The 72,089-nt window shown below is 40.7% G+C and overlaps 1 protein-coding gene across 9 annotated transcripts; it reads right to left on the bottom strand.

Annotated features, from left to right (window-relative positions):
• Nucleotides 1–29,945: 29,945 nt before the first annotated feature.
• On the bottom strand, nucleotides 29,946–58,428 carry pax2a (paired box 2a). Of its 9 annotated transcripts, none has more exons than XM_048270339.1 (11): nucleotides 57,320–58,428; nucleotides 55,640–55,817; nucleotides 54,767–54,964; nucleotides 51,790–51,875; nucleotides 51,429–51,548; nucleotides 50,550–50,591; nucleotides 44,764–44,939; nucleotides 42,690–42,810; nucleotides 34,274–34,375; nucleotides 32,334–32,420; nucleotides 29,946–30,685 (listed from the first exon to the last, which is right to left on the bottom strand). In XM_048270339.1, the coding sequence occupies exons 1-11, from the start codon at nucleotides 57,360–57,362 to the stop codon at nucleotides 30,609–30,611; spliced, it is 1,230 nt and encodes a 409-aa protein (XP_048126296.1). In that variant the 5' UTR covers nucleotides 57,363–58,428; the 3' UTR covers nucleotides 29,946–30,608. The 9 variants fall into 9 exon arrangements, with proteins under 9 accessions (XP_048126296.1, XP_048126293.1, XP_048126298.1 ...); XM_048270336.1 differs by having other exon boundaries at nucleotides 29,946–30,666; XM_048270341.1 differs by having other exon boundaries at nucleotides 55,640–55,805.
• Nucleotides 58,429–72,089: the final 13,661 nt, after the last annotated feature.

The raw sequence follows: 72,089 nt of genomic DNA, 5'->3' as shown, positions 1-72,089 counted from the left end.
GGAGGTGGAGAGAGGAGGTGGAGAGAGGAGGAGGAAGGCTTGATGCTGCACCATCCGCTTCGGGTTCTGCACACACAGTACACAATGCAGCTGGCTAACGGCACCACACCGCTATGTTTCTTTAGCGCACAACATACACACACACACACACACACACACACACACACACACACACACACACACACACACACACACATACACACACATACACACACACACACACACCACCCGCTCTGCTTCCTGTCCGTTTCAACTGAAACAGAGCGTCACTTCGCTCGTGATGGCGAAACCCTCTTCTGTGTCTGTCCCTGAGAGTAGATCAAAATCTCCTCCACGGAGGCGCTAGCATGAAACTGACAGCTGTTATTGTGCTCCAGCGTGCGGCACCATCTGCTGCACATGCCAGACAACAAAAAGGGTTAATATTCTATGATGCTTTCTACTGCCACTGGCTTTGCATACTGTCAAAATGTTGCACTCGGATGCCAGAGGCTCTGCACATTCATTAGAAAACACACCTCCTTTACCCCAGTGATATATACTCCAGCATGTAGTTCACTCTAAAGGTCAAAAGCAAGTAAAGTGTCAGAACCAACTCAAAATTCCCATTTTTACTTAAATTCTCATTACTGATTGATGTCATTAATGCATATGCAGGAGTACACTTTTTTAGTATTTATTTCTTCCACCTTATTTCTCTGTGTTTCTCTCTCTCTCTCTCTCTCTCTCTCTCTCTCTCTCTCTCTCTCTCAATCCCTCTCTGTGTTTGTGGGTGTGTGTGTGTGGGTGTGTGTGTATGTTTGTGTGTCTCAAAACTCAAAATATGCAGTATTCTGCTGTCATCACTCATTGACCACAGATGTAAGTATCTAAACAATGGGACATGCGTGGTATACTGATAGCCCCTGGAGAGGACAGACCTTGTTGAAATTAATAGGCTTCCCGCAGCTAAATAAGCAATGGTAAAACAATACTAAATGTACTGGAATTAAATGACAGACAGGGCCGGAGCATTAGAACAGCAGGTAGTTATTGTGTGCAGTGCAGCAGTGGGGCATACCGCAGACCTAGTGTGATCACATCAAAAACATTACGTTGTTTTGGATTTCAAATCATGTGTATTTGCGATATGTGATTATGCAGAAAATGAATGCTCTCACTCACATTAATTAGTTAAGCTTGGTTTTGTTTTTCAGATTATTGAAATTTTATGTCATTACAAAGTTTGATGCAGGGTGTAAAAGATGAGCTTTTTGATTAAAGGAAAGCATAAATGCCAGTGTTTGCCATACTAAACAATGCTATTGCTTTTGAAGTGCACACAGGAGTCAGGAAGTGCACCGCTTTATCATCAGAGAGGATCACATATGGTCACTCATTTGCGCAAAGGGTTCATGGTGACAAAAAACTAACAAATATGGTCATAAATGTGTTGTTTTTCTGGAAGACAGGCTTGTTTTAACGCTCTGCTCATTTGAAATTCTATGGAAGGAGTCACAAAATGGTGGTGCACACAAAGGCAGCGGTGGGGGGTAAATTAGTGCTCAGAGATGAATTATCATATAATTAAAAATTCCAGACTGTGCCAAAAACAAAACACACAATATGTGCCACTTCTTAACCTCTATTTTTAGGTTTTGCCTTCATCTCTGAATATTCCAGTCTACTTTTCTGAACACAAGCATTGTTTAATTTCATATTTATTTGCAAATTGAAGATTCAAAGTAATAAGCATGAACTGTGTTGGGTAAATGTGGTGTTAAACACAAGATTTACAGCATCATTGGGGGTTTCTGTGGAATATCTCTGTCTTTGTTGAGAATCGTCAAATAGCAGAAAGGTCATGTTTCAATGGTGTTTGCTGCTTTGCCTTTAAATGGGCATTATGTGTGTAATTTGTTGTTTGGGGTGTGAAATCTGGACAATGTTCTTCGCTTCCAGTGTGTGTGTGTGTGTGTGTGTGTGTGTGTGTGTGTGTGTGTGTGTGTGTGTGTGTGTGTGTGTGTGTGTGTGTGTGTGTGTGTGTGTGCATGACTGGAAGGTTTGCACACTGTAGTGAGGCAGAGATCAGCAGGACTCTGTCCACATGCTGAGATGAGGCTGCCGAGTCAATAATCTATTACCACACATTGGCCTCTGCAGAGTGACAAATGTCCATCACAGAAATAGGCCTGCAAAAGGTCAGCACTGGTCTGGTGACCTCAGCCCCGGCGACAAATACTGGACTGGTTTTACACTCACAGCCTCCATCTCCAGGGGCAGTGTTCCCAGGCTGAGGACGTTTTTGTTGTTGTTATCAAAGAAAAGAGTGGGCTTCTCCATTTCACTGTGATTCAGAATTTCATGCCTTTCTTTGAAAAGTTGCAAAGCTTTGATGAAGCTGCTTAACAAGAAACACATTACTGATCTCACACCTGGTGAATATTGGTCATCCCACACTGTTGTTTTGTCATCATCCACTCAGTAGGCTTGCTGAAAAGCCCTGTGATATGTTTGGACTGTCCTTTTTATTGTCCTTTTTACTTCATAGTGGTGAGGAATCAGATTGATGTCTGCAGGACATGTGTGAAGGTCCTTGAGACAAGCGGAATGGCGACGACAGAAAGGCATCGACAACATGTCCTTAGGGCCTCCATGACAAGAAGATCACCTCGTAAGTCTCTAATCCTTACCAATAGCAATCAATGTATGCCACTAATTCAAATTCACACGCACTCAGGCATTGGCCATATTCCCCTTCCCTCTCTGTCACTGCTTCCCTACAGCACACACTGCCTGGTGCTCACCGTCGCATCCCTCAGCAGCGGCTCAGTATGCACCGGTCAGCTGATCACAGCTACTTTATTGCTCACTCAACACATCACATGCCCTCGGAACTTGCAAACAGTGCAATGCATGCAGTTGAGTTGACACGGCAACATATGTTTTCTCGTGTCATCAGCCAGTTTAAGTTAAATGTTATTAGGACATACATTAAATTAAATTTAGTTTGAAGTTGGGAATATGGAAAGGTAAGGTAATAGTAATGGTAAAGTTAGTTTACTTTTCTACAACTAATATTTCATTCTTTAGTATCACTGCAATTCAATGTGTAATTGGCCAGTAGCTTGGATACAGCTTGGTGCATTAATTAATGCAATTTTGCCAGATTTAACTACCCTGCTTATAGAAGATATGTGCTAAGATGGATTGGTAATTAAAGTATTAAATGAGTCAGGAGCAATTTGAAACTTTGTTTGAGTCAGTTTGAATTCTGCCAGAGCAGCTGAATTTGTAATTTGTTGGACTGGAGTGGAATCTGGCTCAATTCAAAGACTTTGTAAATGAAACAGCGGTGAATAGTAATAAACCTCGTCTCTTGCCTCCACTGTAGATGTTTCCCTGACACAGAAAAATGTCAGATCCTGAAGCAAGGGGCACCAGGCCAGGCTGATAATCAGGATTAATATGATGCTGATGTTTGTTTTCTCCCCAGTAAAGCACCTCGTGTCTGGAGCCAGGCTTTGATGTGTCTGCGCGCTCGCCATATTGGCAGCATGGCTTCATGTAATAATGATAAGAACGGACGTGGGGCATTTAAGTAGCAAATCAATAGCAAATTAAATTTTTTCGGCTACGGAGCTCACTCTCAGAGTCATGTGTAATTATCCCTGACAGTCTCTTGGAGGCAGAATTAGATTGCAGGCTCTTGTCACGTTATCCTTTTTTTTTAAAGTCCACTTCTAGGGCTTGTCAATGCTTTATGGTGCATTGAAATGCCCAACAACAAACACAATGCCTGGCCAGAACAAACACTGCTGTTCATCATGGTCTCAACACCTCTGCTGACAGATTCCTCTCACTCTGTGTCCAAACAAGCTGAAATAACCAATGGAAACAAACCTTTCTGCCTTATTCATAAAGCCTATCAAAGTGTGTGGCTTTCTTTCCTGTGTGACCAGCTTCTAAGATGTTTATGGTTATGGTTATTGGTGTTAGCAGACATTTTTGTCCAAAGTGATTTACAATGAAATCAATAAATATCACATTAAGATTAAAATGATCAGTTTAAAGTGAAGTAATATAGCCTAAATAATACTAAAAGATGCCAATATTAGTAACAGACTAAATAACATTATTTAACAGAACAATCACAATAACCACAAAAAATATACAAACCACTACACAAAAATATTGAACCACAATTATTTAGTTAGATACTAAGTAAACGTATGAGTCTTAGTCTCTTTTTGAAGATCCCAAAACTATCGCTAAAACAAAGAGCAGTAGGTAAATCATTCCATCAATGATGGATCACAGAAGAAAAGAGTCTTGACTGTGACCTCTTAGTGTTTATGGAAGGCCATACCAACCATATCTCACAATCATATGACTGTAACAGTTTTATTAGTGGGCTAGACTTAAATAATTGGGTAGTATTACACACAGTAATGTATACCAAGGATAGGACTGTTTACTGCCCTAATGATATTCATTTGAGGAAATATAATAGATTACATCATAACTAGGTTAATCACACAACACATGGTTGTAGCCTGGTGGTATGGGAGAAAATGGGCTAGTACCTGATTTAGATGATGTCCCACAGGCACTCATATATAATGAATTGTGTGACAACAATGTCCTCCAAAACTCTATTGCTTCTCAGTGCAGTTCATTTTTCATCCCTCCCTCAATATGAGTAATCAGAGGCCTGTTTAATCTGACTGTCCAATTATATAAACTAGCTCTGTCCCTGCTGACATACTGAAACATTAATATAGTTGCAAGTGAACCAGAGAGACCAAGAGTGGAAGAGAGAAATATCTGTAGTGTTGAAGAATAATGACAACACATTTGTTCCTGGCTTATCAAACACTTAGCTACCTCAGTCTTGTCATAATGCAAATCCTCAGGAGAGCTTATTTGCCAAGTGGAATTTCTTCTCACCAGCATCTCCCTAGCTCAACAGTCAGGATGTTCCACAAGCATGCTAAAATCAAGTGAATCCAGTCCTCTATAGACTGGTACAGCGCATGTGCTGTGAGGAGCCATAGGGGAACATCTTGTCAGCTTCCTACCTCTCCTGCCTGCTCTAGTGTCTGTGTGTTGATCAAAAGGAAATTAACTGCACCTGAAAGACAGGGGAAAGACCCCCAGTGGGCCTGGAATCTGCACACAAACTGGCTTTTAATAGACTTACACCTCATTTGGCCTCTAAAGCTCCATTGAAGGGTCCCAGAGGAGGGCTGGAGGCAGGGTCTCTGAAGAGGCCGAGACTCAGGCGCACCACACAACAGGCTCCATGAAAAGGGGAGGTCTGATTAGACCAGGCCTCACAGCCAGAAGCGGCTGTGGGGGGACAATGCAACGTTTTCCCTTTAAAACAGCGGGGCAGAGTGTCTGACCTCTGTCACTGGCAATATGTGTCACCACGAGGACGACACTCACAAACAATAAAGAGAGGGACAGAGAGACGCAGACACAGAAAGAGGGAGAGGGAGAGAGAGCGCAATAGAAAGAAAAAGCTTGTGAGCAAAAAGCTGGTTATAGACTGCCTCCCGCTCCTGACCGATCCGAGATTATCCCCTGTCTCTGTCCATACTTGGTATTGAAGTTATATGCACCACTCAGTACCTTGTGTTTTATCCATCTGTGTCTCATGCTCTTGGGAAGCAGCAACTGCTGAATCTGTGTGTAAATCCCAGTTCAAGGCAGACAGAACATGCTTACTAGTCCCAGCTGTCAAGAGGCAAGAGGAAAGCTCCTGTAAGTAAGGTTTTGCAAATGGCTTTTTTGCGCCGTTTAAAAAAAGAGTGTGTGCTTAGAATACAGCGCTCCATTTGTATCAGAATGGAGTGGGATCTGACATATACAGCCTATGAGTGGGACGGCTCCTATGGCTCCTACTGATCTCATACAGTGAGGCTCTGATGTGGCCATAGGATATTCTTCTCTCTAAAAGGCTACATATGTGGCCATAGGATATTCTTCTCTCTAAAAGGCTACATATGTGGCCATAGGATATTCTTCTCTCTAAAAGGCTACATATGTGCATAAGTAAATGGGATAAATGAATTGACCAATAACAAAACCAGATTTTTCATAGCAACCTTAGTGGATAAGACTGTCTGAATAAAGGCACCTAACTCAAACAGTTAACATCTGCATATTATTGTCAACATAGTATGACAATAATGGAGATGGATGCACAGTGGAATGATTGACAGTGGATTGCAAGAAGTCATGGAATGTTTTTTAAAAAAGTGCGACATTATTGAATTGTTAATGAAAGTGTCATAGTTATGCACAATTGTAGGATAATGCACAGTGCAATAAATATGATGTGTAATGTAAAGTAATAATGATTTACAGTTTGTTACACTTTCAAGTCATTTCACTTCAATGGTAATATGATATGTCACCGGCTATTGTAAGGTTGAATGAAGTGGCCATTAGGACCAAATGCTATCATTTGAAATGGAATGTTCCTCAGCTGTGTTCAGCATGCTTGTATTAATATGGAGATGACCTTCTCACAAGGGTCTGTGTTTCTCAGGTCCCAAATTGTGATGAATACCAATTGCAATTTATCATGTGCTGCAAAATACTTATGCATCATAGTGTCATATTCAAATTGCTGCCCATAACCTTGGTACCCCTAAAAAGTCATAAGTTATGAATTTCAGTTGGTGGCATTGTTTACGCTGCATTAATCATGCAAACATGCATTTCGAAAACAAATGGGTTGTGTGTTTTGCTGGGAACAACAAAAAAATGCTGTCAGGCATTCACATCGACCACTCTCCTGTAAGAAATAACAAAACTGTTATTTTGAAGACCAAGCCGCTTTCTTTGACAAATTGATTCAAAGTTTTGTTATTCTAAAGTGTGTGGATTAGATGTACAGTATGCTTAGTTCAGAACTGTGGTGCAATAGACATATCCCCACCTCGTATCCACATACAGTACTGTTCAAAGTACAGTATATCTCATAGGCATTGTTGCATTGAGCTCTTTGCTCTTTTTCATTTTATTAAGCCTAGCTGTCATTATGCATGCTGCCAATTATGAGTTGGCGTGACCTCAGTTACCCATCTGGAATGCAGGTCAGGAACTGAATATAAAGAAACACAAAGTCTTTTGGCAGTGACTTTAGTAGGTGTTACCAGATTCTTGTCATTGCCATTCCCTGGCATGAGTAGACATGGTGGCCTAACACACCATATTATGTAAGCACAACAATATATTTTTAACCTACATTCACTGACATGATTTCTAGTGATGTTTAACATTATAGATAAGGAAGTTAATACACACTTAGAGCCCTTTGCTCATTTATTCATCTGGACGATTCCGAGGCATCCTTTGTCTACACTGGGGCCCACTGTCTCCATATTAAGTGAGATTCTGTAGAGGTTTGAAGAGCATCTTGACTCCTCCTAAGTTGCTGTGTGGCTGAGGTTAAGTGGCCTCTGTGCTCATGGCACCCATCTCCACTCCGCTGTGACAGCTGGGGACTAGGCCGTTGCTATGGTTATCTCTCCCTCTGCTGCAGAGGTGCCCCAGACTGCTCATTTGAGACAGGCGAGGTACATCCAGACATGAAACAGCCATCTGTAAGGCCCTGCTTGCTCTTGCTCTTCTGCCATTGGTGAAATCTGTCTGGAGTAGTGCTTGCTTTGTTTTCATGCAGTTGCAACTTTTAATTGCTCGCAAATTAAACCAGTGGTGTAAAAAGGGAAAGTCATTTTTGGAACACCAAAAGTAAATTCCAGTCACATGAGATAACTTCAGCCTAGTTTGTATTCCTCTCTTCTGCAGAGGACGCTAATTCAGATGGAAGGTTTCCAATAGATAGAGTTAGGTCATTGATCAGGAAAATTATTTCAAATATTCTCTGGCAACAGCACAACCTATGCTGCTGGTCTGTCAAAGAGCATAAATACACTGAACCAATCACTGGTTATGGGTTTTATATTACAGAATAAAGTGACTGAACAATGATAAGTATGATTATGTAATTTGTTAATCAAGTCTATGACTGTTTTATTTTTTATTATCTAGTTGTGTGTACTGAAATGATTGCTATACATTGTGTTTGCCATGAAAAAACAAATTAATATATTAATATAAAGTATATATTCTAACAAATGTCTACTACTGTTTTCTGTTGAAAATAGAATATTTGAAGGTCAGTGAGATAGTGTAAAGATGACATGGGTGAGACATTAATTTTACAAAGAATGACTGATCAAAAAGTCCACTGTGAATGCAGTAGTGCTTATATGCATTTTGAATTGTAGAGTTGGGCACACAAAGATGGAAACATATAGAACAGTAAACAAACAAGCAATCCAACATTTGAAAACAGGGAGCAGATGAATATGGGGTGCTGCATGGGTCATATATAGTGAAAGCTTACACATGCACTTGAAAAGCTCACATTTGCATCTATAACATGCATACACATACCACTTTACATTGAACATACTCTATTTTGACCTCACATACACATGAAAAATATTCCAGATCCTGTCCGCACCGTTACTAGTGATGACGTTATAACGTCATCACTAAAAAATACTTTAATGTGGAGCCAGAGTGTTTTCTCTCTTACAGCAATCAAATTTAACCTGCAACATAATTTGCATAGCCCATCCACATTTACCTACATTGTAATGGAACCAACAGTCCTGTCCTGCCATGATATTGTCACAAAAATGGATTCCCCTGACCACTCATTGCATGCCAAAGACAAAATAGGGCAATAATGAAATATATAGTCTACTATATATGTCAACTTTTGTTGGTTAACTTGATCAATTGGTAATTTGATTGATTGATCAATTGATAGATTGGTTGACCACCTGACTGATTGATTGTTTGATAGTTCAAATTTGCAAAAATGCTGTAAATGTATGTTTTATTCCCAACATTTCTGAGGTTGGGAATAAACTTGTGATATACTTGAAAAATATGGTTGCAGAAAACAATTGCTGTGGGGTGTGGTGCAATTTTGGTCATATTCTACATAATAGAACATTTTATTTCCATATCACATGCTCAATGATGTGTAAGAAGTGTAGGTATGTTAAGTTTTACACATGTTTAATGTAATGCTAATGTATTTAGCGTAATGTTAGTTCTTGTAATTTAGCCTTAGCTGTTATGAACCAGAAGAAAACAATTAGTAAAGTAATTAAATAAGTAAGTGTTTATTTATGTAACACATTTTTTAAGTGCACAGTACAACACAGCATACTTTATGCATAGAAAAACAAATAGCGGGAAGAGGTCACAACAAGCAACCAAGTCCAACATTTTCCAAAAAAGTGCATCACTTAACTGGATTACAAATATCAAGAAGTGTGTGATTACGTTTTTCAGAAAGAAAAAAGTTGCAACTTAGATAATTTGACCCCTATTTTCAGCTTTTACTATGCAACAATTTTTATTTTTATCAGGCATACTTCATTTGAGCTAACTATATTTGTCACTCTCACCAACCATCCAGGAAATAGGAACACACCGCAACAATGAAATAAAACAGCACATTGCTGGCTATATCACCTAAAGCATCTTTGAGTGTCTTGAAAAGTGTTAATTAAGTGTTAAATTAAATGTATTATTATTATTATCATTATTATTATTGCTATACACACCAATTAGCGTGTAGGTTCTGCATCATCTATGCAAGGATTCACAATGTTCAAAATCTAGGTAAAGTATTGGAGAGAGAAAATCTGGCATGGCATGGTAAGGAGTCTTAGGGTAAGGATTTATCTCTACCTTTTTCACATACTGTATGGACCTGTGGGCCTTGTTGAAATGCATCTGCCATATAGGCCTGGATGATGTTATTTCTTTCAGTGCATGAGAAATATCCCTTTCAAGCTAACAGTCAATGGCCCTAAAAAAACACTGACCAGCCGATAGTAGCGCTAACATGGTAGACTTGCCGTTTCTGAGTAGAATCTGTTTTCAATGTTTTAAAAATGCTATTATACAATGGTGTTTGAATTCTGTGATGTAGATTCTACATTGATTTCACGAGTTTACATTGTAATATCCATCCATTATTAAAATCAGTATAAGAAAGATATCAATTGCAATTTATTTGACAGCCAGAACAAACAAACCTAGAATCAAACCTAAAACTACAAATAACTTCAAATACAGTTTAGCTTATTCAGCAACATTGTCCTGTTAATCTTAAACCCCGTCTCTATCTGGCTCTGTCTGTTGTAATCATCATGATATATAATCATCATCTGGATGTGTACAGGGAGCCTTTAACTCAGTAGAGAAAGCCTGTCAGCGAGCTGAACCACTTTTTCTAAGGAAAGTGGGGTCTTGCCCCTTTCATCTGGCACCTGTTTGTCAACAGAACTGCAGCAAGTTAGGCCATGGAGCATCTGGAAGTCCCCACAGTGTTAACCTCCCTTTACCATCTCCTCTGTCATCTCCTATGGTTGCCTGCATGAAGGGTAAAGTGAGTGGATGTGGGGATGGGGCGAAGAGAGGCATGCGGTGCGGGCCCCACTGGAGCTGTGGACCAGCAGGCTCACATTAGAGGACATTTGTTCCACAATATTGACGCCTCCTGCTTTCCCCAGGCTTGGGCCCGGCACAGAAGGCAGAGGCAGATATTTGGGAGGCGGCCAAGGCTTTTCTGTAGCCACCTCGCAAGTTCTGCAGGTGCTGCGCGGGGCTCCCCACTGCTCCCTCGCAGGGCCCCGGAGCCCTGGCTGCCTGACGGAACAAATGCTGGAGCCAGGAAATAAACTTATCTCATTCAGATGACAACACATACCCTCGGGTTATGATGTTGCACCAGTTTTGCAAAACAAGCAGGGTCAGTAGCTCATCCTCATCTCACACGAGGGAGGGGAGATGGGAAGGGAGGGAGGGAGGCAGTGCCCACACAAAGGGCTGCTCATGTTCACGCACACTCACACTGATGGATTACACAGAATTACAAGATCATGATATTGTTACACATATTTTCTTAACTTTACTGCTTAACTCATTGAAATAGCTGATTCAGATGTGTATGTTTGAAACAGTGCTAAAGTGAACATTTCAAAAAACAAAACTATCATTCTGTCTTGGAGATTTAAAGCTTTTCTTGCACCCCTCAGAAGCACAGGGGAATTATACAGGGACTAGACTGAGTGAGTGTGTCAATCTCAGTGGAATGGTGGTCCCCTCCTTCTCACTGGTATATAACTGAGTCCCCTGTCGAGCCTCTAGCACACCATGATGTAAAATGCCACCCAACATGATTGATCACTGCAGTACAGATTACTCCCAATTCCAACCCCTCCTAAACAAAAGTGGAGCGCTGTGTTGGACCACAATGATTTGCAATGATTTGGGGATGACGATTTTGATGATGGATGAAGCTCGGGTAAAGGGTGGTCACACGGTCATGGGGTGAAAAGAAGTCTAGCCTACGCAGGATATTGACTCTGTTGACAGCAGGGTGTAATTGCCCGCAGATTCAAGTCTTTATCATAATTAAGTGAAGACACTTAACCCTAGGCTGAAAATGGCCTTTCACTGCTGTCCATTGGGAGACACGGAGACACTCTCCACTGGGAAAGGATGGCAGAGCATTGTTGAATGATATGTTAATAGTACTGACCTCTTGTTTGGCCAAGCTGCTGCCACATGCAAAGGAGAAGACCCTGCAGATCTGCTCCAGAGGAATAGTTCATCTGGTCAAATTAGGGGGAAATGTTCAAGTGAATTCAGTAAGTATATTATTCTTAAATGTCATTTTGTTCTATACACTGGTACCATGTGAGGAAGTTATACCATGTAGCACTGCTAGAGTACATGCATGTAACCCCATGTGTGTCTGTGTGTGTTCATAAATCAGCATCAATTTATTTTTGGGGGGAAGAATAATAACAAAGACACTCCCAGAAAAGCTGAAACCCACCCAGTCCAAGTGTAGTGTGCTGGTGTGTTTAATGCATGCCATGCCTAAGTTGGACCTTGGATTTGGAAGGGTCGTCTCTGGCACACATGAGTGCATGCATCACAGAGCAGCAGTGCTCAGCCAACTCCACCAAAAAGCCTGTCCCCCGGTATGGGGAATTACACGACCTCTCTCAGCTCACCGTAACCCTCTCATTATGCACACACCACTGAACTCGGATCAGATTCTCCCCTGCAGTGGGGGAAAAATGGAAATGGCGGGGTTAGTGCCATGCATGCGAACAATGCTTTGCTGTTTTAAAAAATGGCCCTATGGAAAACTTGAGGGCCCAGTGCTGCTTAGGAGAAATCCCATTTGTGTGTGAAATTTGGAGAATTGTGCGGGGAGCGACCATTGTCTGTTTGCATCAGGATGTGCTGGAGGTGACTGAGCTCATCTCTGATTTATAAGTACGGACAAATCCCATCCCCAGGGTTAGCCAGATTATTTTTTCTACTTTAATCCTTGCTGCAGTAAGTGAATGGGAACATGTAACGACGCGGGTCATTTCTATACATTCGCCATAGTTATCAGATATGCTGTATTGACACTAACACTAATATGATGTACAGTGAATGATGACAGCAGGCATACGATATGTCACATCCTACAGTCAGTGCATGTGAGAGGAGCTTGTGAGTGGCCAGTGCGGAGACCTCCTCCTCTTGACTCCATATCTGACCTCTCCCTGGTCTTTCCCCCGATTCATTTTCAAATTAACCTCCTAATAGACCTCATCTGTCCACAGAGAGCCTATTAACTAAAGATCTGTTTTCATCTGCTGGACAAGCAGGCAGAGGGGAGACTGCTGCCACAGAAGACCTGTACATCCAGCAAATGAACAGCACCGGGAAACAAAAATCGAATGCTGGAAAAAAAATTGCTAACAAAAGGATTTCATTATATATAGTTAATTATCTCCTGGACCCAGTGTGCCCCTTCCCTGGCTAAAGAATTAGAGGGCCCTAATTGCTTTATCACCCTGCCCTGTGATTTTCAGCAATCAAGCTGATTCTGTTTAATTTACCTGCCAGGAGTTGAGGGGGAACGTGATGCTCTCTACCTGCCCCCAAGCACAGGTGCAGAAGTGGCAGAATGAAATGATTCTAAAACGGGCAAATTTAGTCACAAATTAATGAAAATCAGCAACAGTGGCTGACTATGGCCCTGGGGCACACGAGGGAAGAGAGGATACTGGAGAGTTAAGGGAGGCCTGTTTCAATAGAGGCTGGAGAACAGTACAGAAAGACAGAGGAGGCATCCCTCAGGACAGAATGTGAGCAGGGGATTTGGATACTACTACAGATAACAGAGTGATTAAAGTCTGACATGTCTGCTATATTCAAGGATGTCAGCAGAAATGATTCAAAGGCATGTATTAATTAGAGGCATGCTACTTAATTAGGCTAAAAGGATTAACATGCCTTGTCTATGAATATGTTTTACAAAGAAGAGCAGAGAACATAGTTCTGTGATATCTTCCATCTTCTTAGGGAATACACTGAACTATTACTAGAAATATCACACACTTCATACCCTGCATTTATCAAATACAGACGGACAAAGCTCCTATAGACTAGAGAACGTCTATAATGCATGCAACTCAGGTATACACTGTTATGTAGTGTAGATGGATATTATGAAGATATTTTCATACAGCACATTATAATTTGTATATTTTCTGAATTGTATACTATGTTGATACCTTTTAAATCAATCTATATTTCTAATAGAAGGTAATTAGTCAATGTAATGTAAATACTGCAATATTACCGATATAATGTTAAATCCAGTATCTACAAAAGCATTACACAAACATAAAGGTTATGCAGTATTCATAAAATTTCATATTCAGTTCATTATATCAACTTGTGTCAGATGTTATGTTGTATTATGAATACACTATAAACATTTATAAATGTGTTTATAATACTTTTTGGATACTGAGTTTAGGCAAGGGATTAAAGGAGCTATGTGTGGAATTCAAGTTGTCTAGAGTTGTCTTGAATCTTGAGTTTCACTTTGCCCACGATGGCACTCTTCCATTCATTTGCATGTATTTAACACAGCACATGTCAATATACACTATGGTATTACAAGAGGTGGTCTGAAGCATAGACAAGGCTAGCTGGTTAGCATGCTAATTTTAGTGGCTATCTGCGTGACTGAGCAGTGAACTAACTCTCTATGACATTACATCAAAACAATTTCTTCACATTCTGTGGATATGTTTTGGTCATTTTTAAATGTTTTAAACAAAAACAATGTGAGCACAACTATATATTGTATCTACCTTTATGCACATTTCTTATGTTGCCGTGTGCAAGTCTCACTTGCAATCCCATTGTAATGTATTGTGAACTAACTCATGATTTACTATGATAAGCGTGACCTTTATTTTTTGGTACATTTATATACCAGTATGATTTGTCTGTAGTCGTCCTATCTTAACTTTGTATCTGTGAAGGACAGCCACTGAGTGCTGTTGTGCTGGCCCTCTGCTCTCTCAATCATCCCTGAAGGTTAATGAGGTGAGATTTAAATTCAAATGCCCTGACAGTACATTTTCTGATGCTGTGGCTGCCAGGTTCTGCTTGGCTGTTTGGATCAAAGACTGGTTATCTCTTATATTGAGCTGTTCTAACCTCTGTCCAATTTGATTAAACAGAGAAATGCTCTGAATTTCCGAGTTAATCAGGACCAGCTTTCAGGGTCAGTTAGCATTTCAGACACTTTTAACAAGCAAATATTCACAGGTAAAAAAAAAAAAAAGAAGGAAAGAAAAGAGAATGAGGTGTTTCGCAGTTATCACAAATGTTGCTTTGAAGAAAAAAAAAATGGTGACAAGAAGAACATAACCATTTAGACTATAGGCCATATGAAGAAGTGTATTGTGTTGTATTATTTTCAATCACAGTGGCAAGCCATAATTTAAGCAAGACTTTCACTCAGACATTTTGGGATGATTCATCTATTTCATTACTAAACTTAACACTTTGGTTGTGTAATTTCCATAATGGAATGCAGGGGCATTATGGGAAGACTTTGCCGTTTGACTCCACTCTACAGCTGTGTTTATGATTTCTTTGTGCACCTGCAGGGTTATCCAAACCATTTTGTTCAGGGATTATCCTCGAAGGTTTCAGAGTGACAAGGAACAGAGATGAAGGGTAATATAAAAGAGAACACATGTTCATGATTTCTGGTCCTTAGCCAAGCACTTGCTTCCAAAGTCAGAATTCTCCAGGACAGATCAATTTTTAGATATTATTCTGACATACTGTGCTGAAAATCATTTCCCTTAGCACACAGTTTGATGCTGAGTGTAGTCCGCCTGCAATTGTCTCAATATAGCTTCTTGGCACAGTTTGCCAGTTCTTGATTAAAATGTTGACTTTTTACTTGGAATTAACCTGATTAATGTAATTGAATGCTAAAGCCCATAGCTCAGCACAGCTCATGATCAGACGAGATGGATTAGGAAAGAAGGCTTTCAAATTGAATGCAGTTTTCCCTCCTCGGCCTGTTAATTGTACCGTTTACCACAACCTGAGTCAGTGGCCACAGCTATTTAGTCTCTCTAATGATGATGCACAGTCCACTTCGGCTGGAGATAATTAAAAAAACGCTCACCTTTGGCGTCTGCTTTTACTTCTGCTGGCCTGACAGCTGAGCTCACACTAAATATTGAGCTGTCCTCTCAGCTGCATTGTCTTGACTGCCAGCATCGAGCTCTTCAGAGAGTCTCCCGTGCTTTCTCCTCACAGGAAACTTTTATTGGATTCGGCTCTTTACTTGTGACTGACAGGAGCCTCGTAGCTTTTGTTTCCTTGATTGTGTTGTAGATCCTTACCCAAGTGAGGTCATTCTTCATATTTTCTCAAAATGTATACTGTTCATGTTCACACATTTGTTCACACATGTTCACACATTTGGCCTTTTATTCTCTATTGCTTAGGAAGCAAAATATATCTATGTTTCCATGTAATCCAAGTGGATTGTCTAAAGATGTATAGTACAGTCTCACCCACTGACTACTCTAATAGAAATGGTTCTGTTAAAGTATTGGTGGCTAAGAGTTAAAGGTTTTGCCTTTCAAATACTCATGGATAACATGGATTAATTAGACAAAAATTAGATCAGAAACTAACTCCATTTAGATAATGGCATGGATAACAAGAAGTAGTCCTCTCTGTCATGGCCCTGAAAATATGTATAATTACTGGGGTCCATCACTGGGACATAGGCTGTATCTATTTTTATGAGCAATCTGTGTCCATAGAATGTGGTCCCATAGTGTTTTAGTGCTGCGCTGAGATCATTCTGACACTGTTTTCCTATTCCACACACGGCCACAGTCCAAGCAACATCAGGCCTCATTATTTTCATCACATGCCACATTTGTAACCTGTTAGTGGGTAAATTGTGATGAAAAGGCTGAAGCACCCGCTTTGATCCTCAGCGTCCTAGGCAGGATGCTCTGCCTCCCTGATGGAGACAGGCGAGGGTTAATTGGATGACTTTCTACAGCAGTACTCTTTTCTCAGCCCATACCATGAATACAGTAACATGTATTGCAACTGGGGGGTGGGGGGACAGCAGTTCACAGACCTGCTTTGTGGCTGAATGAGAAATGTGAAATGTTTATTTGGAGAACGTGGTCAGTGTTTAACCTCATCTGTAATAAACAGATAGCATCAGCAGCTCAATGAATTCATTTAATTTCTCTCAGAGGCAATTTGTTGACCCATTTCTTATATAGTAAGTCCTCCCACAGCACATATCTATGTTTTAAGAGAATGAAATAGTGAATCATGACCATGGCCATCATAGTTATTGGCCATAGTTAGTCATGGATCCAAATAATGGCATTTCCCACCAACATACAAAATAGAGCCATGCAGGAGACTAACTGAGCTGTAAAAACTCTTATACTGTATGACTGTGGTGTGCCATCAAGGACAAGAAAGCAAATTAACACCTGCTTCAATATCCAGCACGCAGGCTATGTCGTTTTGTGGTTTAGGATGGAACCACAGATAAAATGCTTTCAGAAGAAGACATTGGCAACTATACTACAAAATACATCAGTTAGCATGCTAAAATACCTTTATCAGTTTCATCTCTGCTTTGGCTGTTTTTTGCAAGGTGTTTCCTCAAGTTTTAGACCAGACCCAAAGGTAGTCAGCGTTTTTTTTTTGTTTGTTTATGTTTGCAATGCCGGGTCAGTCAAAAAAGTGCCTCGGAACACACCAAAGCAACACTGATGCTGAGCGTACGTTCTGCGCTTGCGCAAGACGTAATACATTTCCATAAAAGCAGGTGGCGTTAAAAGATTCAGAGCAGGTAATATTGTCTAGTTAGTTCCAAGACTAATCTAAGAATCTAAGGCAAGACTAATGTAAGGATTCGCCAATGGAACAAAATGGCACTAGTTTCGGACTTCTCTGATTAAGCAATAAGAAAATATAAACATATATATATTGTGTACTATTTTATTGTCATTGCTTGTGTGTGATGCCAATGAAACCCTCTTTCAGACACGGAATAAATAATGTATTTTTGCCCGTTAACCGAGCTAGCTAGCTAGCTAGCTAATGTTAGCACAGTAAACAAAAAGTGAATGGGAACTGCTAGTAATGTTGGCTAGCTAGGTAGCAACTAAGGACTTTGGTTAAACTTGTATGTAGTTGCAAACTAACCTATTAAGTGAAACAGTGCATGAGGTTACATATAATCATTGATTCATGACACCGGTGTCAGTTTCAGTGCATTCTAGGAATTGTAGTCAATTACAGAGTCATGATGACATCCAATGGACAATAACTACAATAACTAGACAATATTACCTGTTTCACTTAATGTGTTTTTACTCTGGCTGAAGAAGGTCATCTGACCGAAAGCTTGCACATAGAGTAAAAAAACTTGTTTGCAACGACTTGAGTGTTCGGATTTTTCTTTACTTTTTATTGAGTTACTTGTTAATCCAGCACCTCAACAGATGAGCGGTGATTTTTTTGACCTTGTTGCAAACTAACCTGAAATAACACACGGTCAGCAACTGTGTGGTAGTCTACTAGTTCTAGCAAAAATATGTTAGGATAGTTTATAACAATGGGTTCATATCATACATCGGTGAATGTAGGGCTAATGGTCCGAGAATGTTTAGTCAAGGGCTAGCACTCCACCAATCGGGCTCGTTTCTAGAAAGTGTTGTTTGCTAACTTGCGTCGCAACATTGGTAGTTCGCTTCGTCGTTCTTGGATTTGGTGTTTCTAGAATAGGAAGTTTGAACTGTCAAGCGCAAACAAGGACGCAAAGTTTGGTCGTTTGAACTACTGCCCCTGGGCAGTCGCACTTGTTTCGTTCCTTGGTAGTTCCAGTTGGTGTCATGACGCCTAACCAAAAATCAGAACTGCATAACCTAAAATTGCGAAGTGGATGTTTATCTTGTGACTCAATGATTGATCTATCCTGGAGCTTTATTTTGATTAAGAGACTGACTCCCCTACTTGGCTCATTCTTTTACTCTTTTTTTTATAAGCTAGTATTATAATCTTCACAGACTCTTAAAATCAGCACAGTGAAAAATGGTGTAGTGGCTAAAGCAGGTGACTTGTTATCCCAGCGTTGTAGGTTTGATTTTCTTATGATGTGATATTGTCCTCTTACTTCTCACTACCTGCAGGTGAACTAGCGTGACACGTAGATTCAATTGTTTTTGACTGATGTCTTGTAGGCCTACCTATTGGTCTCTCGATGTAGAGTAACTATATACATAAATATGTATGGTCAAAACCTATTGTTGTGTCTCGTAGGCCTACTCTTACTCAGAGGCGAAAAGAAGAGATAGGATGCGAACTCCGGCCAAGCGCGCAGTGCACCGACGCGCTGCCGTTAAGCCACGAGAGAATTGATAAAAATTGTGATACTCAGAAATTCGTCCAGGCTATTTTTTCCACATAGATATTTAACACAAATAATGACTCATATTGGTCGGCTTAAGGTAGCGAATTGCGACACAGGTACGATGCTTTCTGGAAACAGGTGTAACAATGTTGTTGTTTGGTCGCAAGTTGCGTTGTACCATGGTGGTTGAGCAACGTCGTTGCTAACTTTTCTAGAAACTACCCCCTGATTGGTCATTGAGGCCGACGGCCACTGGGTGATTCGACATATGAAATCGGGCAAATTGAACGACAGCACAGGACACACCGAACCGACTCGAGTCACCGACCTCGAGTCACTCAAGTCACCGATGTCCGATGGCCGATAATAGGCCTAACTGCTTCCGGAACAGCCGTATCCCCACTCAGAGACGTTCTTCCAACATTCAATTATTGCGTGATATAGGTCTATCGGGTTGGTGTGTCCGAGCCTTAAGGGTTCTATCCTACACCCGGTGGAAAGCATGACGCAAGGCTTATTCTTATCTTACACTCAATAAGGGGATGAATTTTTCGTCATGCAATCCACTTTTATTTAACCTTGCGTCCAGGGGTGTGGCACATAAGGTGTGGTCTGGCACATGATCTAAAAATCGCTATCTACACCCTCTAAGAATCATTACGCAGGGTTCCCACGGGTCATGGAATTCCTGGAATATCATAGAATTTTGGAAAGTCTATTCCAGACATGGAAAGTCAGGAAATTTTATCATTTTGGGGGCAAAGTCATGGAATATCAGGGAATTTTGTTGTAGCAGTTTAAAATGTACTTGTCAAAATACATAAATACAAATACATTTCCACGCAGAACTGGTAATTTGCTTTACTGCTTCCTTGAGTATCCCAACTTTGTTTTTATTCAATGCCCATTTATTCATCTCTCAGTCTAAAGAGTAAAATATTCTTGAACGCTATAAATTAGTAAATAGTATAGATGACCGCCGCGCAGCTGTCATATAGGTTTAGTCAGATTTTTTTTTTTTTTTCAACCCCACATGGATAGCATGGAACCATCGTTTTTTGTTTTTATCTGTAGCCCCCCCACTGGACTGGACCCCCCGAAAGGAGGGTAGGGCAGACACAGTTTTCTGTGAATATCTCGAGAACCGTAGGGTTTAGGAGGACCACCTTTTTTTGTATGTTGATCTCAAGGGGCCATGTCAACCCATTCCATAACCACTCATTTCATGTATAGCGCCACCTAGTTAAACACAAAAAAGTAAAAATGAGGTGTTGTAATCGCAGGTATCTGTGACCTAACAAAGTCAAAACTGCACGAAATTGGAAGTGTAGGATCATAATGACACCCTCTGAATGCACGCCAAGTTTCGTGGAATTCCGTTCATGGGGGGCCACACAATAAATTAATTTATGTTACTATACACCAACTGGCCTGTAGGTGGCTGGAGACAGTTTTCTGTGAATATCTTGAGAACCGTAGGGCCTAGGAGGACCACCTTTTTTTTGTATGTTGGTCTTAAGGGGCCATGTCAACCCATCCCATTACCACTTTTTTCATGTATAGCGCCACCTAGTTAAAAATAAAAAAAAAGCAAAAAATTCGGTGTTTTCATCACAATATCTCTGGCTGACATGGTCAAAACTGCACGAAATTGAAAGTGTAGGATTATTATTACACCCTCCGAATGCATGCCATGCATGCATTCGTGAACTTTCGTTCATGGGGGGCCTTACAATAAAATAATTTATGTGTACATTTAGTGACCGTACACCAACAGAGTTTTCTGTGAATATCTTGAGAACCATAGGGCCTAGGATGACCAATTTTTTCATATGTTTGCCTCCAGGGGTCATGTTAACCCATTCCATATGCACACATGTGCATAAACAGATACACACGCACACACATACATTCACAGTAATCATATGTATGACACATACTCACACAGTAGACATATGTACGCATGCATGCACATGCACACACACAGGCACATACACAAGCACACACACACACACACACACACACACACACACACACACACACACATAAACATAAACATGTACACGCAGACATGCACACAATTCAAGAATTTCTCAGAATTATTAACAGGCAAGATGCGGGTGGGGTTGTATAAAATGAATTTTACACGTGAAATCTATGAACTAATCATGTTTTGGTACTTGTTGTCTAGCAGATACCAGTGAGAACTGAGTGTGCATAATGCAATTTAGTGAGACAGTTAGAATCATATATGCCTTTCAGCGTGATTTATTTTTGTGGAAAAAATGTGCTGGACTGGGCGGCGGTCATATTTTGTACCGCTCTGCGGTACATCTAGTGTTTTGGGGGGGAAAGTAAGGGAAAAGTCATGGAATTTTACATTTGACTTAGAGTGGGAACCCTGATTACGCACGCCATTGACATTGAAAAACCTGGTCTATAGTGAAAGTGCATATAAAGCATGACTGAAGACGCAGTCACGAGATGTAAGCCGCCCTTAGCAACCAGTCCCAAACAACTCCTCTGCTATCCTTAGAATTTTTACTCAGTGAATCGAGCATTATTGTGGTAAGTGTTGTTTTTGTCAGGCTATGTTTTTGATGGTAATCCCTTGTCAGTCAATAGTGAAAGGAAATAACCGTGTAGAACTGTTTTGTTGTAGACTGAGTCCATGGTGAAGTTAGTTTCACTTTGCCTATAAGTTCAAATAAGGAAATACAGTTAGCGTCTAAACAGAAGTTCAAAAAAGTGCAATTTTTTTGCAAAGTGCAAAAAAAGTGAACAGTATAGACAGGTAGTGCAATGTAAACAGTATATGACATACTAGTCATAGTGCTGTGTTAACAGTAGTATACAGTTAAACAAGTGGCATGGTTCACAGGGATATGTGCAGTGTATACCTGCCTATAGGCCTACTTTGTATATCACTTGCACTTTATTGCTTTTTTGCACTTCTGGTTAGGCACAAACTACATTTCGTTGTCTTTGTACTTGTACTCTGCACAATGACAATAAAGTTGAATCTAATCTAATCTAATCTAATCTAATCTAATCTAATCTATTAACAGTATAGACAGGTACAGTTGACTACGGAGTATAGTCTACAGTATGATAGTATTAACATACTGTAACTATACTGTACACTTAGACATACCAATGTTCTACTGCTCTAAACTTACCATATTTCATGTGAGTTTATTGCATAACAGTCAGCTCAATCGTAGATTTGACACTGACTGCTTGGTGAATTAGGAATTGAAGGAACACAGTAATTTGCTTCCAAATTCACTGTAAGCATGCATATACACATTCCCATAGAGATATGTGGACTTAGTCTAGAGATGGAGTTGACGGAAACAGAAGCAATGAAGAGAGCAGGCTGAAAAAGCTGCCACCAGTCTAGAGCATATGCTGAAATAATTAGGGGGAAAAATCTCTCGCTTGTGCAAACTTCCAATTGCCAAAAAAATAATCTGTCTCAGACAAAGGAAAGACCCCCATGGTGTCTGGGTCTACAGTTTCTGTCATATGTATTCCTATGGGGTTTCACATGACAAAAAGCAGAAAGTTGTTTTGTCCCTCTTCCTGTCACGTTACACCCCTTAACCAGAGTTTTTTTCCCCTCTCTCTCCTGCTCTCTTTCTCATGTTGTCTCGTTGTCTGTGCTGTCAGCCTATACCCTGGCACCTGCTCTCATGTTCCTAATTAGTCTCATTTAATTAATTATATTCTGCAGCACATCTCCTTATCCTCTCCTCTCTTGCTTTTTCCATTCGCTTTAAATGAGGAAATAAATACTCTATATGCCCTGTAATATACATTTGAAGGCCTTTGTCAACCCTAAGTCCATTAGTGGCTGAGGGTTCTTCCTACCTATTAAGCTAGCTTATATAGGAGGCCTGAGAATTTGGCATATTATTAATTATGCGTATATTGTTAATCGATACAATACAACTAATTTAATTCTCTCCTAAAACAATTGATTAAATAAAGATAATTATATATCATACAGTTTGATGTATAAAGTCATCACATAGCACACAGATATGAATATGCCCTCAGCATTTCTCTACAATGCAGCACCAATTTAATCTAACTGATGTGGACACTGATGTTTCATTACATGCAAACACTGTTAAATGGCTGTTTTATGTGTTCATTCCTTTGCATTGCAGGGTTTTGTGACTGACACACTCATCCTTCGCCTCCTTAGTTTGCTTAAGAAAACAAGTCAAGTTTAAACACAGTGAGTGAACACAAGTCAGAGGAGCACTTTACTAAAGACAGGTTACCTAAGCACCTTTTTCTTCACCGTTAGGTTCTCCATTTTATTTGTCAAGTTCACTTGAATTGTATGCCAGTGCTGTGTATCAGGTTTATTTGTAGTGAAGTAAACAATAGATTGCACTGAGGTGTGCAGTGAGGGAGATGCGAGTACTGCCAAGACCCTAGGCACACTAAATGCAGTGTAGAAATTTGGATTGCAAGATCGGCAGGGGTATCACTCAAGCAAAGACGTGTGCTAATTCAGAGACCCGTATTTGAAACCAGACTCTTTAGGTGCCAACCATATTTTAGGCACCAGTAGTACATTTTGTTTTTAATGTTTTGATGTCAATAATATGTTTTGACACCCTACAAATCCTTGCAATCCATTAAGGTTTTCCATAAAATGCTTTGTAATTTGCCTTTATTAGTTGAAACAGTTAACGGCTTAACAGTTTACAATGTATTCGATGTAGCTGATTTTATATCAATTAGATTAAACAACTATGAAATTAGAAACAAAAGAATTGTTAAACATTGAGTTGTAGCTCTGTAGACCAACCATTGTTGAGTGATTGTAGATACACACCTGACATATCACCACCAAACTGGCCCCAGGTCATTGGATGTCCATCCTGACTAACCGTGGAGGAGCATGCGGTGGACGAGGTGCCACGCTACTTTTCACCCAAGTGACACCTATGCAAGGCCATCCAAGGTACCAACCAATTCATGTGGGCATCAAAGTGGAAAGGGGCCTCGAGTTTCGTGTCCTGATCTGGGAGCGGGCAGCGCTGCCAGGGAGAAGAGCTGCCCCACAGCTGTCTCCCATGATCCTCCTCTTACAGCAGGACGTGTCCAGGGCCCAAGAAAAGGCCCCATCAATAATGCACCACCTGATCAACATGGCCACAAAAGAAAAGATCAAAGTTTTGGAGGTGCAGGAGGAGATGGAGCCTGATAGTATTTCCTGCTTGTTTAAATAGCTTTGCATTGACCATATGGACGGGATAATTACCAGTGGGATGGAGCAGTTGCTGCTTGATCTCAAGCCCAAAAAATCACACGACACCTTAATTAGTGTCGTGCTCAGGTAATCAGGTGTGCTGATATTACCTGTAAGAGATATTTTGCTGATGCCTAGCCATGCTTGTTTGTTTGCTTGCTTGCTTAAAGTTCCTCATGTGAGAGTGAAGTCCAATGGTTCTTTTGTGTTGAATTTGATCTTTTGTCTGTTGACACTTCTGAAATCATGTGTATGTGTGATGTTCCAAATATCCCCCTGCACTGTCACACAGACTGCTAAATGCATCAACAAAATATCCACCTCCAGCTATGTTTTTGATGTTAAGTAATCACATCAACAAATTATGTGAGTGCTTTATGTGTGTCTTTCCGGTGGACAAACGCTAAATGTGTGTGCCACTGAGCAGTGTCTTGTTAATGTGGCTCGATCACCATGACAAGCTTAAGAGGGCCAGTAGCACAATGCAAATAATTCTCACCCAAAGACGGATATTTGGGAAAAGGTGGAATGGCTTTATTCTATTAACCTCGGTGTGGTGTTAAAGGATCTGTTTATGGAAAGGAAATGACAAGAAATCAGGCTGACAGGCCTGGAGTGAGACAGTTAAAGGCCCCTCGCTGCTTTGGATAATTAATAAATAAAGTACCAGGGGAGCCCTGCCATGCCTTCCTGTATGACAGGGGCTGTCTCCAGTGCGCTAAAGCATTAAATGACCAATTTCTGTCAGACTAACTTCCACCGTGCACTCTCTCTCTGTCTCTCTCACTCGCTCTTTCTCCAAAGTGAGCTACTTTGCTCTCTTTGCACTGAGTTTTTCAACGACTGATGGCTCTAGTTCATTTCTGCTGAATTAATTGGTCCCTGAATGAATTCTGTTGACAGGGCAATTCATCATGTGTTTGGCCTGACAGTGACTGGGTGTTGGGAAGGGGTGGAGGGCTGGGTGGGGGTGGTGGGGTGGTGGGGACTGTGGAGAGAGGAATGGGGGGCCAGGGGGAGTGTGGGGGTTAGAGTGGAGAGGATGGGGGTTGCCTTTCTCTCTCTCTCTCTCTCTCTCTCTCTCTCTCCAGTTAGACCCTTAACAGGGGGGATGAGAGAATTGAGTTTTTTCTGCCTTTTCTTCTCCTGGATGTCTCGGGTGTCCGGGGGGCAGCAAACAAACAACTCCCCTTAGTCTTTGTCAGCTCTTAGAAGATCTCCACTTGATTGGACAGTCAGGTCCGCTAAGCTTGTCCCCCTTTAGACACTTTTAGAACTCCTCACCCCATTCTTTTGAGTTGGGCAACATAATCTCTTAGTAAGGCATTCTGCATTGGGGTCTTAATCACATGATGCGCGGTACAATATTATGGGTGCTGGAAGAAAGGGCTGCAAATCCAAAAGGACAGATTTGGCTGTGATGTGTCTACAGGTTTGCTGATCAGATGGTGTCTGATACGAATCCTGTGCTCACAATATAACTAATAAGATCACTCAAAGCCCACAGCCCAGCACAGCCCAGCACTGCCCAGCCCAGCACAGCCCAGCACAGCACAGCACAGCACTGCACAGCACAGCCCAGCACAGCACAGCACAGCACTGCACAGCACAGCCCAGCCCAGCCCAGCCCAGCACAGCCCAGCCCAGCCCAGCACAGCCCAGCACTGCACTGCTTTTTCCTTCTTTTTCTCCTCCCCTCGCTCTCTGTAGTCCATCAGTGGAGCTCATTAGGAACCTCACAAGCTTATGCAACTGTCTCCTGGATGGTCTCACCCAGCAAGGGTAAAAATTACCTCATAATCGCTGTGCAGCCATCAAAAAAGTCGAGCCTGCTCTGCTGACACCCAGGCTTCAGCCAGCGGGAAACCCTCAAAAGTGATGGCCACTACTTATTCATATCATACAGTGCCATGTCCAATTAGATACAGACCATGCAGATTAATTTGAAATTTGTTCATGTCAAACAAGACTCAGGTTTCTTTGATATTTTCACAATGAATGCAGTCACATACATCTTGCCAAAACATTGTCATGTTCACCACTTCACAGGTTTCTGGACCATAACAAGCTTGATTTGAAGTGGGACAGACCTCAGTCTTAATTCTAATTTCTCCTAAATATCTCATGAATCCTAATTTCTATTTATTTTCTTGTAGTGAAAAGTAAATTATCACTGCATATTTGTGTCTGTAACATTACAATGGTTGGATAAAATTAATTCTGTATCACTTGATGGTATGATTTTTTTATTATTCAAGTCTTCATCCAGGCATAAATGCAGTCACTGAATTAACAAACAGCATGTGGAACACAGTGAAATGTGACACAGTCATTCCTCACAGAGAATTTGATAATTAAAACACTCCCTAATGAGGCTGTTTTGATTGACACGCCAGTGTTGGCCTTTCCCCTCCGCAGCATCAGATATGACAGCAAGATGATGACAGGCCCACTGGCTGCTGACAAGCTTTAGCTGCAGTGCTGTCCACTTCCTCTCCTCTGATACTCCTACTTTCTCCCTTTGTGACGTCTCATGACAGATATTTGTGTTCTTATGGGTGATGCTAACAAAGCACTTGTTTAATGCTTATATTTCATTGCCTTCCTGCAGAAAGTGAACCTTTGTCATTGTGTTTTACCCTACTCTACTACACCTTGTGTAAAACTGCAGCAGGCTAACAATGAATCCACAGATGCTTCCTTGAAAGGCAGGAAGTTAGGAAGAACAAATTCACAATTTCTCAAAGGAAGAAATAGCGTTATGTCATTAGTTTTGTGGAACAAGATGACAACTATCATGAGTGATGTTCAGATTTGAACAGTTTCTTCCTAAAAAATGTCTACAAAAGACAGTCCTGCGGGAGAGCTGCACTACATCACTCCCCATCCAAAAAAGAGGCTTCAATGAGGGTCAAGTGTTTTAGTAAATATTTCTAGAAGCTCAGAACTGCCTGGCTGGGCCCCTTGGCATTTTTGAGGAGTAGAGAGGATGGCAGGTGCTGTTTGTAATGCCTTGCTGATGAGAGCCAATCAGCTGATTCCATTCTGCTGTTTTTTTTCCCTGTTGTCATCTGGCATGCTAAAGTAAAGATGAGCTTGATTGACAGATGCACTCGGGTTCACAGTTTATTGGTTTCAGTAAAAGAGCCAGATATGCCAATTTAGACAGGGGACTGACAAAAAAGTTTCCATCTAAATGGAATAATTTTACCACTGGGAATTCTCAGCTGGGGAAGAATGGAGGCTAGCTTTTTTAAGATATTTTAACAAGGCCTGAATGACAAACATATACGACAGTTAGAGGCTGACAGAACATCAGCCTTTGATGCTTCACAGGGGAGCTATGAAATAAACAATAGGCAGAGAAACTGAATTACAACTGGATGGGCTAGTGTGGCTGGGAAGCCAGAGGGCTGCTGCCACCAGTGGCAGTCTGCGCTGGGAGGCCAACGCATCATTAAATATACAGACAGAGTTATGCTGGCCGGCCTCAGCACCACCCCTCAACTAGCCCTCTGCCGCTCTGCTTCCTCTTCATCCAGCTCTTACTCTCACTGCTCTCTCTCTTTCTTTGTATGTAAGTGTTTTTCTCTGTCAAACGTGTACACATACAGAAGTGATTGGTATAATATTAATTAATTAATTAAGTAATAAGTCATTAATGAAATTTTTTTTTACTCAAACAGTTCATGAGTTTTTATCTTTCTAAAATTATATTATATATCTGAGCGATGCAGTTAACACAAGTTGATGTTTGTAAATGTAAGCACCAGTGCATTGTGAGCTCTGATCCTTGAACTCCGGCTGATTTCCCTTAGTCAAGGTTAATAATGAGTAGCATTGAGTTGACATATACAAAAACAATTTTATTTCTTATGGTCACCAAAAGTGATCGAACAGAAACAGAATGCAATGACTGAGGCCATGTGACTTTCAGAATCATTTATATCGCTTCAGTTACATTGTACAAGGGTCATTATTCCAGGGTCTTGGATTTTGCCATATTGTGTGAAATTGCTCCTGCACTTTCCTTATGTAGAGATATCTGGCTTGTACATAGCAACATAGTTTGTTATAGTACGACTATACTGTCTGAATAACTGCACTTAAAATAAAAGCGTTGTTGCCAAGGAAAGGAGTATGGTCATCAGTGTCCATAAGGTTTTCAGAGTAGTAGAGATTTGTCTGTCTGTCAGTCTATTGGTCAGTCTGTCTGTCTGTCAGTCTCTCTCGTCTCTTAAAGTAGGTTTGTATATGTGACAAAATGTGCCTTGAAAAGTTCCTGTATATGGGCTGTTACACAAGTGCTGTTCTGGAGAGGCCTAGATGCCGCTGAGTAATCCTGTCCTCTGTTTTAGCAGGTAGCTCGTTACAGGCTTGCACTGCCTGCTAATCTGACACCCCATTCATCAGTCAGATCTTTGTTAGCAAATGGTGGAATTCTGCAGTGGGTAGATGTGCACAAAGCCATTTTACTCAATTTGCATAGTGACTTAAACATGATGAGAACAGAGAACAGAAAAAGCAACATACATACAAACTTTCATGTGTTTGAAACCGAAAACACCATTCTCATTATGATGGTGTTACTTTTGTACTTTTTAAAAAAGTACAAAGTGTGTATTGTTTTATAATTATTTTATCTACAAATGCAACCAGTAAATTAGTATGATTCTGCAATGGTCAAGTGTCAGGTGATCTTATTTACATAGAAGAATTGTCTTCACATCTCACAGGAATCATTTGACAGTGTGGCAATTTGAAGCTGATGATGTAACATTAAACGGTTGAATTTGCTTTCTTGATTACAGTTTAAGTTATGCATTATGAAAAACGTTTGCCTCAACGTACCACATACAATTTCATTGACAACTAACATAATACTGCTTTATTAATGCATACATATACTGCAAATAAAATATTAAATATCAAACTAAGTCTTTGGCAAATGTGGTAAAAAGTACATTCATTTACATTTCCTGGAGTATATGAGCCTTTTTAATTACCTCCCTTGAATGTTTCGCTTTTAGTGTTAAACAGAAAGACGATAACAACATTGAATGTTCTTATAAACCTGTCTTTTTATAGGGCCCATTTATTGACCTTATATTTCAAAGTAAAGTTGTGAGGCAATAGTCAAAGTCACAACATTGCTAATGATTTTGCTAAAAGACGTATTATAATAAAAACAAATGAGGCGCATATTATATCAAAAGTGTATTGTTCTGAATAATGGAATGTGATAGACAAGACTGACATGATAGCATCATTCAGGTTGATAGTTTTATCTGGAAATAATGTAAAACTGCTTAGTGCTCACAAAACAAAAATAATTATAATAATTTGAGGTTTCTGAATGTCATGATATGATACTAATAATCCTGGAGAGTATTAGCTGATAATGGTTGAATGTCTTTGCTTGGTCTTTAGTAAGAAACCTTGTGAAATCACAAACACAGATATAGTGCAAAAAAAGAGCAAAGAATGATATTGCATGGACTTGTATATTTTGCTGTGTTTATAAAATATAAAAGACGCTGTAAAGAAACAATTCTGCACATTGATAGAAATTTTCATACATCACAAAAAAGCAAATAATAATTTAAAGAAATTATTCCAATAATAGGTCCATGGTGAATCATGGTTTCCTCTGACATTTTAATACTTTTATTTTATATATATATATATATATATATATATATATATATATATAAATATATATATATATATATATATATATATATATATATATATATATATATATATATATATATATATATTTATATTTTACATCTGATTGTGTATCACAGAAAGTTCATGTCCGTTGTTTCAGACTCACACTTGCACATTGTGTTTTTCTGCATGGGCACGGTGAGAGCAGTACATGTGTGCAGCCCTGTAAGTTACTGTCTCTGTACTGTTCTGGCATATGACTGCTGTGGGGTACTGTGTGGGGTTCTTCATATAGTAGTGGGACATTGGCATGAGCCGGCACAGGCCTCAATAAGCATCGATAAGTTGATGTTAGTCATGGTCAGGAATGTGTTGATTCATGAGAAGAAATAGCAAAGAAAACCATTTAAAAACACATCAATTGTTACTTTGTAATCTTCACACTGTCTTCACTTTTTCTTATAGTGTGTTTTATATATATATATATTTATATATATATATATATATATATATATATTTATATACTCTTTCAAAGTTCCCTGTGGAAATCGTCAGGTCTTCGTTGAAAACGAGAACGGCGCCTGATGTTTTGAGTGCTCTGCAGGTCCGGGGAGGGGACTTCAGTGGGTGTGGATCTCCATCATCAGCTGATCCCCTTGATCCAGCGGTTTCCCCCTTGAACTGGTTACTTTTGGAGCCATTGTCTTTGTCTTTAACACCATTCAGACTGGTGCGATATGGAGGCCTCCGCCATGGTCCTTCAGTTTGATTTGGTTTCCATGGTAACTAGTGGCGGTCATACGCAGTGGCAGCAGTGGGCGGCGCGGAGCCCCGGGATGCGGCACTATAATAATAAGGGGAACCTGGAAGTTAACAGAAGAGCGCACCGTTTGAGACAGCAAAATGTGGAGCTGAAACAGACAGTGAGATTATGGCCATCAGTTCCCATGAGAATACCTTACAGGAGCTACTGTATGTCAAAGACAGAAGTGGCTGATTTGATCATCTAAAATCCTAAAGGATGACAGTACATCAGGGGTCTCAAACTCCCGGCCCGCGTCCGGCCCAATTCTGGCCCGCAACGTATGTCAAAATAATAATGTAATCCGGCCCTTGAGGGTATTTTTAATTGCGACAAACAACGATACTGATTAAAATAGACGATAGATCCAAGTACGGTGACAAATTTCATTTGTAGGCTACTCTCCTCCACTATTTGCTAAACATCCAGAGCTTGATTCAAACCCAAAATCTCTGCACAAAGTTTTCAGGAAATACTTGTATTACACACGAGAAACACGAAGACATGCATTTGTAATGACGCAATGCAGGCCATAGTTTTGCACAAATTGAAGCAGAAATAGGCCTACACCAAATGTTGAAAAACGTTCACATGTGATGAAGTCTTAGGTAGGCTATGCTATTCACCTATTCTAATTCTGAAGGAGAATATCCTTTTGGAGATTATGATCGATCGTCTATTGACAGTGATAGTCACGGTGCGTCTATGAATGGAGGTGCATCTTTACGTGTATACGACGGTGTCCAATAAGCATAGGCTACCATGCTTATTTCGACCCTCTGCCCAACATAGCTCGGAGGTTGCAGTGGTAATCGTGATGATAGTGTCCGTAATGGACGTGGTACAGACAGCAGGGCTAGTAGAAATAGCGCTCTGAAGAACTACAAAGTCACCCTCGATAGGAACTGATTTGACCAGGTTTATTGTAAGCCTTGTGGTTATAGGCCAGTAATAGTTTACTATTGTTGGTATAGGCCTACATTTTAGTTGTTTTCCTGTTAATTTGTTATGTGGGTAATATGACAAAAAAGAAAGTAAACCTACTCAAATATGTTCATCCAGTATTTACTGAAAGGTGCATAATTTGAGGTGCTTGCCATCCAGTGGCAAATTAGATGGGTAAATGTACCCCCTTCATAAACTTTTGTTTATACTCAAAGATTTTTACATTTACAGGACTTTATCTCTGACCACTTTCAAGCCATGGCCTTATGAAATTTTGATGGTGTTGCTTTCTTAACCCTGACGCCTATTGCCAGGTTTAAAAAAGTGGAAAAAAGAGGAAAATATTTGTATTTGGTGTGAAACACACACATAGGCCTACCTGTTTTTTATGCTTTTTTGTTTGTTTTTTGTTTGTATTAATATTTATTTGATCATTATTTTATTTAGAAGCTACAAGGTTGCTAGCACAGGTGTCTAAAAATAGATAAAAAATACTTGCACTTTCTGTTTGTAGTTTTGTGTTTGAAAATACAGTATTTGAAAAAAACAAAAAAACATTGGATTTTAGGAAATAGCCGTTCTTTTTTGTATTATTCTTTAACACTGATGTGGCCCTCCAATCAGATGACATTGGCAGAAGTGGCCCCCAGCTCATTTGAGTTTGAGACCCCTGCAGTACATGGCTACCTTTTATTTGACCAATTATTACACAGAATACAAACAATACCAATTATTTTGGTAACAAAAAAAGGACTGTTACTTACTTAGTAATGCTGGATTGCTGAACCGCCATGCTTCATTGTATGTTGTATACTGTGGATGGGAGTACGGATTTCCAGAAAAATCACTTCCTAAAAAAAAACAGACACAACAAAGATGTAAGCCTAGTTATTCTTCATTTTCCTCTCAATATTAGTTCCAAATAATCTCGGGATACAAGTGTTTGTTTAGTATTTGTATTGTTCAGGTATGTAGGTCTTTATGGGTCAGGACTTTAGATAGACTAGATGACAATGATGTTGTGGCTCCCACAAGATGCAGGATTGTAATAGGCTAAATATATTTGTTCATTTTTCACACTTTATTATTTCTGTCTTTTCCCCTTTTGTATGACTTTAGTTGACACTTTAACCAAAACCTTACTGGAGGACTTAAATGAAAAGCCCAATGGATCCTTGCTTCCATGCTTTTTTCTTATTCAGCACTATAGTGTCAGGCAGCAGGCAGGGAGGGTGTCAGTGAGCAATGCTGTTGGTCCCAGCACGCTTCTCTTTTATGAGACAATAAAGACTGGCTCCTAGATGAACCTGCTGAGGAATGGCTTCTGCTTTAACAGTTTTTGAGGTCTGTCACTAAATCCTAACCATTCTGAGGCTGATGGATGTCCAGAAAAAAAACCCGTGTGGTGGTAGCATTCAGGAATCTCTTGGTGTGTGTGACCACAGAACATTTATCTGGGATGAAACACACATTTGATGTATATGTAAAGATATTTTGCCATAACAAATGAAAGCTGTCAGGCAATTAAATTGGTGAGTGAAGTACACATGTTTGCTGGGACCACGGTCACATTGAAAGGTTGAATCCAGCTGAACCACTCAAGGGTGACGGGGGGAGAGGAGGTGGAGGGGTGGGCCAATCCTTTCTTCTGCGCTATGATGTAAAATACTGGTGGTACAGTCTCCTCTCTATATGCCTCGATATACTCCTTCACAAGTTGTTGATTTTTTTTCTGTCTGGCAGTATCCCATGAGCTGTTAAGAAGACTGTGGTGGCCTTTACACAGTGAAAGCCGAGCAGAGCATTCCAGGCTAATCTGAGAGTAGCATCAGGGTTGAGCATGTGTGCTGATGTTGTTTGGGTCATTGTTGTTGTTGTTGTTGTTGTTGATTTGGGAGAGGGTATCCAGCCGGCTGCCAGATTGCATCCTTGCGGGCTCGCAGTGAAACTCAAGCCATGTCCCTCAGAGAGATAGTGATTTAAATATTTACAGCCCTTCCCAGCCTCTGTTTTGTGACCCTTAACTGTTTGCTGTGAACCTGAACTGCAGGTTAAGTAGAGGGGAAAGAGATACGCTCTGCAGCGCTGCACAGGATGGGAGCTGTGTTTATCGACGGCCCGGGAGAGCCGTCCGACACACTGGGATAATGAGCCCTGGTTCCCGAGCGGAGCTAAGAGGAACTGTCCTATATCCTCGCCACTGATTGCTTATTGAGTATGTTAAATTTCCTCGCCAGCCAACGCAAGCAACCACACAGATGTCCACAGGGGTCTGAAGCGAAAGATTCTCTCTGGTCAGTGTTGTGGTAGCCCAGTGCAAAAGCAGTTTCTCATCACCAGTCAACATCTGTCCTCTGCCTGCTTATCTTTTGACTATATCCTCACAACATACCATGTCCTCTACCTCTCTTCTTATGACACTGATTGTTTTAAGAACAAAGATATCATAGTTAATTGAAGTGATGAAATAATGAAAAACTAACTGAGTGCTTATAGTTGTGCATTAGGACGGATTATGGAGGTAATTTTGTCAGTGAGTTTGTGCCATTATTATGACTTTGATGAGCACATCTTTAAGGAGCACATGTTGGAATTTGATTGTCCTCAGGTTTCCTAAAGACAGTGAGTGGGTGAGAACTACACACTCAAAATGTTACGACCTGTCTTAAATTTAATGACACCATAAAAACATAATGTCACTTACCAGGCACCATTCCAGCAAGGGTTGAAGTGGGGTAGCTGCCCTGGCCGGTGGGGGGTACATGGGGAGGGTATCCCGGTAAAGTGGTGCTCGCCATGTCACGACCTGAGGGGACAAAGGCAAAGTGGTTAGGAAATGTAACTGTACAAAACACCTCGACAAAAGTTACACTTCATCAGTGACAGCAGTTACAGAAATACCAAAGCATTCATTCACTATTTTTTTCTTCACATTCTTTTAAAATAAAGAAAGTATATTTTGCGCAACAAAATATGGGTATTTACACTTAAACGATCTTTACATGTTGAAACACATGGACAAAATATTACAGTAAGAAATCAACTGCTTCACATTTTTAAATAGGCTAACACACATATCAGAAATTATAGAATTAATTGAACTCTCTTAATATATCTCAGCTCTGTTAATGTGGCAAATTCTTAGAAATGAGAAAACAGCACACCACTGTAACTTGGGGGACAGTAAATAACCCAGAAGAGCAACTATAATCCAGAGTGCCGTATCCAGCTTCAACCTCAGGTTGACACCCAAGTCCAGCACTCCATAAATGGCTTCACTGTAGTTGCACCACAGACCCATTGCCCCTAATTGCACAGTTCACGTTTTTCATCCTTCAATCCCCTTTTCCATAAACATCACAGATGTAATAAATACCTCATTAGAAACAGGTATATTTCCAACTGCTTTTAAAACCGCTGTTGTGAAACCTTTACTTAAAAAGTCAAAACTTGACCATACCAATCTGAGCAACTACAGGCCTATATCAAATCTATCGCTTTTTTGCAAAGTACTTGAAAAAGTTGTTTGCAATCAGTTAAATACCTTCCTCAACGAAAACAGTATCCTTGAAAAATTCCAATCAGGTTTTAGATCAAATCACAGCACAGAAACGCTCTAGTAAAGATAGTCAATGATCTCAGACTAGCTACCACTCAAACAAAGTCTCAATCCTTATTCTTCTGGATTTGAGTGCGGCATTTGACACCATTGATCATAGCATCCTAATTCACCGCCTTGCAAAGTGGGTGGGTCTCTCTGATAATGCTCTAAACTGGTTTCAAACCCTACATTACTGGCAGAGATTTTTATATCAGTCTAGGAGATCAAGTATCTGAAAACATGACTTGCCTTTTGGTGTGGCCCAGGGAGCTGCCTTGGTCCCCTGCTATTTTCTCTATATATGCTCCCATTGGGAAACGCCATAAGTCAGCATAATGTAAACTTCCACAGCTACGCAGATGATACCCAATTGTATCTTTCTGTGGAGCCAACTAACCTAGATGGCCTTTGCTCCCTCACTGCATGCCTAACCTCCATTAATCAGTGGATGAGCAAAAACTTTTTGAAACTAAATGATGACAAAACAGAGGTACTTCTGGTTGGACCAAAACTAAAGCTTAGATATTATTCTTAGTAATCTGGGGAACTTGGCACACCAGGTCAAACCAAAAAGTAACAAGCCTCGTGTCATCTTAGATGCAGAGTTAAGTTTTAAGCCCCATATCAGTAAAGTTACTCAGACAGCCTATTTCCACTTGAGAAACATTGCCAAAGTGCTGCCCTTTTAACTCAACAAGATGCAGAAAAGCTAATTCACGCCTTTATCACTAGCAGGTTAGACTACTGCAATGCACTTTTCACTGGTCTTCCCAAAAACATCTAAAGAAATTGGCACTCATACAGAACTCCTGCGGCTAGACTTTTTTACTAAGACTAAGAAGAGAGAACACATCACCCCTGTGTTGGCTGAACTGCACTGGCTCCCTATTTCCTATAGAATTGATTTTAAGGTTATGTTAATTACTTACAAAGCTCTGAATGGCATAGCACCTTCATATATATCTCTGAGCTTTTAATATCTTATCAACCACAAAGGAAACTTAGATCATCCAATTCTAATCTTTTAATCGCACCCAAAGTGCTCCACAAACAAAGTGGAGAAGCTGCGTTTATCCATTATGCCCCCTTAAACTATGGAACACCCTGCCTCTGTACATCAAGCAGGCGAAGTTCAGTAAATATTTTTAAAAGATCTGAAAACATACCTGTACAGGAAAGCTTTTAGTTAACTCATCTTATCCTGTAGACTACATTTTCAGATTATTCTACATCTGCTACTATTGAGGGGCTTAGCCAGCCAGAAGCGGATGGGCTCCCCCTATTAAGTCAGGTTCTGCTCAAGGTTTCTTCCTGGAATATGGGAGTTTTTCCCTTGCCACAGTTGCCATATGGCGTGCTTGTGGGGGTAAGAGGGTTAAGGCTGCCAGTCTTATGACGCCATTTTCTATATTTTGATATGTTGCTGAGTATAACATAAACAGCAAAGAAAAGTGATTGATAATGACTGACTGACTATTATTGTGTTACATGTTTCAAATGTAAAGCACTTTGAGCTGCATTCTGTGTATGAAAGGTGCTATACAAATAAAGCTTTATTATTATTATTATTATAGATGGCCCGAGTGACTCACGCATTCAGCGGCGGTAGCAGAACAGAGCCATACAGTGCACTCTGCAGCCTCACTGCGCTGTTGGCTATACTCAAACACTCTGCCGTCATTTAGGGGCTAAAAGCAGCACTAGCTCTCCACATTCAGCCCCTGTAATTGGGTCTGACGGCCGCCTATCCTGGCTGGCCTGGCTGGTTCTGAGGCACGTAGGCCCCATGGCGGCTCTGGGCTCAGGCTTCAGAGGGCCCTGTGTCATTGTTAGGAGGGCCAGTGTGGGTGGGGGTGGGTGGATGGGTGGGTGGGGGGGGGGATGGGTCAGAGAGGGGAATAGTGGTTTGGTAGTCATTAGCGAGGCAGGCGGTCAAAGTCGCAGGCTGTTTGTATAATACCAAGCGCACATATTTTGAAAGCACAGTGCATGATGGGATTTTGGCTGATAACATGAAAGCCTGTGATCTGACCCCTCGCATTTTTTGTGAGGAGCATCCAGAAATTGATTTTGTTTGGGGTGTTCTTGAAACAACCCCCCAAAAAATGAACTTCAGATCAAACATTCAAAATATCGTTTTTGAACAAACATCCAAAATGTAAAACGAAAAAACAATTAACTTCAATAGACAGCGACAAACATTTGTTCATTCAATAGTCTGAAACGGGGTTAGCTTGCGGTCTCTCTCGTCCCAGCGCAGGGCAGAGCTCAGTGCTTTGGGGTGGAGGCTGTACCTGCTATAATAGGCTGGCTGGCATACTGGCCGTAGCCGGGGCCATGGTGGGCATAGGCAGCGCAGCAGGGGGTGGAGGCCTCTACTGACACGCTGGGCTGGAAGGGCAGGAGCTCAGCTAGGCCCACTGCTGCCAGGGAGGAGGGGGTGAAGGGGGCCAGAGAAGCCTCGTGGGGCTCCTGCTTTACACACACCGAGGACGGATTCGACTCTGCCAGGTGAAGAATGGAACAAGAACCCAGACACACAACACAGCGCACAGCCACAGTCATACCCACACGGACAGACACACACACACACACACACACACACACACACATACACACACAAACGTGCAAACATACCACATACATGGACACAAACACACAAAATGAATTATGAATAATGGGATTGATCACAAAATAAAAAGTGCTCATGCAGTTTAGATTTATGAACAAATTTTGAACAAATTTGTTTGAATGTGAATTTGTTTACATGAAAAGTGCAATGCAGGCTCTGATTGTCTGCTTTTGACTCTAATCTAATTGCATGTTTCAGAGGATTGCAGGAGCATTTGGTCACATACACGTTGTTAGGGGTATCATTCAAACCCGGAGGAATTTGTTCACAGTAAGCCAATAAGTGTAAGCCACAGAGTGTGCATTTCTGACCTGTGACAAGCTTCTGATAAGCGAACAGGAGTCAAAGGGTCATTTTGAGGGCAGAGGCCTCACTGAATAATTACACACACACACACACACACACACACACACACACACACACACACACACACACACACACACACACACACACACAAAGAGACACACAGACACATCCACATCTGCATACACTCACAGTCACACGGCCCTGCAGGTGTATAGTCTATATACAACACTACATATAATGCCAACTAAAATAGGGTCTAAATTCTTATAAAGTAATCCATAATATAAAAATGCATACATTGTAAAGTGATGACCTGTTATTGACCAAGCTGTGAGAGATATATTCATAATGTTGGCCAGGACAGATCCTCTTACATTACTTTTCAAATGACTATAGCACTATATCTGGGTAGTTCAAATTTCTACTGGAAGCATCCTTGTATAATGAGTCTAAATATTACAAACTGTATCTTCATTTTCTGAGCTATGATTTACTGAAATAATTCTATTCTACATGTATTTTAGCACAGTACATGATGCATCTCTTCCTATAAATCACCTCATTGTTGCTGGGGAAATCAATCAGATTCAAATATATGGCCAGATTTCCCTCAGGTTTACAGATAAAACAATGTCTGTGCAAAACAAGAAACACCCACAGCAGAAAAACCTTAATTTAAAATGTCTTATGAGCCTTGACATTTTTCATTTTGTCGCATTTGCTACTGCAACCCATGTAATGAGTAGGAGAGAGTGTTTTTCCATCCAGTTCTGTTAGTGTTGTCCGCTGGGATAGCTCACCCAGCACCATGATAGCCTCATTAGCTGCCTCCCAACTATTGTTGTTTTACAACTGAACTGTGTGTTGAGATTCCTCATTAAGATAAGGGCTCCTTTTATGTTGGATACAATCCTGACAACCCTTTTCAGATGCCAGGAAATCGTCCAACTTAACTGGCTTCCCTTCCCCATACACACACACACACACACACACACACACACACACACACACACACACACACACACACACACACACACACATACACACACACACACACACACACAGGCAAACACACAGACACAGAGAGGCACACACACACACACACACAAACACAAATCAATTACAGGATCCACATCCCTTTTCACTACGCAAAATGACCTACACTAGCAAGATTATGGAAGATGGATGATTATGGACACAATCATTTTCTGTCTGCCTCCAGCTATTACATAAAGCATAATGCTTAGCAACAATACTGCACACAACAAAGGGTTAAGTGAACAAATAAAGTCAGCAGACAATCCCCAATGACTGCATTGTATGAGGAAAATGGCTATAAAGCAGCACTTCCAGATAAAGCCCTGGAGGCCAATAAAGGCTTGGAGAAGTGAGAAAGTGGAATTAGACTCCTGTTTTCACACAGCCCACGCAGCCGTTGTCAAACAAACGGAGACACTTCACTCGCACACTGGCTCCGGCGTGTTCAAGCCCACTGAACTTCCAAACTAATCAAAAGTGCTGTTTCTTATTGTCCCGGAGACGAGCCGGAGCCGTGCGCCCCAGGCCTGTCAGACCGCTGATGGCTGAGATGGAGGATAAACACTTGGTCTTGGAGGAGGCGCTCCCAACAAAACACATCTGGACATGGAGCATGCAGGATATAGAGTCCTCCACTTCTGTCTTCCCCACCTCTGCAAGGCTTCTCTCAAACTCAGGGAGAAAAAATAAGTCAAACGACCTTCCCTTTTTATATGGAACCAGTGGAGCAAAGTCACCTGCACTGTCGTCTTTAGGGGATAGAATTACTAAATTCTGCATCTGGATGAACCAAAAACAGTTACTAACAACCATTAACCTCAATTTTCTACATTCACAAAGTAGCAATTTATCACTGGCTGGGAAAATAGGCTCCTTCACAATTAATTATGACTAAGTAAAGAATGTTTGGACCCAAGTAAAAGTCATTAATAACCAAACGTGTACTCAAAGGTTAGCTTGCGATTGTGAGAACAAGCCAAACATTAATTTCATTTGTCGGGCGCCTGTGGCCCTCCGCTTGTCCAGAGACACAGGCAGTTTGTCAGAGGGCCACCACACACAGGTTAGGTGGCTGCTTGTTGTTTGCTGTTCGCTGGAGAATAGCAGGGCCACACTTAAGTAAAAAGGCTCTCCTTCGGATATATTTCAGCTGCCAATCACTAGCAGGCTCTAGCCAACACAAAGCAACCTATTCTTCTCAAGCACAGCGTACTGCACGTCTCCTTCTTTACTTACACGGACCCTCAGCAAGCAGAGAAGAGTACGGGACACACGGAACTCCAGACTGCCCCCTCTATTCTGCCATTCGTCTGAAGATTCCCAGCCAGGGAGAGCCCTTCAGCACCTGTTCAGGTTTTCAGGCCCACAGAGGGGTGCCCATTTACACTGGGCCATCCCACTGGCACCAGGAAGACTCCGATTATGGTGCCCAGCGGGGCAGGAGCCTCGGAATCCTGAGTGGCAATTCATTGCGAAGGTATGTGCAAAACGCCCTTTAAAACAAGACTCATATTCTGGAGTCCATCCAGGTCCTTTCTCTAGGCTTGAATAAACCATGACATGGTGCTCCTCTGCTGTTCATACACAAGGAGAGGGAGGAATGCAAACTGCTGAGGCAGGGCCACATGAACGAGCCTCTTTGTCCCACCATCAAAATGAACGCAAAAAAAGAAAACCGGTGCCAGAAAATAAGTATTTTGTATAGCTCACTGCACCTAAATGGCTTTCATGTAAATTCTAGGAAAGCAGCAGTTATTCAAATGCTCCTGAAGAGCAATTCCAGTCAAAATGTGAGGATATGAAAAGCACCAGAGACATCGGAGATGTTCTTTTGCCTTTGAGAGATCAAAGAGATCTCAATGATATATGTTAGAAATAACATTACAGGGGGGAGGGCAAATTATTCTTAAAACAGACAGAGGTCTCCAATGACTACGTTTCCTTGATACACACCGTGCGCTAAAGCCCTCTCTCATTTCTGCCTGCCTGTTACACAGGTAGCTCAGCTCTACTATGAGGAACAGGGGACACAAAAGCATGCGTCCAGCCGCCTGTGCAGTGTCCTTACACTTCCAATTTCTGTTTGCACTGAAGAGTTCATTAATCATTCATTTTTAATAGATTATGCAAATCTTGCGACATAAAATCAACCAGATCAATGACTGCATGAATTTAATTGGCCTGAGAAAACATGGAACAAACATAATCTTTAGCATAAAGGCATAATTTATTCACAATTGGATCTCACTCTAAATGTGGAGAATAGTTAAATGCTTTCTATGCACCATCCTTATTCCAGAGTTTATCACACGCTTGAAAAGCAATACACAACCGTTTTTCCACAGATACATTACACTGCATTTCTCCTCTACAAACCCACCAGATTAAATAGATTAAATAGTATCTGCTAACTAACAGGCTAAAAAAAAACTTGAAAACTTGACGATTCTGTTAAAAAGAATAACAAGAAATATACCTGCGTTTTAAAACAAAGCTATAAAATAAATTTGTTTCTGTTTATCTGACATTATCAATGGCAGTATGCTAAAAATATGTTGAAGCATTTAGAAGAGCAAACTCTTTTTTCAGCAAAGGAAGTTTTTATTTCCTCCTGCCCAGTGAGGCGTGCGCTGCTCCGGCCTGGGACCCCCCGAGGAGCCCGGCCCAGGTGCAAGAAAGGCCACCTGCCACGAGGGAGCTGCCCGCTCGCACACAAAGGACAAAAACACACCTTTCTTCTCATGAGGCCCAACTCTCAGGGCAGGGGAAACTTACCTCCCACATATGAATGAGAAAAAAGCCTATTCTTTTGGCCTAGTGCTCACTTGGCTATCATTTGAGAAGGGCCATTGCAATTTTCAATCATCCTGTCCTCCGCCCACACACACTCATTGGCTTTGATGGCTCCTGCATAATTATGAATTTTATTAAAAGCTCGGTGTATTAATCTCAACCCTGACAGTTGGCTATCAGTAAACTTAACCTTCTGCTTGGTAATAACAGCAGCTCAAATGAAACAATATTTCAATTAGCTCAGCAGCCATTAGGCAGGTCAGAACAAAATCAGCAGACAAGAGATGAAAAGCATGGCAGCTTAGTGAGCAGCTAAAAAACATCCAGAGTGGCAGCCAGCTTAAAGGTGCAGTTCATACTCTTGAAGATATGCCCCTGAGTTTACAGTGTTTACAGAGCCACTCAGTGAATTACTAGCCTATCCTATTTACCTCACTACTTACCTTACCTTTTCACAGTGTTATATCATTGCCTCTTGAACTCTGTCATGTTCTAGTGACTGCATGAACCCCAAAAGTAATCAATTCTTATACCAACACCCTCTAGAGAGACAAACACTGCCCCTTACACTGCATCTGCACATGTACCTCACTACCACACAAACTCCTGTTAGATCAATATTCCTGACCCGAAGCCCTCCAGTGCATATTTGTACCTCATTCTCTCATTTAGGAAACATTTTGAACACCTTGTGGCCTTGTGGACCGCTAGGCAGCAGTTGATGTGGGCACAGGGCCTCATGGGTCTTACCTGTCACTACAGGGTAGCTTTGTGACACACTGGAGCCCAGGTCAGAGCTGGCGCTGGTCGACAGACTGGGCTTGACCTCGTCCAGTCCGGGGTTCAGTGCTGGTAGTGAGTATTCGTTAGCCTGCCAACAAGGGAGGTTGGAAACTTCAAACACTTGGAAGGGAATTGGTAATATGCACTAAACTTCCACCCACTGCCTCCCACTCCCCCAAATTCCCTGTCTAGTGTAAAGAGACACTAATGTGTGTATATTTTCACAGAAAGGCACAGGGCAGGAGAGGGCTGAATACATTAGGGCTGCGCACAGGGAAGGGAGCAGATTTGGAGCCCAGTGAAAAGCTGGCCGTCAGCTGCTCCTTTGTGCCTGACTGCAGTCATCCCCCTGACCAGCCAAGGGAGGAAACATTCAGCCTTTGTTACAGAGGGGACATTTGTTTGGAAAGGACGGAAGAAGTCAACCTTGCCGTCTTACCGAAAATAAAAGAACTAAATTGTCTCTGATTAAATGTTTATTTTTAATGTCTGTTTAAAAAATACTCAGGGTAACACAGGTATATTTTGTAGATTGCTGATTTTTTATATGCTTTTTGTAAAGTTGTTTTGTATGTTTTTAAATATTAATATTTAAATATTAATTTAAACATTTTGGCAAGATTGTGTAAATTATAAAATACCTAAATAATTATGTTAATTTTCCCCTCAGTTAGACCTGGTGTATTTGAATGCATGTTTATGTACACATCAGTATGTGCACAATAATTTCAGTTTTTGCAATACGGATTAGAATTCTGTAGATATGTGTAAACACAATGTATGTGTGAGTGTGTTTGTGTGCATAATGTGCCTGTCTATATGTGCATGGTGTGTGTGTGTGTGGTGTGTGTGTGTGTGTGTGTGTGAGAGAGAGTGCACTCACATCTGTGCACCTCAAAGGGCCCTTGTCCCACAGGGAAATCCAGTGACCCCAGTCTTGTCTTTTTTATTCTAGATAAACTCTGATTGTCCCCTACAACTGTTCTCTGGCAAACGGGCGGATGCCCCTCTTCTGTTCCACTGGGCCTCACATGCACGGCGGCCATTTTCTCATGCAGGGACAGGTTGGGTGTGGGGCAACTGATCTGAAAGGGATGACCAAATGGCTGGCAGAAGTGTGGGAGGGGTGAACCCATTGAGTTTTGCATTTCCAAAATGGCTTTTTAATACCCTTTCTGCAGACACCAGACATGGGCTAATAGATCCGCCCTTTCAAGAGTTAAAAAGGAAAAAGGGGGATGAGGGGCTGGGGGGTGGAAGGGCCAATAAAAGGGGGAATGCAGTGTGATTAATACCACATCAAATTAAAACAGATTTTCTAGGCAATTCCTGGACCGTTTTTTTCTTTCTCACTCTGAACGCCAAGCCTCTTTCTTTGCTTTTAAAAATACTTTCTCTTCTTCTCTTTGTGATTGCAAGTCATTTCCAATTCATTTTGGTATTGATCTTCCAGTAGAAATCAGTTTTGTAATTAGCTGCAAATTAGGCCCTCTACTAAGGGAGAGGCCTGTCCCCCTGATTTATCACCAGTGTAATTCTCTGTGATTGGACAGAAATTGAAATGAACTCAATTAGGCCACTGCTTTTTCTTTATGGGCCTCCAGTAGTTTCAATGGAAAATTAATAGTCTCTTGTTGTTTACAAGTCTAATGAAAGTAAATAAAGGTTAACCACTGTGGTCCACTTCTTTTAAAGAAGGCTTTTTATTTACACATCCTATTTTGACACGTCTTATTTTGTCCACAATTAGTCCATGCAATCAGTCTGTGGTTTTTGATATTTCATATTTTCATATTATGTGTGAATGAGTTTCCTTCAAAACCTTCATTAATTGAAATTGAGCATACATTGTCAACTATTATGAGATATTCTCAATTAGTTGCAGAAGTGCAAGAGTATCCATTTAAATGATGCCAGTCTTCATAACACTGAAAACATTTTTTTAATTTGAAGGTTTGTTGTTCTGACCCTCTTAAATATCTTGGATGAGTGGATTGGTGGATTGAGGACAGTGAGTCAGTGTAGCTGACGCTTTACTGACCTGCTCTGGTTTGACGTGCTCCGATGAGGGGAAGACGTCTGGGTAAGATGGCCGCTCAAACACCCGGTCCAGAGCCTCCAGCTGCTGTTGGGTGAACGCGTCCGCCCTCAGGTGCTTCCGTAAACTCTCCACGCTGCCCTGAGAATCGCTGTTTGGCCCCGACCCATCAGAACCATCTAGGAGAGGAGAGAGTGACAGGTCCACATGCTAGTACCATGCACTCTGCATCCCCACCCCCACAACCCACACACCCCCCCATCCTGGCATCCCAAACCCCCGGGGCCGACTCAATGCTCCCTCCCCTACCCCCTCTACACCCCCCCCACCCACCCCCTCCCATCCACATACTCACTCAGCTGAATCTAGAGCTCCTCTAAGTACCAGCTAGCTGTGGAGGGGAGGGCTGGGAGATTGGAATATATCAGCTCAAATTCAGCCAGCACTAGCTTCAAACAGACCCTAATGGCTGCAGAAAGACACAAAAGACCAAACCCTGGCGAGATTGTGGAGTGAGTACTGTAAGTGAGTGAGCGAGAGGCAGGAAGGGAGAGGCAGAGAAATTCTCCACCTCCCCCATCCTCACACAGCATCAGCACCGTCATGATGTGATAGGTCTGCAGTAATTGATGGATTACCTTCAGTGCAAATATATACTTGTTGGGAAGAGCGTGTGTTTTAGCTCTGGAGAGCAGTAGCGATTACAGGCTTTTCTCATTTCCTACGCAGTGCTGGTGGAAATACAGGGCTATTATTTAAAGGGACAATTTCCTTTAGAATGTAATTCTGCTTTCACTTTAAGATTGCTTTCCTGGGAAAAAGATGGGGGCCGATCCAACGATGAATACAATTACCTTGAGAGAGGGCTGCTAGCTCATGCCTTTCCTCAAGTCACAGTCTTTAAACAAATGAGCATTCTAGCACCCACCCCCAAGCTTCTGACCCATCACCTTGTTAAAACAAGTGCGTGGGGTTTCTCCTCTTGTCCCTCTCCTCAATTTGCTTTCTCTATCCAGGAACAAAAAGCCCTCCAGGAAAGCTCCAGGCGGAGCAGGCAGAGCAGGTGGAGCGCCTGGAAGCACAGCAGCCCCAGCAGGCTTGTCTGCGGCGTCCCCGGCGCACAGCCCTGGCAGTTTGGGGCTTTAGCTCCCTTACAAATCTGTCATTCTAAATTTGCAGCAGATTATGTTCTCCCCTTGCCGAGAGAGTGGTGATATATGATATGCAAGGCCCCTATTGATTGCCTGATCTGGTGGCAGGAGGGAGGCGAAATGAACTTGAAATGAACATCATGCCTCAACTCATTGTGCGTATAATACTCTACTTAATCCCACACTTTTCTTTGCTATGGAATTCAATTGATCAATCATGTTTCACTGAAAGTACCATTTCAGGGGCGTTATTGCCATTCTACCCGGTAGCTTGACCTTTTTCAATGACTGAGGCCACAGGATGAACCTGACTTTAAAGGAGAAATAGATCCAACGAGAGGTGGATGAGGGACTCTCTCTCTCTCTCTCTCTCTCTCTCTCTGTGTATGTGTGTGAGAGTGTGTGTAAAAGATTCTTCATCTATATTCTAATGACCAAACTGTGGCAGTAACCTATGTCATTTCTCTCTCCCCTCCTGGTTCATATCTCTTGTGAGCTTGCATGTATTTTTTCCTGGCATCATGAGTGTGTAGTTGAGGCAGAATTCCTCATAGACGGCCCCCTTGGGGGTCTTTATGCCACTGAATGTTGCTGCTGTATAAAACTCAATTGTGCTCTTTGGTACAGAAGAAAATAGTCATTAATTACTTTCTTTCTAAGTGCAAAATGCGATCAATAACCAGGCGTTTGTCATTCACCGTAGTGAGGCATGCTTCCCATACCCAAACCCCCTGAGCCTGCAGGGCCTGCACAGCTGAGGACAAGGTTGAGGAGAACGTGGGGGACAAGCCTTCCCACAATACATTTCCATTTTGAGAAGGAAGAAAAATGTCAGTGAAGGCTGTCTAGACCTTTTCCAAAGACACATGCATAATGGCCATTATCGGATGTCCTGTATGTATGCATTTAGCTTTATTTACTTCCTGACTGACTGAGACTGACTGAGACTGCGTTACAAATGCAGCTTTTGTTGTTTTGACGGGCACATAGGCTTCAGGTTTCCTACTGAAAAGCAGACAGGCTTGGGTGTTGTCAGCATGAAGTGTGTGGTGTTTCTGTATCGATCATGGCCAAACTCCAGTGTGTTTGTTGTGACATGTCTCTGCATTAGTACCCTTGTGCCAAGGGACCACCAGTCACTCAGATCAGATAACTTGCCCTGTAAAACCTACTGCTCTCCCTACACTGTCTAGCCAGTCCAAAGCCCAAAGGAAAAATCCTGTAGTTGCAAGACAGAAACAAGCTGTCACTTTGCTGTAATGTGTGATTCACTTGACATCACACATGGCCCTTTATGGGTGCTTGCCATTTTTTAGGGGGATTTCTATTACTGTAAGACACTAATTAGCTAATAGCTAAATTGATTTTGGTTTCATTTTGTGTTGCTACTTTTCCATGGCAGGTGTGACTTCCTTTAAACAGAGGAGCACTGTCCTGCTGGCTTTGATCTATTCTATGCTGATAACATAAGGCCACAGAGGCAGGGCGTTTTGAAAGGCAAATGAGGCAAATGCAATCCTACTCATGGCCTCCTCTAGGATGGGACTTCTCCAACGCCATCTGGCTCATACAGGTGACAATGTGAGCAAACAGCACCTATAGATTTTTGATTTGATCATTATTAAGCAATTCTGCATCTACACTACATTACGTTAAGACCCTCTCAGTGCTTAAGGAATACCTTTATATACTAACATGATGTACACTTAACCACTAGTAAAGCAAGTCTGTTCTGTTGAACTGGAGAAAAATCCTCCTATGAGGAGTTGTGTGATGGAGAAGGGCCTGTACACAGATAACACTACCATATGGACACAGAGAGAGGGAGAGAGGGAGGGGGGCTCAGAAGAGCAGCTCAACCAGATCTGTTCATTTCCTCTTATGTCACCTTATTCATTCAATTTAGCAGTGCTAGACAACAGAGTGGACAGAAATGAACACAGTGAGCAAAGCCTCATCTCATCTATTCTGCCCCCTCAGAGTCGGCCGCCTTCCCTATCAAGATGCCTTTATTCCTTTACCTACAGCCTGCCCGCACTCTCATGGCCTGATCAGACAGTGCCTAAACTGTGACGCAATGTACTGGAACCCATTTAATGAATACATTTTTCTCCTCCTTTCTTTCCTTCTCACTCTCTCTGTCCTGTTTCCCCCTTTTCTCTGGCTGCTCGTTTCGCCGTCTCTTTTACACCCGAGTGATGCAGTGTGCCATTAGTCCCCAGCACCACGACTCATAATTGACTTTCTCAGACATGATTGCTCTTCGTGTGAATCTTATATTCCTTTTAACATTGGACAGATTCTGGTGGTATCGTTTACAGCAGCAGGGTGGCTGGGGGCTGTGTCTGCTTGAATGCAGATGTAGCTGGGAAGCGGGGGCCTGAACCTTTGTGTCCTTTGATAAGAAGCCTTGACACCCTCTGCACTTGCAGTTACGCTCCATGGCCTTTCTCAAATCTCCGGCTCTCTTTTATACCGAGGTGATCATGATGATGGAATTGGTGGGATGTTCTTATTGAATTTTTTTTAAAGCTGATCCATTTATTGGTTTTGATGCATTATATATTTTTTCTGCTTTCTTTTTATAGTTGGCCCATACTGATACACTGGCACAAAAGAGCCGTAAGATTTAGGCGAAAAGCCGTCGGCTGTTTCCTTTAATCATGTTTTTATTTGAGCCTGCAAAACATGCTTTGGACCTCAACAATACTGCCTTTACCTGTCTCTTGATAGAGTCCTATATAAGATCAAATAATTCCTTGCTATATATTTGAAAGCACAATCTCTACACACACACACACACACACACACACACACACACCTCACACTTGATAAAAACGTCCTAATTTCTTGTTCTTTTTCTGTCCTTAAATTTATGACAACTTGTTTCTGCTACTCCCTAAGATGGCCCTTTTTACCCTCCATAATTTATTATTAGGATGAAATAGATGGTAGACCCAGTCCGGTCAAGCCAACCTGCTTATCAGTCAAAGCAAGGTCATGATGAGTCAGTCATTGTCTGGATCATGGAATTCACATACTGTCTGTCTCAGTGAAGTAAGGGTCTCAGTGAAGTAGCAATTACACTATGCCCTCATTTGACTCATTCAGTGAAAATATCCTAGTCCTTGTTGCCATTCATAATTTTGGCAGGAATAGAATTTTATTTCACATCATAATGAAGTACACAAATCAATTGAGATTGGATTTGTGCTACAGCAGCAATAAGGTTGGGGAGAATTCTATCCACCAGTGTAATTGGTATAGCTGCTCTTAGACATATAAAGCAATCTTTATAGGGCAGAAGGTCTGTCTTCCCCTTTAGGCTATTTCTTTTGTCTTTTCGATAGGTTGCACATCAGCGATAGAGGAAGGAGGGATGTTAATTTGTGAATTAATGGCTTTTCGCTGCAGAATTGCAAATTCTCTTAAATGTCACAATGCTCAACGTGTGGGAAGCCATTGCCACCCAAAGAACCAATCTAGAGAGCCTTACACTCCCCACCCCACCCCACCCTAACCTTACCCCATCCCCTCAACCCTCTTCACCACTGTCAACATCACCCACAGCTAGCGAGTGTAACATGCTACTTTTAATTTGCAATAACACATGACAATGGCAGATTAATGGCTCTTATGACACCTATGTCCCTGAAACTCCGCTTACGAAGACCCAGTGTACATAACGCGTGTCACACTACATTATCTCTACATCCCCTTTATAATGGAGACTCGTTTTTTTCTTCTTAAAGGGTACTGCTGACTGCAGATTTGGGCAGAACAGAAACTCTGTTCTCCAACTGTAGCACACCATTTCAAAATATGAGCCAGGTACACTTCTCCTAAGGCTTTCTGTAGGGTTCTTTATCATATCATATCATATCATATCATATCATATCATATCATATCATATCATAGCCTAGTATAGCATAGTCTACTATGCCATGCTAAATAACACTTAGCCCCAGGGTGCTGGGATACTATGAAAATGAAACAATGGATGTTCTGGTGCGCAACTTCTCTTGTGTAAAAAAAGGTTATGTGTAAGTAACACAATTGGGAGGATCTTAACTAACTGTCTTCATAAGCACAGTCTTAGACGGCACAGTTGTTTAATATTTGTGTTCTGACAACAAAACCGCTATTTCTCCTACCACCTCCACCACAGTATCAACTAACATGATTAGTTATTATCATTAAAAATACTTTAAAAAGACTGTCAGTGATATTATTTCTGTTTAAAACATTTTGCAATTTTAATTGTCACAGTAAACCCAGTAATCCATTTATTATGCAGTATAATATAATAGTTTGTATGCCTATACATTTATAATGTTTGTAATCCCAATTAAAATCATTGCCTAAAAACAATAAAGATAAACACCTACTCACAGTCTCTGTCACACACACATACACACATTCTCTCTCTCTCTCTCTCTCTCTCTCTCACACACAAACCACCAACCCCCACTCACTCACACACACACACACACACACACACACACACACACACACACACACACACACACACACACACACACACACACACACACACACACACAGACACAGGCACAGAGAGAGTGGAGCGGCCTATGAGAGACAGAGAGAGCAAGAAAAAGTGTGGCTAACAGCACTTACAATATCCTATTTTCCTCCCATCCAGGTTGCCACTCCAGAGAACTAAAGAAATGGAAACATAAGAGAAGCAAGTGGCCCGCTTTGATAAATGCTTTAAGAAATCATCCCCAACTACCTTACCCCCTTTCTCAGTCACTGTAGTGATTTGACCCTGCACCTGTTTAACTCTTTTCACTAGAATCATGTTAATTCATGTTAAAGAAAGCCTATTGTTTGCCCAACCAATGCTGCATCAGGCCTCTGGCAGTACATCCACTCGTTAACTAACCGAGGGAAAATCCTGCCTTTGACTTGTCGCTCTGTGAGTTCAAAAAGCCATGTTATTTCCCTGACAAATTCTTTCAAAGCCCCCCTCCTCCAAGCTTGTCTTGAGAAGGGTCAAACGCACCCTCTCATGCCCCAGTGCCCTCTTGTTCCTGAGGTTAAACTAAACAATTGAGTTTTATTGAGTATTGTTATCAGACGCTTAACGTCGTCTGCTCTGCTCTCCTCTCTGCAAACACATCACTGCAGACATATTTGAGAAGAGTTTGGTTTTAGTTTTTGCCATATGGCAAAAACAAAATGCTGAAAGTCTACTAACATACTGTAGCATTATTTGTGCTGTACTCAGTGCTGTGCTATACAAAATGGAACTTTGATTCCGCTCAATAAGTCTGATGTTAAGTGGTGTATTTGGCAACTGAATTTGACACCATAACAAAGAATGAATAAAAAACCTACTCCTGGTGTAAATCGAAATGCTATCGTATACCATGCCCTCACCATCTGACCATGGCACATATAGCATAGCTGTGGAAGGGTCACAAGATGACGCATACAGAGGGCTATGAAGGTGTGAGGAAGAAACCAGATATTAATAATCCGTCTTTTTCTTACCATCCTCTCGTTTTCTCTTTTCTCCGTTGGAACGGGGGATTCCCAGAATGCCATTGATAGAGTAGGAGCCGACTGGGTCATTCGAGGCACTGGACACTGGGGGTGAGGCAGTGCTGGGGACTGGGGGAGAGGATAAAGGCTCAGCCATGGAATAAGAACATCCTCAGACTATCCAAACACTCAAACATCCTCTATCAAAAGCGTTAAAACAGACTGACTGTAGTGTCATCTTGCATTGAAAACTTAAGCAAACACATGAGCATACATGACATTTACATGATCTGAAAATGCCCTACAACTTCCAACAGTGCACTGATTAGTATGTGGACTGGATGGCTGTGTGACCGGCCCCATTGCTTACCTATGGTGTGGCCTGCGGTGCTGAGGGGAGTTCCTGTTCCGTCCGGCGATGTATGAAAAGGCTGCTGAACTTTGGTCCGTATAATCCTGCAAAAATCACCAGGACTGGATCAATACCTCTTTCGGAACATCCCATTCTCTCGCAGGAGTAAGAGAGAGACAGAGAGGGGGGAAGCTTAGCAGTCATATATTGTGCGCATGCACTGTGATTTACTTCAATACATGAGTAAATTCGAAGGTTGTTTTGGGCCTTGCAATGTAGATACACCAGATTCTGTCACAAATAACCAATCTAGGGGCATTAAGGCCAGCTCAATGCAGGTGTCATTGGCTGAATGGGGGGCTACCCCAAGAGAGAGTGGATTCAATCAAATGGAATTCCAGGTTTGGAAATATGATAAAGTCCTTCTGCCTTTATTGTGTGATATGGGGGAAAATCTTCATTGCACTTTGGTCTGAATGATCTTGCAAACAAAGCATGAAATCACATCAATTCACCTCAATGATGGGCTTCAGTGGCTCTACCTGGCTCCACTTTAATAGACTATCCCTTTCTTTCTCCCTCAGCCTTCCTTACTCTCAGCTTTCTCCCCTCTGCTCCTCTCCAAGCCAAAAGACAGCTTAGACACAAGTTCTCAAGTGCCACTGATAAACCATTGCTTCAGACAAACATCCTAAGTTACTGGTGTGAATATGGAACTATTGACAAGGATTCTGGGATAAAACAAAGTTGAGAATAGGCTGCCTGGAACATCAGATGCAAGAGCAGGATTATAAAACATGTGACAGGCAGGAAAAAGTATCTTATTCCCCCACAAAATCCCAGTAGAACATTGTATTAATTTAATTTAAATCATATATAGAGCACAACATATTGAACAATATTTATTTTTAACACAACTTAAACACACTCAGGGAAGTGAAGACACTACCTCTGGTCTTTCTTGAATCTGTATCAAAACTTTCCTTCAAAGAACTCTCATGGGGGTGGGCAATCCACATCAATATCTATCTAGCCCCAACATTTATTTGACCTCATGACATATTTGAGGGACTTCAAATAATTCAAGGACTTAAACTTTATTTGGGATCGCTGTTGTTGGTATTGAACAAGCTATTTTAATGGGATGAATTAATGATTTAATCTGTTGCAGAAAATCCCCTGTTAAAATATGAATCAATATGCTGGAAAGGCACTTAGGCTCTTGACTTCACCACCATGCACTGAAGGTGGCTGAGTGGCTAAGACCTCCCAGTGCTGATGACACATTGTACACTACTGTGTGTGTAACCTTACATTATTAATGGGGGGGAAATGTGCTTAAACTTGGGCATCATCTAATGTCAACAGAGCAGAGGTCAACTTCCCAATTGCACAGACCCTGATTCTTATTTTTATATATATAGCATATGTTTCAAATTCATATTCTTACAAGATTTCAGTTTCATTTCGCAACATTTATGCATTTTGAGGCATTTAGGTAATTCTGTCAAGATCCCTAATACAACAAATAACTACTGAGATACCATAAAATGAAACAATAACAGCATTACAGATTCGTCATCTTCTTTCTGCAGTACACAGTCACCTTTTCTCGAACATTAACAAAGCCCTTAGTGCTTCCCATATGAATAGCTTTACCATAATCAGAAACCAAGGTAATATATATTTAGAATTTACCACATGCATACATGTGTTGAAGTCTGTTCAAATTGCCCTTTTTAAGCAACCATGGTGCATGAAATGAATTTCTAGGCTCTTTCCTTTCTCTACTTTTTCCACAGAAATGTCTGGCGTGGAGAGGCCCATGATCTCTCTTCAGCTCATTAAAATGTAATGCTGATGACTAGTTCAATGGAACAGTGCCTCCTAACCAAAGTTAATTTCTCTTTCTTACAGGTAAGACTTTTTCACCTTGTTCTTCCTTGACGTTTTTTGTCTCTTACCGACTATCCGAGACATGTGTGTATTTTCACATGAGTGGAGATTTGTTTCACTTCCGCACATCCTTCATAACCCCGCACTAATTTACCAACGTCTTTACTACCGGCAATGTTACTAATAATATAATGAACGGAGGCATAAAACACTCACGAGTTCTGAACATTTGGACTACTGACCACAAAAAATGCAAAACACGTAAAACGATTATTATTATTTTAATTGGTATTATTATTATTATTATTATTATTAGTAGTAGTAGTAGTAGTAGTAGTAGCCTATTATTATTAAACAAAGTAGGCTTTGTTATACTGAGGTATATTGCTTCAAACGTTATAGGCTACACTAAATGTCATGCAGTTGAAAGCATATGTAGGCATATGTAATAAGGCTGTAATCAGTTTGATAGCTTTTGTTTCAGTTTGATAGCTCGGCGTCTCAGCAGTAGTAGGCTAAATTTACTCTTCAAGACGCGACAGTGAAAAATGCATTCTCAAACGCAATGTGGTCTGATATTGAACAACTGTGTGGTGTATTTCCCACCGCTACTGGATCTGGTTACAGAGTATTGATTGGTTTTCATGCAGACAGATGTGATTCTCGTGGTCTCAACCATAGATCTACTCGTGACTGTGGAAAGCACTGAGATTGAATTGCAGTTTTGAGACCACCCGGGTTGGACAATGAAGATCACCAAGTACAAGGATCATATGCCACTGTCTTTCGCGTTTAACGCATAAACAGCCATTAATTTATCCGCATTCAGTTCAAGGTATAAAGCCAAAGACGAATAATTCAACATGATGGTTTAAGCGTATTCGAATACATAGGCTACTGGTGCGTAATGCACAAGTCTGGCTGCCGTCTGCCTTGTATTTCTCCACCGGCAATAATGATCACAACATAATCGTATTATTCTCCGAGACACCACTCAAAAGTCTTTAACCTTTGATACTTTGCCAAGTTAAGTCCTGGTGAGAAATGGTCTTCTACTATTCAGAAAACACGGCAAGGGAAATGCTTTAAATTATTTTACCTGTTGATGGATGACACACTAGGTACAGTGTCATTGTCGCAGACACCCTCGGCCAAAAGTCGATCCCGTATTTCCCAGGCAAACATTGTTGGATTTTGCCGTTTGTAGTCTGCAATTTTGTCCACAACTTTGGGAGTTGCCACTTTTGGTTTAGAGCCCCCGATAACTCCGGGTTTAATACTGCCGGTCTCATAGTATCTGAAAAGACATGATTTGAGCTCAGCAAGCAGTTAACTGCAGCTAAATGAATTATATCCATGTTCGACATTTCAATAATCAGTGGGCTATACATGAGACTCTCCCCTTGTCTTTAGCCTACCTACTGTAAAAACAATTATAGGCTACTCTTATCATTCTGTGTTCACGAGCGCCCTAGAAGAGCGTCTGAAGTGCTCATTTTGAGTACCTCCAACTCCATCTCTACATGTAACCATTCGAACGAATTCTGCCATTGTACTGTCGCGATTTGTTATTTTGATTACTTCTAAATGTTTCCCCATAGTGCACAATATAGCATGAATATTTATATTCTTTCAGGAGATAACAGAAAACAAAATACAAAATGCCTTCTTCTCCAATATATGGGATGACCTATATTCTTCATAAAAAAGTGTAATAACCCTAAAGTAATTAGATAATTTGTTCTTTTACAAAAATAACATGCATCAGGCTACAGTCCAAATGTTTCCAGTGTAAGAATTATGGACAGTATTACAACGTCTACAAATATGTACAGCAATTCAATAATCAATAAATGAGGTGATATGTCCAGGTGCTATGATGAAATATTAATTTAGTTCAGAATGCTTGGAGAGCTACCGGTGAACGCTTGTGGGACATTTTTTTTTCTTTTGACAAATTCTCCTCCCTTACCTGCCAAGGATTTTGCTGACACAACCATGGCTGACCCGGAGTTGTCTGGAGATGTCACAAGGTCTGACCCCTTGGTGCGCCAGCTCCACAATTCTTTGCCTCACAACATCAGGTAGGGGTCTGCCATTCACAAACACCCCCCCTAGCTGGTTTACACCCCCATGCCCTATATGGGATACAACAGCACACAGAGGAAACCATAACATTACATACATATAGAAAACAAACAGGATGCGATATTTTCATTACACTAAGATACATTTCAGAGTGTAGTGCGTCATACCAAAACATTTCCAAACAGGCGCAGGCACACCTGCGCTCGCCTAACATATAGGCTACTGTCAGTCCTTCTGTTTTATAGACTTAAGCAACATGTTTTAACACTTTAACTTGACATGAATGCCCTTTCATTGGTTTAAATAAGTTATAATGACCACCAAGTTTTAGAGTTTAGATTTATCTAAGCCTAAATATAATGGCTTAGATAAATCTACTGTAGTCTGAATTGACTGGATAAGTAGCCTGATAAAATGTTCAAATACAATTATTAAAAATATCATACGTGCATCTATCAGTCAAAAAAATATATTTTGCTAGGACTATGTGATACGGCCCTAAAACAATACATTAATACAATAAAACTATTTAAGAAGCATACAACATCATTTTGATTCTTTTTCCATGGCGGGTTTAAAGAACATGGACGTTATATTTTCGAGGTGAATTAGAATCAGCCTAAATCAAGTTCCTTCTTTTGCCAGCAATGGAACATAAGGGCCAATATTTTCCTTTCGTATAGGCTACCCTTCGCTTCCACTGCGGCCAAACACATGTCGCAGATATTATGTTTCAACCTGTTTAAATTTCCTCGCACAATTACTGTAAATAATTAAAAAGAGCTTTGATAACTCATATTACAAACATAGTGGAGTCTACAGCGAAATGATTGGGAATTAATAATTAAACTTTGACGTTGACCTGTCTTCATAGGCTTAGACCGAGATATGTCTACAATAATAACTGTATAATGTAATAAAGTCTCGAGATTGGACGTATGTTCCTATCCATAAAAACACAAAAATATTAGAAAATATTATCTTATCTTAATATTCATCTCTGTATTTTCCTATTCACCTATATTACTGTTTGTACTGCGTTTATATCACGGGATGATTTGGGCTATGAATTGACAGCATATAATTTTACTTCCTTGGTATTCAAATAGAATATGACCAGTTACATAAATCTCAATGAAACCAACAGTTTAAATATGGACATTGTTTGTCCATTAAACCCAGATTATTCCATTTAAAACTTTCAATTTAAACATTTACGCAACTTGGAGCGAAGGTGCTGTTGTCATAGACTTTACTCAGACTTTGAGCAAAACCATGCCAAAATAAAAGTAGCATGTGCTATGGTACGTTCGCTTTGAACCACAAAAGCGATCGGAAAAGCTTAGTTATGGAACAGTTTTATTGTTATAACATTAAGTAAGTGAAAATGTATAGGCCTACGTTATTTAATTCAGTGCAAAGTAGGCTACTGATATAGGCAATACTCTGCCAACGTAACCACGTCTTTTGCTTCCTTTTACTTGCTAAATTAAACTCAAAAGTAAATAACACTCTTTTCCTGTGATAGCCTACTTAGTTGATTCAACATATATTTTCAACTTACGGTGCATCGCCGAGAAGGGGTCTGCTTTGCAATGAATATCCATTGGATAGCAAAGGAGGGAAAGGTAGTCGACTGAGGTCGCCGTGTCGCCTGTGTAATGCAGCTTTGAGCAGAAATTTAAAAATCTATCCGTCTGGAAAGAGTTTGCCTCCAGCAACTCGCAAAGTAACTTCTTGAAAATGTCGAGAAGTTGATCTTGCTGTTCAGTTCCTTCGGCGTAAATTTACGGTTTTGTCAGGGTATGGTCATGACCATCACTTGTCTCTACAACATTGCAGCAACATTCGCAAGACGTGGTCTAAATATCATTCAACAGCATAGCCTACTAAAAGTAGTAATAAGGATTGAATGCAATGTCTCTTCAACTGTCCCCGTCCGCAGCTGCAGTAGAAAATTCCTCGATTGTTAACGTACTTGGTAGCGCTCGAGTATGATCAGGTATGTGTAAAGATGACAGGGAAAACATGGACACGCCGATTGTGGTTTGCGGTCCCCCTCTCCTCCGGAATGGGATGTGCCTGTTAGAAGCTTGAGTTGAGAATGAAACCCCTCTTCATGTGTCTGTTTCTAAAAGCTGCAGTCCCCCCTCCCCCGCACAGTCCCCCTTGCATAGAGATGGATGACTTGTCAGACAAAGGCAATAGATTCCAACACTATGTGATTCGCCAACGTAAAAACCTGGAACCCAAATGAGGAGGTCCCTTCATATGACACTTGGTAAGGGGAGGGATACAAACAGGGAAATGATGTGACTTTGTAATAACGCAGGAGGCAGTTTAGATCGAGACATGAAATGGTTTGAAAGTATCAGTCCCGCGACTGTTTTGAGTTGTGTAACTTCTATGCGTATTTCTTTCATAGGCTAAGCGGAATTTTAGTGAAATATCCCAAAGAGTCTGTAGGCCTATATCATCTCAGACTCGTTTTAGAGAGGCATGGATGGCTGGCGTCGTAGTAGTGGTGGCGTGTCTTAAAAAGTTGGCAGATGTGTTAGCCTACCCTGTTGTCCTGTTTTAACATGGTCTCAATGTTGGGCTATTAGGTATATTTTACCGCCGCAACAGTGCCATAGGCTAACAATACGATTAATTTCCCTTCGATGTAGGCTGACAGCCCAGGCTACAGATTTCACATTACAAGTAGGGGTTAGTAAGCAACACTGTGTCACTAGCACTACCCAGCACCTTTCTGTAGGTGGCGCTGCATAGTTTAATTTGCCACCGATAGATGGAACCTGCTGGCGCAGAGTGTCACTCAGTTGTTTTAAGGCCTTGTGAAAGGAGTTTTTACAATTCATTTCCCAGAATTCATCTTAATATTTAAAGAAATCCGCTATACCACTTTGAGAACCTTTTCATGATATGTAGGAAAAATAACTTTTGCTGAAAATAATTCTGAATTATAGTTTCTGCTGCCTCTTGCAGTAGGCTATCTCTTCAAATTTAGGGCTAAATTAGGGTGAATTAAACACTTGAAAAACGCACACATATAGGCCTAGCACGTCACAGTTCGATGTAGCCTACTCACTGTTTAAGAACGTTTAGTTTTAGTTTCACATGAGATTATTTGCTGTTTTTCCAAAATAATATTTTGTGTTGTTTCTTAATTATAATTATAATTGAGTTTTAATGTTGAGTGCAAACACTTTAATAATTGCCTACAGATTTTTGTGTGAACGTTCTGCTTTGGGATATGAATGAGTAGGCTACTACTAACCACATATTATTATTATTATTATTATTATTATTATTGTTGTTGTTGTTGTTGTTGTTGTTGTTGTTGTTAAACCCTATTTATGTTTTTGATCATAAGAACAACGCTAATAGGTCTAATCTAATTAAAAGTATAGTCCCAAACATAGCCTATTGTCAAAAACATAGCCTAGTGGAACACCCTCTAATTTTTTTCAATCTAAACATTGTTTTTAGAAATCATGAATATTTTGGAAGTCAAGGTTTTGCCAAAAAGGAATAGGAGGCCATGCTGTTGTGGCCTCCGGCAAATATTCGGGACGATTCTTCTTTTCGTTACTGTTTTTGGAGGGGGCTTCTGGTACAATATGTAACACCATGGGCTGTAATTTCACACTCCACTAAACTCTTCCCCTACAGCTGCTTTTATTTCCCCGCAAGACCCCCGATTTTCTGCCTCTACCCGCTTCCACTGTTTAGCTGTTTCCCATGTTAAACAACAGTAAATCTAACCAGACCTCAGTTTTACACTCAGATTGATAGTGACCAATGTCTTGCTAATCTCAAAATAAAATGGGGATCTGCCTTTTGTTTTGTTTTTTTCAGTTCACAATGTAGAGTTTAGGTAGGCTACGTGAAACGTTCTCCTGTAACGTGAAACGTTATCACCAAATATTTCGTTTAGGTAGCCTAGGCTGGTAGTTTATGATTTGAAGAAAGCTTTTTAAGCTTATAAACATTAAGTTTGGCCTAAATGTTATATCTGTTTAATTTTTGTAGGACTGACATCTAAATATATAATGTGGATTGGTGGCAGGCACCTGCGGGAGTCCACAGTTAGTGAGCGCCTTGTGGGGTCAGCGGAACTACTGTGCTTCTCTGATCCTTTGGTATGTCACACAAGTTTGTCCACTGAAAAGTTAGAAGTCAGTCATGTGAAGAATGTGAACTTCCGGTAAGTGAGAAATCCTTTCCCCTGTCATTTTCAATATTGTGGTTGGTTTCTATGCTGCCAACGTCATCAATCGATATATTTCCGGACCTATCATGCACTTCACACTTTACATGAGTCTAAATTCAATACTTGGGTAAGTAGCCTATAGCCTAAGTATTCCTCCGGTAGCCTACCCTATACTCTTGTCGATCTTTCAAAAGCTGTAAAGTTCCCTCTCATAATGTCCAAATATTTTAATGTCTATATATTAAATATGACTTTTTTTTAACAAGACTGCCCAACCCAATGGCTCAAAACGCATGGTGAAGTAGACTGCATGCTGTGTGCAACCTGTAAAGCCTACCTACCATGTATTTCTTTTTAAATCAGTGACGTAGCTTGAAATTGTATTTAAATCAGATACATATTTCTAAACACTCTTACTAGAGTTATTTTCATCTATCAGTTTATAAATTATTCTTCATCTATTAATTCATGTTTAGGCTATGTTTTTGTTATTCATTAATAAAGTCACATTTTTTTGACCTCATTATAGAGCTCTGGGTTTCTTTCGGTTGTCCAAAACAAAATGCAGAAAGCAGACTGCGTAGCTCTGTAGCCAATGTCCAGTAGCCAAACAGACATGATGACGCAACATTTTAAAAGTAACTTCAGAAGGCAGATGCTCCCTTTTTCGAGGGAAATCTAAAGGACTTAATTCAAGAGAGGCCAAATATCTGTCTACAAAGTGCAAAATCACTGGCCTCATCTGCACCCTAGCCAGCTTATGTCGTCTACAGGGCGAGCAGATGGACCATCAATTTAATTCCATTCCCGACACCACTAGAGATTGATTTTGTACTTGCTTTTAATTTTACCATAATTAATTAGATCATTAGAACAGTTTTTCATTGATCATACCATTTAAACTCAGAATGGAAAGGTGAATTAGCACGTGATCTATGTTTTCAATTTGTCTCGTGTAGGGCAATGCTAATTACAATTGCTGCCACTAACACAGCCAATACATTTGCTGAGTGAAAGGTAGCCTATTATAAATTATAGCTATTGATATGATAACGATGGTAATGATAACTAAAGGCGATTATTTACAACAACTTAAAGTGAAAATATAAAACACCAAAACTACAGCAATAACAAATACTATTTATGACGATGACGATAACAACACAACACCACTACAATAACAACAGCATAATAATAATAATAATAATAATAATAATAATAAAAACACTTTCAACAACAGAGCATTAATCGTAAGCAAAAGCTATGGTTACCTCGATGTAAGATAGAGATTATGACTCTTACGCTATAGGCTACGCACCGAGTAAGTTTATCTCATACATCACTGTATGACTCTGAGAAGTTACAATAGTCCGCTTTACACAGGCCCTTGGAAGAACATCAAACCTGCGTCGATGTGTATTCACATGTAGCCTATTCTTTCCATGAGATGTGGCTCGCCAGTGGAAAAAACAATTGAATGGCAGTTATTTCACACACAGATTACAGTCACGTAGTTGAGTTTTTATAAAGCCTCCGTACAATGGCTGCAATAGAAGCATCGATTTATAGAGTAAATCTAGGAGCTTACCTTGCAGTAGAAGCCAGCGCACCTCTATCGGTAGAAAGTAAACATTGACAGTGTTTGGTGGAGGGCGATTGGGATAGAGAGGAAAAAAAGAAATGCGCGCTTACCTGATCGACCAGCGCTGTGAGCCATGCCTTACCCCTGTCTAATGGTCCGTCTCGTCGATGCAGCCCACTAGATCTGTCCGGCCTCCTGCTTTCCCTCCTCGGCTGGGTGTCTTGCCTATCCCCGCTGGTTGTCAGAATCTTTGACCGATCATCCAAAACTAAACGGTTTAGACGACAACAAAAAAGGAGACCAACCCTGCTTCACTGAACTAGCGATTGATAAAGGGGAAAATAGCAATCAAAGTAAATAAAGCGTTTCAGGTGTTGTATAAAAAGAAAGAATAAAACTTGAAACTGGAAATGGGGAGTGGACTTGTGTATGGAGATAGCCTACAATATGCTAAGGTCTACTCAAAGGGCTTTTTACATGTAGGAGGCACAAAGGTAGGACTATTTATGTTGAATGACTTTACATACAGTGTGTAGACTGTGCGTTCACTTTGTTACAACAACGCCGAAATGTATGATTATTTTGTTACCTTTGCTCTGACTTGAGTCGTTACTTGTAAGTGTGACTTGTAACTGCTGATGATCTATACCGGAGCATGCCCACTGGCTGCACCTTAAAATTGACTTACTGTAAGTGGACATTCGTTTCACCAGTTTCAAAAGTTCTGACTGTTCATCGTATAGCATAAACTGCTTAGAAGGGGATGATAGTTTGGATACACATTATGTAGTTGTAGGTGTCCAGTGAAATGATCATCCATGGGTGCCAAAAACGCAATAAATTGTAGGTCTTATATGCTAGAGTTCAAGGCTGACCAGAAGTTTCGATGTTTTCCCCGTAGTATTCGTGTAATTTTATCACTAAGTCAGCAGCTGTCATATGAGAGAAAATATTGTTTGGCATTGAAAGTAGGCCTAGGCCTATATTTAGTTGCTCAACATAATGTTGTAAAATGATTAGGAAATGATATGGTCGATTTAGAGTGGCTGCATTTTGTTAGATGCTATTCTATCAGAGGCAAAACAGGCTAGCTATTTCAAAACACTGGCTTAGTTTTCAAACAGCAGAGAGTATTATCAAGTTCACTTTTGGAAGTTATGATGCACATTTATTTTTTTATTATCAAAAGTACAGTAACACCAATAGCACGCGTGTGCCTAGCCTACTCTACATTTCAAATATTTTATATTTTTTTCAAACTATACATTTTCCAAAATAACCCTTTCGTCGGACATATGAGCAGGGAAACTCAGTAGCCTACAAAGGGACACTGCATGCCTCACCTGCACCTCACAAGCGCGCGCGTGCTCGCACACACACACACACACACACAGGGACGCGGGGGTGTATAAGTTACGTTTTAGCTGGAGCACAAAATCAGTGGAAAAGGGAAGCACAGGAAGACAAGGAGGAGGAGGAAGAGGAGCAACAATAAAAAAGTGTAATCTAAAAGAGGACCCCACCCCCTCCCCCCACCACGCACGCACACACACACACACACACACTTAACCTTCGTGACAGTCAAAGGTGTGCCTGGTCTAAGCTTGATTCCGCGGTAGTCGGTTGGTACAAATATTGTTGTCGAATGACTGTGCTTGAATTTTCATTTCAATAAAACGCCGTACATTTTTAAGTGTCATTTGCAAACAGTGTAAATACTGGAACCCATCCTTCGTCGACCAACACTGAAAGAACTGTTTAAACTGAACCATTCATTACCATATTTCGCACAGATTGGTACAACAGACTGGTGCAACACAAGTTTTCCTTTTAAAGATTTATCTTCACTGCATCGGCGGCCTCTTTGTCTTTCAAGAGATTCAAGCTTGGGAAAAGCGATTTCACACAAACTGTTTGTTAAATAGACGATATATAGTCTATAATAATGTAATGTTGTATTTTATGGCTTCCGTGCGCTCTGCAATTCTTGTGAATATTATAATGCAGCAATTTTACAAGTTACTCATCTGTTAATGTTCCAGTTAGTAAGTTTTATACTCCACTTTCTTTTATTTTCACTACTTCACTCGCACTGTTAAACTCTTTGCTGAAGTTTCCACTCAACCGTTGGACGTATATAGGCCTACATGTATTTGAGAGCAGGCAAAATATATGCACCACTCATTGGTCACAATTTGAGCAGCATATAGCCTAATGTCATGTAACTTTTTCATATAGTTTGTTCTGCTGCAGTAGCTTTCTTTGCTCTTTCTGCATTGTTGTTGTGTAATAATATCATATCGCATATAGGAATGGTTTTATAGGGAAGTGGACAAAAGTGCCTCTTTCATTCGAGCCAGTTCATACGCATGGCACCGCTATCCTGTGCTCTGCCCATTCGAGTAAATTATGTGCGGTCACCGATTATGGTTTCTAATAGCGTTTTACAAACACGTGAAAGGAATTGCCTACCTTATTAAACGTGTTTATTTTTTAACGCGTGTTTCCCAACCATATCTTAAAAGTTAAGAAAAAGCGTCATTCATGAAGGTTTGAGCATGCGTGAAATGAGTAGGCCTATGATGGGCATGATTGATTTAGATTGTGGCGCAGGTGTTCATTATTGAAAAGAACGTCAACAGGAAATACTATGTAGCCTAGTGCTCATATTAAATAATTTAAAACGTAGTCTAAGGCCAACCTATGTTGATTATTCCTAAATTTATATAGCTTAGCCTACCTAAAACATTAAAAATAAATATTAATTTATGTAGGTCTAATATTTTTTTTCCTTTACATTTAATGAACAAAATGTAACACATATTGGTCTTCCATTACAGTCAGTGCATCTTCTCTATTTCATCTGAAAACTGCATTAAGGTAATTATAGAAGTGGTCTGGACTCAAAAATCAAACACTCAAGAAGTTACAAAAAAAGTATCAGAGGGCATAGCCCCTGTGTGTGTGTGTGTGTGTGTGTGTGTGTGTGTGTGTGTGTGTGTGTGTGTGTGTGTGTGTGTGTGTGTGTGTGTGTGTGTGTGTGTGTGTAAACATGAATATTTAATCCCTGAGGCAGTCCTGGACACTTTTGACTCAGCTGCCACTATCAGGCCTAGAGGCTGACAGGAAACAGCTTCTACTCGCGTCTGCAATTTGGAGACCAGTGGCCTCCCTGATGAGCCCTATGGCCTGGTCCAGCTCTCACCTCCACCCCCTTCAGCTACTGCCTGTGTTCTTGGTCAACACATCCAGCCCCTCACAGCATGCACTCATCAGAGTTATAAACACTAAGCGCTCACTCCTTAACATGTACAATGTACATATAATGTAGTGGTTTTAATCAGAGCCCTTCACTGTAGACTAGTTAACATTACATATTTGCATGTGATTCATAAACCCCCTTGAAATATTCAGTGTTAATGCCATATTGTAACCAGGATCCAATGCTTGTCTGTTACAATGTACATCCATTATACCTCTCTCTGGAATGTATGGCTGGCTGCCTCTCTCACGAGCCTCTGATCATCCTCCCTACAATATCCTGTCCCAGTAAATATAACCTGTCACCTTCAATGGTGTAATGATCATGAAAATGGTGACCTTGATCTATGAGAAGGCATAATAGGAGACAATGAACCTCCCTTCCACGCATGTCAGTGCAGGCGCTTAGGCCTGGCATGTGGAGATGGACTGAAGGAGGGATCCAAAGCAGCTTGTTTTAGGGGCAATAACAACATGTGGAGTGTCTGTAATGGATAGGGGGTTTCTCCCATTGGTGAGCATTTGGCCTTAGTCTTGTGACCGCAGTCAGTATGAACACAGATTGAAGATGTTAATTATGGAGGTGTATGTGGTGCACTGGCGTTTTATTGTGTCCTACATTACATTGGTCAATGCCACACACTGTTTCCCTAAGCAGAGGGTGCCGAGGCTGTAGATTAATGATGCAGTGCAGTCTCTTCGGACATCCTGGGCCTGTGTTTGGACAGCACACCCACTGCCAAACATTAACCATGTCCCAGTTTTTGCAATATTTAGCATTAAATAAGTCTCACCCTCATTTCTCTGAAAAGGAGGCCACAGAGGGTTCCTGCAACAGTCTCTGTCATTTATCACCACACCATTTTTGGGAAACCTGGTCCTTTGTTTCTTTTCTGCCTGCCAGTATGAAACTCCCATAAATTTCCCTCATTACAGTTTGAAGTCAATCTGAGCATATTCCAAATAATTGTTGTGTGGATGTTTCTATAGTATTTTGCAAGTCTGAAAATATGCCTCTGTGCCATGCACTGCACATGTGTCCAGTTTTCATCAGATTGCTAACTACATACGTCTTGACAAGTCTTTTTTATTTTGGTTCATTGCCTTTCAGTGTCTGGACAAAAAACACAAAAAAGGGCTAAAGAAAAGTCAGATGAATCAAACTGAACTAAATAACAGATCTGGAAACAGAGCTCGGTGTTAAAGTAGAGATTGGTATGTGCAATCTGGTGTGCCACAACACCCGCCTCATCCGCTGCCTTTGCCAGCTTTTCATATTTAAAGCCAGTAAGGGTTTAATTACCAAATGATGACAGTGTCATATGGTGGCATTATGGCAGAGGCTGTGAGAGGGATGCTGAGTGACAGTGGGAAGCTGGAAGGGGAAAACAGGAGGGAAAAATAGCTGAGACAGTAAAACATCTGTAATTTGCAATTCACTGGTGTTCAGTGGTTGCTCATGGATTAAAGATTAAAAACTATTGTCTGACAGATGGAGGAGAGCAAGAGGGAGAGGGGGGGACTAAGCAGAGCATTTACATTTGTATATAAGTAGCACTGTTAGGATAATCACGTATGAAAAAATAAGCTGTCTCTATTACACACTCTGGGCAATATATACATTAGCTCTGCTTCCAGATGCCTACGCCTCATTGAGAACATATCTTATTTCGGATCTGTTTCAGTGTAGAATGCACTGTTTGGCCAGGCTTTCCTTTAGCAGCTCATCATACACCGATAGTACAGATCTGAATTTGCCAGGTACAGTGTCTTTGCTTTATGCACCTGTAAGAATGAAAAGGTTGTCTGATTTTTCATGACACAGTCTTGTATGTGCATCTTTTTTATTTATAAACATGTTTTGAGAGAATTTGGACATTTGAATGTAGTGAGTCATTAATAATTTTGTCATTCTGACTTAATTTGACTGTGGCTTAAACACTTTTTATTGACAATTATTACGTGTTGGGGTTCTGTTCACCCTTTCGGGACTTATTTTGCGTTAATGGCAGGCGTTCTATGAATTATTCCTTACTTATTACACAGCTGTTCATAATGCTGTAGAATGCTCCATTCACTTGAATAGGCTTTCCCAACGTTCGAAGGTCTGATAGTTTTGTATAACAGACCGTTGTATAACAGACCGCTGTCAAGGAAAATGGGTTTTGAGCATCTTATTCACGTCTTTCATATCACTCCGCAAGTAGTCCGGACACTTCTTGCAATGGAACTTCATTCAAAAGTGAAAGCAGATGGTTGATCAACTGTGTTCTACAGAATGTTTGATTCAAGTTCAGTGTTTATTACGAACTATTTGTTTCTCAGCAAAAGCCACAATGAAAAGGTAAAAAATAAATGTAAGGAGACGTATTATTTGGAGTTCATTTTTTTGTTAGGCAAGTAGCCATATAATAAGCGGAATAATAGAATGCCGGTCATTATCGGAAAATAAGTCCCTTCAGGGTGAAGCAAGTCCGGTTCACCCTGTCGGGACTTATTTTCTAATTTTATAATGACCGGCGTTCTATACATTATCCCTTATGTAGATAATTGTACTTTATTGTGTGTTTGGTGTCATGTGCAGGTTAAACGAATTGGAATATGCATTAGTCAGATGTTTGAGGTTAAAAAATGGCAGCACTTTTAAACATAAGCTGCCTCTCCAGAAATGCTCCACGGTTATGGCCTACTCCAGGGTGGGACTAGTTTGCCATGCCAAAAAGTTTCTTTGATGAATCCGGAGAGGGGCTATCAGGAGGGGTAATGGCCGGTCTGCTGAAGCGTGGCAGACCACCTGAGAGTTGTGTTTGGGCAGCAGGAGGTCATATGACACCGAGGCTCTGGTGGAGGACCATGGCTCTGGGTTTTCATGAGAGAGCCTGAGATGAGGAATTAAAGGCCCTCTTCAATAAAACATCACTGTCTTTGAAAAGCACACACGCTTGAGCTGCTCTTGTAATTGACTCCTTTGACTTTTTGGATTTGCATGGACTCTCTAAAGGTAGCTCACCTGGGTAGCATTGCTGCTTGGCAAAATTACAGTGTGTGTTACATTAACCATAATAACCACTCCTTCACAGTTGGCAATACCTCTTACCTTATGCATTGAATTCACAGGTTGAATTAAAAGTCACAGAATACAGATGAACAGACTGTCGTGTGTAACTAAAGGCAATTTATGTTTTTTTCTAATTCTAAACATTTATTTCACCCAAAGATCAAAGCTACTGTATGGATTGAGTATAAAGCACATTTATTCTAAAAAGTAGGTGATGTATTTTTTTATATCAGTGCAGATATTTTGGGGAAACTTTCCAGATCAATACTGCTGTGTGTGCACAGCCTAAGTAGCCTTATATTTATGATACTGTGTTAACAGTGACTCTGATGGTACATGATGCTGTGTTAAAGGTGACTGATGGAACATGATGCTGTGTTAAAGGTGACTCTGAGGGGGATACTTTGTTAAAGGTGACTCTGAGGGGGATGCTGTGTTAAAGGTGACTCTGAGGGGACATTGTATGTATTTATCTCTCTGATCTCCCCCTGATAACTCTCCCAGGTTTCGGAACATCTGTCACGATATGTGACATGTTCACTTGGCATTGGGTCATATTATCAGGTGAGGGTGCAGTGTGGTTATTCCATGATACAGGCAACCAAGCCCCCCCCCACAGCAGAGCTCATTAGCAGCCAAGCTGGGGCCATGAGGCGGGAGCCCAGGAAAACTGGGCAGCGCATCACATGGGTAATCCCTGCCAGATTGCCAGGATATCAGAAGTGACATCACAAAGCCAACAAAAATTAACATGCCTAATTGCATGCCAGGCAAAACATTATTCTTCATGATGAGATACGGCCATGGCTGGCTTGGGTGCGTGGAGACTCCTCTCTCTCTCCCACTCAAGCCAAAAGCCGGGAGGGAATCCTGTCTGGGTAGAAGTCAATTACATAATTTGGTGTTGATTTCTGATGTAATTTCCATTGAATGCTTATGAAAAATGAAATTAAACAGCTTGAAAACTTGTGTTTTAGTTTAGATATGGTTTTATATGGACAATATTAGGTTTTGAGGCGAAAAGATAGGATCCATATGAATATATATGTATGTGTACAATATACAGAGAGAAGAACATAGAGATTTTTTCTGCATCGCAACTGACAATATTAGGATTTTTCTTACCATATTTGTGTTAGTAGCACTGTTTCTTCTTCATATTATTCTTCCTATTGAATACACAGTCTTCTTCCTAATATTTACATTAATAACATAAGATTGTAACCTTGCACAAGTTATGTTACCTAGCTGTAGCAAATTCCCCATCAAGATGGGAAAAGTGAAGCAAAGTAAGATCCGTTGGAGGAGGAGGGGAGCTTGGCAGATTTAATTAATTACTGCATATTAAAATGTTTGTTTACAGAAGTGAACAGCTACTAGAGGTCTGATGTTAATTAATTTAAAGTGTACGTCCCCCAGTCCCTATGGCGGCTTGACGGCAGCTGAGGCAGTTTCATGGCAGGTAAGCCCACGTCTCATTGGATTTCCATCAATTGCTTAGAGGTGTGTTGGAAACAGAGACACATAGTTCACAAATGACCCTGAATGTTAACATTATTACACATTAAGAATTCTAATTAGTATATATGGAAATAAAATCAGACTACCTGAATAACATTTCTCAAGCATTTGTCTAAGGCATGGCTGGCCCTGGTGGTGTTGAAGTCTCTAGATGAGTTTTTACTTACGCATACTCAAACCCAACCCAAACACAACAGAGGCTTTGCACTGTAGCTGAGTAAAAGGGTGACATGGTTTATAGTTGTGAGAGGGCACACATCTGAAAATATACCTCCTCTGCAAAGTCCCTCTGTGCCCCTATGCCGCCTATGTCATGTGTGGTCCCTGGTCTAAGGCAAAGAAGCCTCTTGGAGGGTGTGAGAGAGCTGGTCTCAGGCCATGAAATGATTGGAAAGGATGTCTGATATGAAATGACATGGCATTCTGACAGGTGTGTTATGCCACTCTGGTTGGGATGACTAATCAGCCACATAGTTCTCATTTCTGAATGTGATAAATGATTTGTGGGTGTTACGTAAAGTAAAGCACTTAAAGTGCCATTCTGCTAGTTAAGAGGGTCTCCTGAGGTCCCTGGAACCAGCAACATTCTGAACCCTAGAAGGGTAGATGCACTCACTCCAGTAGATCACCTGGAATCTACAGTGATAAACCAGTCCAACTTTCCTAGAGACACGAGCAGGGGGGCAGTGGGGGAATAGAGAAATAAACTCACTTACATGTAACTCACAGTCTCTAAGCTGCTCAAGGAGAAAGATGTAACATGACACATGTTATGAGAGAGAAATCTATCTTTTCTCATATGATTATTATTGATTATATATATATGATTATATGATTATTATTGGACCAATAGTGCTGATAGTTTGTGCATCACAACCCAAGCATGAATCTATGTCATCAAAAGTATTGCTTCACATTAGGTAAGATCTGCTATTTCCACACCTACCCCAGTCTTAGCTCAGATCTTTTCTTATGTCATGTCTCTAATCAATCTCAAAATAATGTGTTTATCAGTATACTATAGTCGTCATATTGACAAATTTTCCACCTCACCTCTCTCACTTTTATGTGTGTTTGTTTTTTAAGCAAATTAGCCAAGTGCTAACTTTTGTCTGTGTTAGACATAGAAATTAGGAAAATCCAAAAGTAAATTTCAATTTTTTATTCACATTCTAGTAGGATTATTCGATATGAGGTGCTATTGTAACTTTAAAATAAATAAATAAAATGAATATTAATGAAACATGGTGCATCCACAAATTAAATTCTCTTTATGGAATTATTAAGTCAGGCAATATATTTTAGATCAGTATTACGTGTATGCGTGTGCACTTAATTCACAAGTGGCCGCAATGTGTGGATGGGTTCAATCAGGGTCTGGTTGTCTTACCGGTGGAAAGATTGGTAACTGAGGCAACAACGGGAGACGCTCTGGTCTGTGTCTCTACTGTAAGAGGCTTTTGAAGAATTGGCACAGTCATCCTAGGAGCACCTCACATCTCTCACAAACAAATGAAGGCCCAGGGCCTAAAGTGAGATTGATATCTCTCTCTGAACTTCATCCAGAATATTCTGAATATTGAGAGAGGTGCTCTCGTCCCGTAGGGACACACTGATACTCTCCTCTCCTTTTCACTGCCATGAAGGGAAAAATTGCCCCAGCAGATCCCTCATGTTCATAAATATTCACTCATTCATCGTGAACTCTGGCAGCTGGGATTCTGAAAGGTGTTGTGGGATGAATGACCCAAGACACCATGCTTGTCGCCATAAGGATGTCTGAAATTGAGTTTGGAATTAAAATAGAACAATACCCAATTTTTATGAACCTCAGACACATCTATACATTTCACTTAGGGACCGAAAAGTTTTCAATTTGCTGTGTGGGTCCTCACTAGCATCCATGCATTAAACAGGTCAAGGATGGATGTACCCAGTTTACTCTGTTCACCGAATCAGTAGCACAATGTCGTTTACAAAGTTTAATGATTTTGCTAAGAAACATGAAGAATTTGAAACACACTGTCAAGAAATGGAAAATACAAAAATGGTATATGGATACATGAAAAACAATAATTCAGTCCCACATTTGGCACAAGTAAGACTCAAACACTGAATAAAATCACTTTAACATTACAGTTCAGGGATATGGCAAAAACACAGATTTCCCTCTTATATTTTATGTTGATTCAACAAATGAAGCCATTTCATTCATAAAGCAACATGTTTGCGTATGACACACTGATCTGTTCTTCCATGGGTCACAAATGGGCTACACAAAGGCCGTTGACACAAATCTAGCATCTCTGTCAATATCCACTGCATCATCACAATAATCAATGTGACATGAGAAGGCCAGTTAAGTCACTTTTTAACTAATCAACAAATATCAAAACATGCATCAGTGAACCATCCCATTTCAAGATATAGTCACTTGTTTTTGTGGACTAATGTCATCAACCATTGTGCAGTGGTCATTTAAGGGTCAGTGCTCATAAAACCAGGGCCTTTAATGCTGCTGCGTCACCAGGCTTAGAACAAGAGAAACAACTATATCGAACAATAGTTTTATCATGTTTAACATGTTAAGAATAAATGAGTAATAACAACATCAAATACATGTCACAAAATATCAAAATATATTAAAATATGTATATTATAAGTTTTGCATTTTAAAAGTTTTAAAATTAATTTTG

The sequence above is a fragment of the Alosa alosa genome, chromosome 18, assembly GCF_017589495.1.
Source record: "Alosa alosa isolate M-15738 ecotype Scorff River chromosome 18, AALO_Geno_1.1, whole genome shotgun sequence".
Lineage (NCBI taxonomy): Eukaryota > Metazoa > Chordata > Actinopteri > Clupeiformes > Clupeidae > Alosa > Alosa alosa.
Note: the sequence above shows the minus strand (reverse complement) of the source record. Positions and strands in the feature narration are given on the sequence as shown.

What these genes read in the sequence shown, in the direction of transcription:
- pax2a (XM_048270336.1), bottom strand. Translation starts at nt 57,362, where the DNA reads ATGGATATTCATTGCAAAGCAGACCCCTTCTCGGCGATGCACC. An exon ending in TGGGAGGAAAATAGGATATT is followed by an intron (nt 44,940 to 50,549) that starts GTAAGTGCTGTT and finishes CTCCTCTCCTAG; the next exon opens with ATGGTTCTGATGGGTCGGGG. An exon ending in AGCACGTCAAACCAGAGCAG is followed by an intron (nt 42,811 to 44,763) that starts GTCAGTAAAGCG and finishes CCTTGTTGGCAG; the next exon opens with GCTAACGAATACTCACTACC.